General features: G+C 33.8%; 7 protein-coding genes across 7 annotated transcripts; 3 read left to right on the top strand and 4 right to left on the bottom strand.

Annotated features, from left to right (window-relative positions):
• Nucleotides 1–5,698: 5,698 nt before the first annotated feature.
• Nucleotides 5,699–13,513, bottom strand: LOC133693170 (sugar transporter ERD6-like 5). Its single transcript, XM_062114334.1, has 18 exons — nucleotides 13,286–13,513; nucleotides 10,262–10,324; nucleotides 9,355–9,444; nucleotides 9,185–9,244; nucleotides 8,969–9,034; nucleotides 8,781–8,846; nucleotides 8,627–8,702; nucleotides 8,472–8,536; nucleotides 8,009–8,101; nucleotides 7,828–7,911; nucleotides 7,634–7,718; nucleotides 7,334–7,377; nucleotides 7,175–7,237; nucleotides 7,029–7,088; nucleotides 6,600–6,653; nucleotides 6,324–6,383; nucleotides 6,128–6,242; nucleotides 5,699–6,029 (listed from the first exon to the last, which is right to left on the bottom strand). The coding sequence occupies exons 1-18, from the start codon at nucleotides 13,445–13,447 to the stop codon at nucleotides 5,896–5,898; spliced, it is 1,440 nt and encodes a 479-aa protein (XP_061970318.1). The 5' UTR covers nucleotides 13,448–13,513; the 3' UTR covers nucleotides 5,699–5,895.
• Nucleotides 13,514–31,976: 18,463 nt separating this feature from the next.
• LOC133693670 (small ribosomal subunit protein eS10z-like) lies at nucleotides 31,977–34,534 on the bottom strand. Its single transcript, XM_062114935.1, has 5 exons — nucleotides 34,376–34,534; nucleotides 34,230–34,278; nucleotides 32,628–32,910; nucleotides 32,371–32,497; nucleotides 31,977–32,273 (listed from the first exon to the last, which is right to left on the bottom strand). The coding sequence occupies exons 1-5, from the start codon at nucleotides 34,376–34,378 to the stop codon at nucleotides 32,193–32,195; spliced, it is 543 nt and encodes a 180-aa protein (XP_061970919.1). The 5' UTR covers nucleotides 34,379–34,534; the 3' UTR covers nucleotides 31,977–32,192.
• A 1,465-nt stretch (nucleotides 34,535–35,999) lies between these two features.
• On the bottom strand, nucleotides 36,000–38,435 carry LOC133695297 (probable LRR receptor-like serine/threonine-protein kinase RKF3). The gene has a single exon (XM_062117221.1). It carries the CDS (start codon nucleotides 38,024–38,026, stop codon nucleotides 36,173–36,175), a length of 1,854 nt encoding a protein of 617 aa, XP_061973205.1. The 5' UTR covers nucleotides 38,027–38,435; the 3' UTR covers nucleotides 36,000–36,172.
• Nucleotides 38,436–41,537: 3,102 nt separating this feature from the next.
• On the top strand, nucleotides 41,538–47,919 carry LOC133694547 (autophagy-related protein 18h-like). Its single transcript, XM_062116091.1, has 9 exons — nucleotides 41,538–42,015; nucleotides 42,792–43,241; nucleotides 43,524–43,964; nucleotides 44,241–44,486; nucleotides 44,569–45,372; nucleotides 45,455–45,627; nucleotides 46,481–46,605; nucleotides 46,686–47,219; nucleotides 47,554–47,919. The coding sequence occupies exons 1-9, from the start codon at nucleotides 41,824–41,826 to the stop codon at nucleotides 47,556–47,558; spliced, it is 2,970 nt and encodes a 989-aa protein (XP_061972075.1). The 5' UTR covers nucleotides 41,538–41,823; the 3' UTR covers nucleotides 47,559–47,919.
• Nucleotides 47,920–51,139: 3,220 nt separating this feature from the next.
• LOC133694017 (histidine-containing phosphotransfer protein 1-like) lies at nucleotides 51,140–53,048 on the top strand. The gene is made up of 6 exons (XM_062115432.1): nucleotides 51,140–51,478; nucleotides 51,634–51,764; nucleotides 51,879–51,947; nucleotides 52,397–52,468; nucleotides 52,600–52,672; nucleotides 52,769–53,048. The coding sequence occupies exons 1-6, from the start codon at nucleotides 51,416–51,418 to the stop codon at nucleotides 52,817–52,819; spliced, it is 459 nt and encodes a 152-aa protein (XP_061971416.1). The 5' UTR covers nucleotides 51,140–51,415; the 3' UTR covers nucleotides 52,820–53,048.
• A 5,315-nt stretch (nucleotides 53,049–58,363) lies between these two features.
• On the top strand, nucleotides 58,364–60,139 carry LOC133694876 (uncharacterized). The gene has a single exon (XM_062116570.1). The coding sequence runs from the start codon at nucleotides 58,364–58,366 to the stop codon at nucleotides 60,137–60,139; it is 1,776 nt and encodes a 591-aa protein (XP_061972554.1).
• Nucleotides 60,140–62,893: 2,754 nt separating this feature from the next.
• Nucleotides 62,894–65,542, bottom strand: LOC133694602 (gibberellin receptor GID1C-like). The gene is made up of 2 exons (XM_062116176.1): nucleotides 65,187–65,542; nucleotides 62,894–64,550 (listed from the first exon to the last, which is right to left on the bottom strand). The coding sequence occupies exons 1-2, from the start codon at nucleotides 65,223–65,225 to the stop codon at nucleotides 63,555–63,557; spliced, it is 1,035 nt and encodes a 344-aa protein (XP_061972160.1). The 5' UTR covers nucleotides 65,226–65,542; the 3' UTR covers nucleotides 62,894–63,554.
• Between the last annotated feature and the right edge of the window lie 5,534 nt (nucleotides 65,543–71,076).

The following is a 71,076-nucleotide window of genomic DNA, read 5'->3' as shown; positions in this document are numbered from 1 at the left end:
TGGTGGGTTAGTCATGGTTAAGGTTGGCTTAATGAGAGAAAAAAAGGTTTTTGGGTTTGGATTTCAGGTGTGGTGTTTTTGGTATGGAGGAGAGAGACTAAGACATATTTGGTGGTGTTGGTTCCGTTCATCAGATTTTCAGTGTGGTCATGTTGTAAAGGACGCCACTGCTAGGGGGGGAGATATGTTGTTGTGATGATGCTAGTGTAAGAAAATAAAGGGGAAGAAGTTGCCAGTATAGTGGAGAAGAGAGGAGTCGGTTGTGTTGCTGGCTTTTTTTTGTTGAGACGGTAAATGATTGTCTCGTGATGATGGTGACATGGAGGAGCTGGTTACAATGAGGAGGCTAGGTGTGCTGGTAGGCCAATGTTGGCTGACGATTGGGAGAGAGATGTTAGGTTTAAAATAGGTGGCCATTTGGTGAGGGACAAAAAGGTTTGGGAGCAAGATCGTAATCGACGAAGGCTTCAACTAGATTGGTAACGGGGGTTGTTATAGGCTAATGGTTGTGGTTTGAGTTTTCTAGAGGAAGGTGGAGATACTTCTTTCTTTTTTATTTTGTTTTTTAATCAATGCATATTGAAGAGTCAACTTATGAGTGGGAGAGGGGATGTTTTGTATTGTGTGATTTTTTATGCTCTAACTAATTCTCTCTCCTTTGAAATTCTCCCCCTACCTTTATGTATGTGTAACCACTTATTTATAGGTGCAATGTTTTTGACTTGAAAGCAAAGCAATCCAAAATCAACCATTGGATTTCAAGAATAAATCTCCACCACTCATTTGATAACTTGGAGGTAAAACAAAGAACAAATAACCCTTGGATTAAGAGAATTGATTGTGGACTATCAAATTAGAAATTAGATTGCTTGGTGAAAGGTTTTCCAATTTTAGAATTGGTCATCTCCTTTTCATAATTATAAATAGGTCACTAAAATAATAAATTCATTTTTTTTCTTTTAATTTTTTTGGAAAAGACACTGAACATGGTGCAAATATGTCAAGAACATTTTTTTAAGTTTTTTGCTATGTTTGATTTTTTTAAATTCTTTTTAAAAATATGATAAAAAAATAAGTAGCAACAGATGTCCTCTCTTTACAATACTTACAGATCAAAGACTTTTTAAGTGCTTAGCGTAGTACGTTTATAAAGACAAACGAACTGTTCTTCCAAAACTAATCTTCTCAAACTTTTAGTTCGGTTGACCTGAAACTCTGTCTTCGCAGTAATCCCCTTAAACGAAAACTATGATCAAACGGTTTACAGCTCTATTAATCTGAAATCTCAATCTAACGATTCTCTTTAACTAGAACCAAAAGCTTGGTTAACATAAGTTCCTAATATGGCGATCCCTTTAACTAGAACCAAAATATAAAAAACAGCTTTACTAACCTTAAACTAGCAATTCACTTTAACTAGAACCAAAATTTTTGTTACTTCCCGATCACGGAGTTTGAAAACTCAGTGCTTCCTGATTGTAGAGTTGACTTGAAGATTCTTCTTGATGATAGGGTTGATCATTTTCTTGTCATGAGAATTTTTTAATAGTAGGGTTCTTCTCACTTTTCTTCATGATTGCAAGATTTAACTGATATTTCCCGATCGCGGGGTTTGAACTTGGTGCTTCTTGATTACAGGGTTGACCTAAAGATTCTTCCAAATGATATGGTTGATCTTCTTCTTTTCTTGAGAATTTTGTAATAGTAGGATTCTTCTCATTTTTTTCTTGATTGCAGGGTTGAATTTCTTGGTGTTTTAGCTACTCGAATAGGGTCAAACAAATCATTCCCTTTAACTACTCTCGATCTCTCTTTTATAGCAGGCCATTTATCATGGTTTATAGGACTAGTAAATCTATTATCAGAAGGTCTTACAGCTGTTAAATCCACAGTGACCGGAGCTTGAGTTGGTTGGATGAAGGTGACAGGAATAAAATGTTGCTCAGATGCTGAATCTGCCCCCAAGTTCTGAGATATCTGAGGGATATGAGTTGTTGGTACTCCTACAAGTGGTTATGAAGACATTCTTTCCCTATTCTTGGACCTTAAAAGTTGCTCGAGTAAATTGGTCAGTCGAGCGACTTTATGTTTCATAGATTCTATCTTATTCTGATAATGTGATTCTAGATGAGCTCTCTTTTCGTTATTCATTCTTTTTCGTAATCAGGTGTTGTGGACCTTATATATGGCACCTATGTTTCACAACTTGTACATGTATGTGATGATTTATAAATAAATGTATGATAAAATTCAATAATCATGATGCACATGTCACTGTATATTGGATTTGGATTAGCCTTTATAAACTGATTCATGACTTTCATAACTCTTTGGAAAAGATTTTTTTAGTTCAACTAGTTGTTGTAAAAGGGTGTTTACTAAGTTTTTATCATAGTTGAATTCCAAAACACATACTACTCATAAAAGCATTTCATCTATTAGCTATGTTTATAATAAAGGAACTGATGAAGCTCATGTGTTCTCGATACTTCATGGTATTGTTTCCATATGACTGATTATCGATAAATGGAACATCAAGACACAACATCCCATGGCTCCTTTCCCATGCATTTTACAATGGTTGAGTGATAGCATGATTTTGACTAAAATTACAGTAGAAGGGTTAATTCGATCATGCTCATACTCCATTAAGGTATTTGCGGCTTCTAAACTAATGACTTCAATTTCAAATGGGAACAAAACTAAACCAAATATGGCAAAGGCCACAATAACTTGTATCATTCTGGCTTTGATGATTTTTCACTTAAATGCATTGTTAGGATATTCAAGAATATATATAAAAAAATATTCTACAATGGTCATGCACGGTGGCTGGAGGTGGAGAAAAAAAAGAAGGAAATGGAGGCTGGCGGAGGAGAAGAAAAAAAATCAGGGGAGGAGATATTTTTTTCCAACTTTGCACACTAATTTCTCCTCCCTCAAGCCATGAAATCCACTCCTATTTATAGGGGGTGGAAGAATGATATTTTATTTTAAATGGTTCCAAATCTTGGCCTTTGATTAGACCTAGAAAAATCTCAACTGTTATCTCAAAGTTGTTATCATATCCTGAACAAGTTACTACAAAAAGGAGCTGGTTAGGTTGGTCATTTTTAGGTTGTGCCGCATGTCATAACTCATTTTAGAGTTATTCCCCAAATTCAATTTTTTCCAATCTAAAAAAAATAGAGAGAGGCAGCAAACAGTGCCATTTTGATGGCATTGTTTGCCATCCTTTTTCCCCTAGACGTGTAGCAAGGGAAGAAGAAGTTTTGTTCCCCTGTGTTTTCCCACTCCCTCTCTCTCCTGAAACCTAAAAAACTGACAAGACCCATACCCCACCTCGTGCCCTGACATTGAGGCGAAAATACAGAAGGGACAAGCCTTGCAACGGCTCTAGAAGCGGCCACCCAATGGCCGCCAGCCACCTCCTACCCCTGTGTCATGACTGGATAGGGATAGTAGCCTTCTCTCCTCTTTTTACTCATAAATACCAAAGGAGAGAGATGAGTAGGGGTGGAAACAGAGAGAAATAAGAGAAACAGCAGAGGCAAAATAGAGGAAAAGAAGAGAAAAAAGAACGAAAAATAGAAAAAAAACAGAGTGAAGGTTGAGAAAAAAATAAAAGGGAGAGGAAGATAGAAAGAATTGTTGGAGATACAGAGGAGAGAAGGAGAACGAAAACAGAGAGAGAGGAGTGAAAGAACTAAAAAAAAAAGAACCAAAAGAGAAACAAGAAGAGATAGAGAGGAAAGCATAAGAAAATAGGAAACAGAAGCTAGAGGAGCAGCAAACACAAAAACAAAAAATCAAAGGAAGATGAAATAGGGAGAAGTGGAGGAGAAAAGAAGAACAGCCATCGCAGCACCAATGTCCGCAGCCCAACGCCACTAGCGCCACCACTCGGTCAGCCGCCCCACTCCTTTCCTCCTCCTTCCTCTTCTTTTTCAGCTTCATGACCTCCACTGTTCTGTAAAATGAACAGTGGAGAGTCTCTTCACTGTTTTGTTTTTGTTTTCTGGGTCGGACAGCATCGGCCCAAACCAAAATGGCAAGGTCGGGTCCGATCTAGTCCAAATAAAAATGTTTATTCCCCACGTAAATTTTATATCATTTTGACTAATATCAGTTTGTATTTTCATACCGTAAAGATACGAATCCGGTTTTCGTCAAAACGTTGCAAAAATTATATAAAAAAAGTCTTGTTTTCATGCATACGGTCAAGTCTCTAAAAAAAATCATAGCATATTTCCATACAGAGAAACTTTCAAAAACAAATATGTTTTAGCATGCATTTTGGCTTTAATAACTAGTTTATTAAAGTCATGAGAACTAGGTCAATATTTTAAAAACTCCAAAAAAATCATTTTGTCTTCTTTTAATATTAAGGATTTCACGCTTATACGTAAGATGTATTCTCGATATTAAAATGATGGTTTTTTTATTGACATTAGAATGGTTAGGTTTAATCCGATAAGATAAGATCTTCTTACCGAGGATAACTTTTCTTAAACCATAGATGGACCGATAATTAGAAATACAATAACATCTTAGCATATATCAAATAATCAAACAATGCAGCTTACCTTAGGTATGGTGTATTTAGTGTACTAATAGCTTCCCTTTACGCAACCAGTCCCCGTGCCCGATCTCTAAGACCAGTTAGGGTTCCTAATGACCCAAATATTAGGTAGCGACTCCCATTTCCTTTCCCACTAATAAGAGAAAGAATTCATTGTCTGTCTATTTTTGCCAGATAGATACCGTACCTGAGGGTGAACGATCACCACGACATCACACACATGCGACACCATAGTCAATGTGACGTTAGTCGATCAGAAAGGACCATATTGGGTTGTAGTTAGATGTATGGTCATCATTTGCGTGCAAAATTTGTCAAATTTGGTGGATAAATGAAGAATTAAATGTCTTGAAAAGGAGGTCACTCAAGTAACTTTTCTAGTGAAAATTGAAAAAAAAAAGATGAACAATAATCAAAACGATGTCGTTTCGGTAAAGTTCAATTTAATCCTTTAATTTGTGATTTCTCTCAATTACACCTCTGATTGGCTTTAAAATTTTAATTAAATACAATTTTGCCCCTACCGAATTACAATATCTTCCCTAAATTCTAGTGTCTTTTTAATATTAGTCATTGGTCTTGAATTTTTGTAATTTGACCATTAAACTTTAAAAAAATTTTAATTTCACCCCTGATGTCATCAAATTGGGTAAAATAGAGGTAAAATTAAGCACCTAATTCCATCCAAAATTATAGTTTGATTTTTTTTCTTGTTTTTTCCAAAATGCTGGTTTTGTTGTTATTGTTATTTTATTTTCTGATTTTTAATTTGGACAGAAAAAATATGAATTTGAGGAATAACCCAGAAACGGGTTATGACACCTAGTTTGAGATATTATTATTAATTTTAATGTGATTATCTATAATTTTCTCTTTTATATTTGTGTAATTCTCTCTCTTCAAAATGAATCCATGCAATAACTAATGATATTTAGTATGAAAGTGTGTGTGCCTATATATATATATATATATATATGATCTTCAATCCATATTTTTGTTAGATATTTTTATTTATCTGTGAAATTCAATCCCAACCCATTTTATTAAAAAATATATAAATATGAAAAAAAATTAATACCACATAGCAATTTGATTATTATTTTTTAAATGCCGAACTTAAGTTTCCCCTTTAAGGCTATTTTTATTGAAATAGACGCAAATATCCGCAATTGATTTAATTATCCTGATTTGGCCAATATATATATATATATATATATATATATATATATATATATATATATATATATATATATATAGAGAGAGAGAGAGAGAGAGAGAGAGAGAGTAATAATAAATATGTATACACTCTCTTCTTAGCAGGCTTCGGATGGAAAATGAGTGATGGTTGCCTGTATTTCTTCCAATGTTCGTCCTTTAGTCTCAGGCACCAGCTTCCAAATGAACAAGGCTGTTACACCACATATAGTGGCAAAGAAGAAAAAAGTTCCTACAAAATAATAGCCCACCATAGACAACACAATTAATTACTTGACTTCAACTGTGTCTGTGTGCTGCAGAGACGCCAAGAAAGTGAGAGTAATTCACCTGTCGAGCTCCACTCCATCATAAAATTGAATGAGTATGTCACAATCCAAGAGCCGGACCAATTGACTAAAGTCACTAAACTTCCAGCTGAGGCTTTCACATCTAGAGGAAATATCTACAATAAAATCTCCTTAATTTATTTAAGCTTCAGAACCTTAAAAGAAGATGTTCATTAATTAAGAAAATATATGTGTACCTCTGACATTATAACCCAAGGTATTCCCGACATGCCTATTGCAAAAGTAACACCATAACCCTGGTTGCAACGTCAAAGAAATTGGAAGGAAACTTGGATCACAACACCAACATTTTGTGTGGAAAAAAGAGTGATGTGTTTCCTTACCTTCATATAAATGCAAAGCAAATGCTAGTAATTAAACGAAGAAGGGAGAAAATATGATAAATTAAAGACATTGTACATAAGCTAATTAAGGATGGAAAACATGGCTTTAATCTGGACTGAATCACGTACCAATAAGCCAATAAATGTCAAAATCGGAGTTAGCTCTTTCAAATAGTGTAGTTCCTGCTCATAAAAAAAATAAAAAAGGAAAGTAAATTTCAAAGTTATTAAATCAGCTCATTACCCTGCTTAAGATCTGAGTCAAGGGTTGAAACAATTACCTTGAATTAATCAAAATGATGCTATTTTAACTTTTTAAATTTAAAATAATATCATTTTGTAAAATAAAATAAAAAAATTAAACTGGATTTTAATTAGTTCAACTAATAATAAATTAACTAAATCAATTTTGTTAACTGGTTCCTGGGTTTGATCCCCCAACCGGACAAATTTTAATAACTAAATAGTTTTGAAAGAAATTTGAATAAAATGCAAGAATAAAACCGTAGATGTATTTGCAGCAGTATGGTAGAAACACAAATCTAAATTTGATTAAACCTGCAAGAGGAATGACAACCCAACGAGGACTAAACTTAAACACGTTCCAATGGCAGAAACCTGCAAATATTCGTACACTTTCATTACAAATGATATGATCATTTCAAACTTTTTAAAACGAAATCATTATCATCTGAATTTCTAACCAAAAGAAGTCTTCTTCTTCCAGATATATCCAACAAGAGTACACCTGCAATAGACGCTGGGATCTGCAAAAAAATCATCTACATTCTAAGATCTACGCACACAAAGCCATTAAACTTGCTCCCCACATAAAATTTAAGAAAAAAACACCAGGAAAACACCTGCATAATGCCTGCCGTTGTAGTACCAATGATAGTTGAAAAATCTAGGCAAAACCAAGCAAATTCATCACTTAGCCATCTTCATAGTTCATTTTCTATATCAGAAACACTAAATTGAGGCACTTAACAATGAGCAAATGAGAATAAATTAGACTAAATTAACGAGACTAGGATGTCTCATCGGCGAAAGTGAGACAGAAATGTAGATTTTGAAGAAAAGAATTGTTTCATGTCATCTCTTATGTATGCATCAAACATGGCACAAGTCAAGCTGTGAATAACATGCAAGAGACAACTTACTGGCTTTAACATATATAGAGCTACTATAATATGACACAGCACTAGTTCCTCCAAATTGTTGCAAAACCATTAGTCCTCCTCCAACCTCATCAATTTAAATAATCGGAATTAAGAAAGTTGATTAGTTATAAAAAATGAAGGAAAATAATTTATGAGAATAAAACCAAAAAAAGGAAGGATTACTCTACACTTACAATTATTGGATAAGCATATTTCCTCTGAAATAAGCTCAGAAATTTAGCTCTTGAGTTGTGTTGAGAGATATTATCTATAGTATCCTATAAAACAATGAAATTATTTGTCAAATGATTTTTCTAAAAAAAAAATTATATAAATCAATTCATAAATAGTAGAGAAATGAAGTTGAAATGTTACTCTGATATCATTTGCTTCTTGAGAAATATCAACATTCATTCCTCTAAGCCATTGCAAAGTAGTCTCAAACTCTTTCTCACGATCAAGTTTTGCCTGTTGGACAATTTACTCTTCATTTTATGTTTCAAATGTTCCCCTATGCAAAAATTGCACAATTATTAAACCCGGCTTGACTTGACGGGTTATTACATAATTCGGTTAGTCCATCTCATCTTTTAACCCAATCAGATATAAAAAAAAAACACCTTACAATTGACTTGATTAAAAAACACCTTACAATTGACTTGATTAACTTGTAGAACCTAATTATTTTTATTTTTATTTTAAATTAAAAAAAAAAACCTGATTCACATACGTCAACCTGCCTACCTATAACATGTATCTTGTGCTGTACTTGGGTTAACCTATATGGGATTTAATAACTATGAAAATTTAAAACAAAGCAGTAACAAATTAGACTCACCAGCCATCTGGGTGACTCTGGAATGAAGAATAAACCCACAAGTTGCAGTATACATGAAATAAGAACTGAAAACAGGATCCGGTTAATACATTAAATAATACTAATCTCTAAACTACTTTGTAGATTGAATTCATAAGAAGATTAAGAAACTTTACCTATCAGAGATAGAGCACGCCAAGAAATAATATTTCCAATGAAATATACAAGGGCGAAGCCGAGACTTATCATCAACTAAACACATTTAAACAAGGGAATAAAAATCAGACTGTTGGATATTATACTTGATCATCGACAAGGCATTAGCTTTACCTGCTGAGCTGATGTAAATCCTCCCCTATGATTCTTGGGTGTTATTTCTGCGATATATACTGGGACCTGTCATGTCATGAAGAATGACCATAAAATTCCATTTCATTTTAGAATTTTGTCAATAAAATATAAAAATTCGTAGCAATATATATATATATATATAAAATCTTCGAAACCTATGCAATTACCACATATGTAATAAGCCCAACTCCAACTCCAATCAATAGTCTTCCAATATCCAACCACCAAGCATCCTTCAAACAAAAAATTAAATTTATTGATCATATTAAAGAATATTTTTCGAAACAATATAAACATGAAATGATTAATTTCTCAAGCACAAATTAAAGATCGGTATTACATCATGTTGAAAAAAAAAATTGAGTGCTAAGAGGAGGGGGGACCTTAGCGAACGCTATTAGGAGCCATCCTGGGATGCAAAATATTTCAGATAGCCACATTGTCTGCTTGAGAAGAACACCAAATTAATACGAATGGATTAAACGCTTCTTAATTTAATTTAATTTAATTTTGTGGAGTTGAAATCCTATGCAAGTATGTGTATATTAATTACTCGTTTTCGGCCAATAAAATCTGCAATCTTCCCACTTGGAATCGCACCGATCATTCCTCCGATTGTCAGTATTGAACCAAAAACTGAGTACTGCAAAATGTGAAGGGAAATTAGAAACATCCATCGATTCCATAGAAAATGTCAAGGATATGGAAATCAGAATAATAGTTTCCCACTGGACAAGAATGTTTGCATGAATGATTTACTTCATCTTAACCGGAATAGAGATTTTATCAATGGATTTATTCCAATATGTTCTTGTTACGTGAGACAGGCCATCCATGTTCAAATGCTAATTCTAATGCTTCAATAGAAAATATTGACCCTAGGCCGCCATTTGGAATTGCATTTCAAATAACGTTTTATAAAAATTTAATTATTTTTTTAAATTAATTATATTTTTATTTTTAAATTGTTTTGATATGTTAATGTTAAAAATATTTTTAAAATATATAAATATTTTTAATGTATTTTTAAATAAAAAAATATTTTAAAAATCAATTATTACTATATTTCTAAATACTATTTTTTTAGGAGGTCAAGATTTATTAACGCATATTTATTAAACTAAATCGGATAACATAATGATTTGAAATATAATTTGAGTAAAGTTCTTTTTCAATCCATTTACACTTTCAATTAGTTAAATTTAAATATAAATCAAAACAGTGATTTAATTGATCTAGTTAAATCTAAGTAAAGCCCAATAAAATAAACTTCAAAGTTTTCTTTTAGTTTTTATTCGAGATATAATTTTAAAATAAATTCAGATTAATTTATTGAACCACAGGTTAATTAGATAAATCAACGAACTCGGGTATTAAACCGATACTGATAACAATACTTCAAAGATCTCTTATTTGTCTCAAACTAAAAATGGATGAACTAGAGTATGAAAAGCACTAACTTCTGACACCGAGAGGCCCAAGTCTTTCCTGATTCCAGATTCAGCTGTTGATGAATAGCCCACCTGACAAGCAGTTTATCTCAGTGTCAGTACAATGTGGTTTTTATTGAAATTACTTGAGCAATCTTAGTAGTGGAGTCTACTGAGAATGAGTCCTTGAATTATATTTTTTTATAAATACCACTCAGATTTTATCAAAAACATCAATCACATTATAAAAAATAAAATAAATGATTTTTTTTATTAAATAATATAAACAAAGTCGGGCCAATAAATAAAAAGCCCATGAATCATCTACAAAGTACTGGTTCAGCAGCAATATTGCAATCAAGTTTATGCAGCCATTAGAATTTCGATGGTGCAGTGAGTTTTCTAGTCGGGCCATAAAAATGGAGGGCTCGAAGAGGCCTAGTAGGAGAGTCCATAGCAAAATAGAAGTTTAGGCTTCAAAATCTTATAAAACAACCAGGAGCATTCTTATTGGCAAAGTTTACTCCTCATAAGATAACTGTAGACTTCTCTGCATAATATGCGCTATTACTTGCCTGGAAATCGAGGTTTCATATCATCAATAGTTAAATTGAGTCAATTTTTTCAATTTATTATTTGTTTTTCTATTACAATTAAAGACACTCTAAGAATGCACACCAACATTAAACATAAATTTTATTTTAAAAGAGTTATCAATGATCATCTACGGCAATAACTCTAAAATTTCTCCATTATCACGTCCCTTTCAAGTCCTATTTTTTTTTTTTTCCTTTTCCTAATCGATCATCAACCACTGCAGATTCCTTTCCTTTTATTTGTTTATTTTTTTCCTTCTTTGAAAATTTTAGACAAAAGGGTCAGGGTGATATTGAGTTCTTTGTTGTCATGATGTTGATGGGTTGTCTTGCTTTTGGTTCAAGGGAATTCAGTTTTTTTCATATTCCTGTTCATGCATGATCATCATCATCGTCTTGTTATTTTCTTGTTGGCCCTCTTTTGGTATCTGGGTTTTGAAGAAAATTCTGAGTCTTTTTGTTATCTAACACCAACACCAATTAGGATTTAAAAGACTGTATCTTTCCTGGAACCACTCTGTCATTCAGGTTTCAAAGATTTTTTGAAGTGCAGTGAAAAGCAAGCTTCTGATCAAATGATTTGCAGAGATGGGGAATAGAAAGCTGATGTTATTTAAGTACAAGATAATATGAGTTTGTGTAAATTTTAAATTTAAAAATTTTTTCTTAAAAAAATATGTTAAAGAATAATATAATAAATTATATCTTGAGTTCTTATTTAATAACTTAAACTATTATGTTGTGATGGTTTTTTGATATATTATCAGAGTTTTGATGTTCAAGTAGTCACGAGTTCGAATTTAACTATCTTTTATTTATTTGATAAAAATTAAACATAAAATAGTATTAATTAATATAAATTATAAGTTTAAAAGGTTTTTATACGAGATAGCGTGATATTCTTTAAACACGTGAAACATTCATGACTCACCCATTTCCAATCAATGGACTTCAGTGGATGAATTTTCATAAGAAATTCAATTAAATTCAGAAATTTTGACAATTTACAGTGAGATGATCTATAGACAATCTGCTTGGTAGACGTCTAAATCAAAGACTTTATGTGGTGTTTTGTTACGTAGTCATCACGATAAGATTTCTTGCTATGCGTTTGAACCTACCTAAATGAGATATATTAATTAATTATGGAACGTATAAAATAAAATTATGAATTATTAGAAACATAAAAGAGCCTTCATGTGTCGAACAGGGTATATGAGATTTTGATACAGTAATGAGAGAGAGGGGGGCATATCTGTTTAGTTTTGACACTAATTTTCAAAAGCTCATCATTCAATTTTTATTTTCTCCTTTTTTTACGATAAAGATCAAGTATCATAGAACACCTTTCCCGCATCAAAACTACTATACAAAATTTAAATACTTCACTAATTAGCACCAAAATCTAGTCCAAGACAAGTTTTATTTTAATTGGATATTTTTACCGCAATAGCATTATTAAAGTTTTCATTTAAAAAACTAGAATCAATGTTATTTCAGTCAAAAAAAAAAAAAAAGAATTGATTTGCTGGATTAACTTTGTCAATCTAAAATCTCAGCCTTAGATAAAGTATTATAACTATAATCATTATTAAAGGTGTTCACAGTTCGGTTTTAATTTAAAAATTCAATCAAATCAAAAAATAATATTCCTTGTTGATATGATCTAAATCAAATTGAGAATTGGTTCAAACCAAACTAATTTCGTGTAGTTCGAGTCGATTTTTTAGTATTAAAAACTAGAAAAACCAGAAACTAATTAAATGAGCTTGTTTTTGCTATTATTATTATGTCAAAGCCCTCTAACTTCATTTCCCACATAGCTTGTGCATATGAGCATGTGAAATGATGAAATAAATTGAGATATTGAATTGTTATCTCTAATATTAAATGATATTTTTATTTTCAGGATGAATCAAAATTGAAAGAAATACTTAAATTTGTAAATACACATGAAGCCATTAAAACCACCATTGTAGTGAAGTGAAGGTTATGAAAGACACTGTTATATATAGGAGATTAGGGAGTGATGGTAGAAGAATGTGAGGAGATGTGGTGTCAAAACTTAAAAGGAGAATTTAATGTTAGGTTAACACTTATAATATGAGAGAGAGAGGAGCAATATGCAGCACTTATTAATTGCTTGATTTTTAAGAAATTTGTAGAAATCAACTTCATTAGGCTCTTGTTGGTAATTAAGTTGATCTTAATTAATATGTTAACCACTAGCAGGTTTAACACTAAATACCGTAAGGATCAAACTAGCTAACTGATTGTATTTATTGGGTTTTAATCTTTCAGAGTTTTCTCAGCTTTCTGATCATAAGAGAAACTAGCTAGCTCGGATAGTAAATCAAAAAATTAGCAAAATTAAACCAGAATATTGCTATTGAATTAATAAAGAAACCTCTGACTTTCTAGCAAGAAACATGGTGATGGTATTGATTAGTGTACTTACAGCGAACCCGTAGCAGAAAGAGCCGCAGACGGCAATGAAGGTGCTAAGCACAAGAATGGGAGTGATGGAGGAGTCATGACTTCTTTCTTCGTTGCAGTCGCCATTATCATTCACATTAGGATTTCCATCTTCAAGAAGTAAAGACCTTGTAGATGCTGCCATCCCTTCTTCGATGACTCTCTCTACTTTTTATACTTTCTTTGAAAGTGAATAGATACAGACAGAGAAAATTGGTGTTGGAAATAATGATAAGCTTTTCAGAGTCCATGCTATATATAGAACAAAGGATCAAATCTTTTAAGTCACTGTTGAAAGTTTAAAATTAATACTATTTTTTTTTCTCAATAGAATATTATACCATTAAGTTAATGTTTTAAGATAAAAATAACATATAAAAAAATATTTAGTTAAAGAAACATATATAAAACTATAAAATAAATATATTTTTGAGTGAATTTCTGTCTTTCTAAAATATAATAGACATAAAATATGTTCTTTTTATTTTTATTTTTTATGTTTTGAAACAGTAACTAAATAATATTAATGTATAATTTTGTATAATTGTTGCACTGTGTCAAATCTCAACTAATCATTAATAAAATGTTGATTTAGCGGTTAAAGCACTGCTATATTCCTATAAGAATGAGAACACAAATCCTCAAGAAACGTATTTATTGAGAGGAACAATTATAAACTCTGAACAAAAATAGTCTTATTTTTTAAAAAAATATAAGAATACCCGAATAAAAACCAAAAAAAATTTCTCAACTAATTTCATGATTTTGAACTTGAGACTTGTTAGTGGAAATTCATGATTCAAGAGTTTAGATTCTAATCCACAATGACTTAGCTTCCAACTTCCGCGCTCCATAAAAATTGGAGTCGTGAATACTCTTAACTATTTAAAAAATATATATACGGAATTAATTATATCTTATTATCTAATTAAGAGTAATTAATATCAACGACTATATCAATAAAAATAATATCACCACCAGGGGTGGAGTCAGAAAAAAAAAATTAGAAGAAACAAGAAAAAATTTCAATTACTTTTATTAAAATTATAAATATTTATAAGGGAGAGACATTTCTTCACAGGGGCTAGGGCCGAGGCTCCTACCAACCTCCCCCCCCTCTCCGCCACTGATCATCACTTCCTAATTGATAACATATTATATTTTCTATTAAGTTTCAATTCTTAGTTGATGTCACATTTTTCTTTTTTCTTTTTTTTTTATTTAATAATCACATGACTTTAGGTAAAGGGTGATGTTGCTTCCTAACAGCCACTGATATAAAAAAAATTAAAATACCTAATCTATATATTTCGTTGAAAATAGATAGCATCTTGATATTATTTGGAGAAATATATAGAGAAATAGAACTCATATCGTTGACCTGCTGCATTATCATTAATTAGCTCCAAGAAAACTATGTTTTTATTTGGAGAAATATATAGAGAAATAGAACTCTCAAGGGAGATATAATATATTAAAAACCATTCAATCAAACAATTCAAATTGCTAAATAAATTTCCAAAAAGGTTTATATTATATTTTCTTATACATCCCGTCCTTAAAATCTACTACTACACAACTAAATAACTTTTTATTTAACCATGGAAATGTTGATACCTAATCCATACATTGTTTCTTAGATTCAGACTTTACTCGCAGCCCAATTTCTCATTGCTGACTAAAAACCAAGACTTAAAAAGGTGTTTAATCTTTTAAAATAGAGGCTTGGATTTAATTTATTGAATCAAGGATCACCTAAAATTTAACTGAAAACGACAACACCTGTGTTCTTCCACGGCTATATTTTTTTATTCCAGGTCCTGTTTATTTTTTCGTTTTAAAAACTTCTTGAAAAAATTTAAAAATTTTTTATTTTTTTATTTTAAATTAATACTTTTTTAGTATTTTTAAAATTATTTTGATAGGTTAATATTAAAAATAATTTTTTAAAAATAAAAATATATTATTTTAATATATTTTCAAATAAAAAATATTTTAAAAAATAATCACGCTTATTTGTTCTCGTTTTTGTTAACAGATCGCCTTTCTATGTGATTTCACATATTCTAATTAGTAGCACTTGCTTATATTTTTCCTGCAAAAACTTTTCCAAGAGTAAAAGAGCAAGAACATCATTTGGTCTCGTTTTTGTTAGATATTAGTTAAAATTATAGGATAAGTAGAATCATACCAATTGTTAAAAATTAAACACGCAAATAATTTTAAACCTTCCTCCTCTTATTAATGACCGTAACAGAGACTAATCTAGGAAGAGTAAACTACCTAAATAATTATAGAGATTCTAATCTATTTTGTACAAGTAACCACAAGGAAAGAAATGACGAAAAGGCAGTAATCTTGGAGCCTTGACAGATCGTCTGCCAGCTACGAAAGAATCACTCCAAAAATGTCAACACTCCCCTCGAACTGGTGGTGTATAGATATCACTCATGATTAACTTGTCAAGTAAGATGTTAAAAGTTTGGTTAATTGGTTAGACACTGCCTTGATCAGCACAATATCAACAAGTTAATCTTGAGATCGAACACGAGAGATCAATAATTATTGCTTCCAATTTTTTTTTTTGATAAAGTATTTATTAATCTCAAAGTATTTAGTTCTATCATATTAGATTGGATTATGAGCGATATTATATATTGCCTTGCTATTACAGTATAATTTTATAGGACTTATCTGCTTAATACGTAGCCCTTGTATCAGATTCTTGATCCATAATAATTCATACATTACCTTGGTCATTACCTTGGTCATTCCCCTGTATTTGGTTTTAGCTGACAATCTAACTATCATTTCTTGTTTCTTACTTCTTTAAATGATCAAATTCTCACCTATAATTAAATGTGAAGTATCTAGATATAAATCGTTGATCATCTATTAATCCAGTCCAATCAGCATCGATATAACCTTTGATGTTCAAGTTGCCTCCCTTCTTAAACAAAATTCATTTTTCTAGAGATGATTTCAAGTAACACAAGATACAAGTGACAACATTCATATGTTTTTCACTTGAAAAGTGCATAAATTAACTAATTATACTTGGAACATAAGCTAAATCAAGGGTCTTTAATTACAGTCCTCTCACAATGATGAAGTTCTTGAAAAATTTCCACCAAATCACCATAATACATTGATGAAAGAGGTGACCCGTTTGTTTAGTAAAGAAAGCTTTCTGATTCAATGAAAAAAGTTATGATTCGCCTGATTCATAATAGAAAGCTTTGACTAGAGCATTCCAAATTTAACGTGCGGTGCATAGTCGAATATAGTGCTTCATAATAACTAGTGACATATAAGTTAACAGCCATCCTTTAAATTTTTAGATTTTCAGCGTATCATTTTGCATAAGAAGCATCAGTATCTATCTCGAAGAGGTTGAGGTTGTGTTTTGCTCATAATATATTCAAGCTTCTCACGTACTCCAACACCATATTCAGGATCCGGGACCATACATCTTGTCAAAAAAAAATTGTTTAATGCTTCAAAGAATCTTTTTAGAGTTGGAAATCTGTTGCACGTGAACTTCCCTGCTAGAGGTCAACGAAATTTTCTCAACAAGTAACGATTTGTTTGGATGCATAAAACAGAAGGTCCAATTGATTAGACGTAGAACTTACTACGGTAGGTAATCCAGCTTTAACCAGCATCCCACACCCCCACACAAAAAAAAAAAAAAAACCCTAGTAGAGATAATCCATGACTATTAACACATTAATAATTTTTTCATACTTCATCAGTTCATCTCACAGTTGCTTTCCAAATCAATCAAGATTTCTTGATTAGGAGCACAGGGTCCTAATCAAAATAAAAGTAGGATGTAGTCAAGATCTTGTTTTGGGGCCTTAAATAACAAGGCTCGGAGTCTAAGGTTATAGTTTCAGTTTTGGTTGATCCGATATCAAACGAATGCTGGGCATTTCTTAATGCAAGACATTAGTAACAGATGCTTGTTTTTCTTCTTGTGACCGTCCTTTTGTCTCTGGCACCAACTTTACAATGGATAAGAAAGGAAAGAAAACAATCATTGGCGGTCATGAAACTGACGCTGAAAAGAAGCATCGGAGATGGGGAAATACGGAGGACGGCATCACCTCCAGAGCTCCATTACAATACAAAGTTAAAGGTGTGAGAAACACCCCCCCAACTACGGGCCGGAACCAATATATAAAATTGCAAACGCTTCCAGCAGAACCCTTCACATTTGCTGGGAATATCTGAAATAGACCAGACCATTATTTCGTTCAGTATGATCTACACGTTTTGTATTATCATCAAAAAGAAAAATTGTTTCGAGTGACAGGAAGAGATGGCCTGGAAGAAGTTTTGTCTACCTTAGACATTATAATCCAAGGTATTCCTGCAAAGCCTCCATTGAAAGATTTCAAATAAACCTGACAACAAGATCAACAGCCAATGTGATAAACTAGGTAGAAAGAGTTTCTGAAAAAGAAGGGGAGTCTACCCTTGTTCAGTGATATGATTCAAGGCCCCATCGAACTAAATCAACTACTGTAGTTTGATTTATTTATTTTTTATCCAGAAAAAATCATTCCGAACTGTTAAACTTTCGAGGGAATGAACTTGTAGATATTTCGCCTCTGCCATAGACAGGCTCAAATCAGATTAAATTCCTGAAACAGGTGACGAATATCCAATCTGGAAAAAAAATTACTAAGAAACAGAATGTAGAAGAACTCGTGTGCGCAACGAAGATTAAGATGGAATGACTTAGCAAGTCCAAGTAGTCCCCAAAACCTTTTTTAGTGTCGATTAACTTTTTAACAGGAAAACTATCATTAATTGAGTGGTTAAATCAGCATTAGTTTCATGATACAGGTGCTACTTGCCCGAGCCCATGTTTATGCACTCGGGGCTCGGGCTTCTTATTCAAGCTCAAGTTACGTGTTAATTTTTAACAAAAATTAAGTAAATTTAATTTATATAAAAAATAAAATTAATTCAAATTAACTTGGTGATTATGATCTTAGACTGAGGCAATCACTTATAAAAAAAAATAAAAAAAAACGTTTTCATGTCTTCTCTTAAAGCTTATAGAGCTCTAAGAACTCCATATGCCCTTATGGGTGTTTGGTTATCCAAAGTTAAGGTATCTGCACTCTAGAGTTGAAACAAATTTCAACAACAAAGAAGTAGCTGTTTCAACTTAATTTCAAGAGCTCGATACTTTTTTTTATTTTTTCAAAAAACATATTTTTATGTATAGTGGTGGGTCTTTTAAAATATTTTTAATTGAGAATATATTAAAATAATATTTTTTATTTTTTAAAATTTTATTTTTTATATTAATTTATTTAAAAAATAAAAAATAATAATTAATTTAAATTTTGCAAAACCATGACCGCAGCACAAATCACCCTCTATATATATATATATATATATATATATATATATATATATATATCCTTGCCTCTGCGCGCCTCTCTCTCTCTCTCTCTCTTCCCCACTTGGGCTTTTAGCAAGCGTTGATGTAAAAGGTCAGGTAATAGTTAAACCTAACATGGAGGTCTAATAAAAGCTATAGGTAAAGATTAGGTGGGTTAATTCAATTTAAAAAAAAAATAAGAATAGAAATTAAAACAACACCATTTAAAAAAATAAAAATTAACAGGATTTGAACGAGTTGACCAGATGAACTCCAAGTTAATTTCTTGATGTAGATAAGTTTGTAGAATCTAGTAATTCTAAACTGGTGTGAACTTCTTACTGGTAGATTATTCATAAAACTTAGTAGACTCGTCTATTGATTAATGAATGAATCAGAGTTAAATTCAAAAACAGTAAGTTGTTTCAATGAAATCTTTTTAGACATAAGAATTCTTTCTTTTCGAAGCCATCTCAGGAGCTTTAGCTGGATCCTGAAGTTTATCAAGTGCAAGATTCATGAAAAACATACGAGGTGTTGTGGTGAAAGTGAGTGAGTGGGATCGCAGATAAACTTGGCGTAAAATTGTTGATCGATCCCCTCTTTCTCTGTCACAAGTTTTTGAATTTATTTATTCCATTTCTCATTAAATAAATAAATTCATTGGTTTCATATGATGTTGCTCAATCCATGCAACAATTAATGACAGCACAGATGGTGCTAATACTAAAATCTATAAATCACATCTGTTGCCTAACTTCAACAAATGATGGTAGGATATTCTAATAATTTCCATTAAACAAACGAGAGCTTAGCATTTCTTTAATGCAAAACATTGGTCACTGATGCTTGTATTTCTTCTAGTGACCTTCCTTTAGTCTCCGGCACCAGCATTACTGTGAAAATAAAACCGAATGCAGAAACACCTGCAAATATGATGAACGTTCCTGAAAAAGAAAAAAAAAACGATGGGAAGAAAACAATCATTTGTAGTCATTGAGTTTGGAGCTGACATAAGGATGCAAGAGGAGGAGAAATAGCTAGGGAGCAGGCTGTATCACCTGTAGAGCTCCATTCCAATAGAAAGTTGAAGGTGTAAGAAACAACCCAACTAGAGAACCAGTATATTAAATTGCAAAGGCTTCCAGCGGATCCCTTCACATTTACTGGGAATATCTGAAATATAGACAATTATTTCACCCAATATGATCTACACAGCTTTTCATCTAGTAAACTTGTTTCTTTCGAGTGAATGGAAGATATGGCTAGAGAAAAGTTTTGTCTACCTCAGACATTATAATCCATGGTATTCCTGAAATGCCTAGATTGAAAGATACGAAATAAACCTGATAACAAGATCAAACAACAAATGTGATCAGGGGAAAAAGTCGAATTCTGGAGCGAAAACATGAAGTTTTGAACGAAAGTAGTCTAATGCATTACCGACACTCCCATGAGTGCTAATGAAGATATCCAATAGTGATGGTCCTGCTTACATGGTCAATTAATGTTGTTATGTCAGCGAAAAAGGAAGAACAGAAAATGAAGCCAAGAAAACCGAATACGAGTAGTTCTATTAGACAGTGCTGTCGTGGAACCTGCAACGAGAACGAGAATCCAGTAAGCAAAGAACCCAAGCAAGTCCCAGCTGCAGAAACCTGCAACAAGTTTTATCATTCAGTTTTCTCCAGAGTTGACTATAATTTTATTTTCAATGCTCTTATTGTGGACCAAACCATCAAAAGCGTCCGCCTTCCAAATTTGTCAATTAAGAATATAGCCATAGTGGTTGACAGAATCTGCAAGAGAAAATGTTTGATTTTTGAGAGATGGAAGCATTAACCGATCTTGCATCAACAATGAAGGTTTTCGTGGAAAGAACCTTTACGATGGCCAATGTTACATATCCAGCTTTAGATGAAATACCTGTCATGAAGAAAAGGTAAAGAAAATAAATCACTCTATCAACAGTACATTACTGTATATCTTTATTTACTTTTTTTTTTTTTTTTTAAGCATTGGAATGATCACTTACCAGCCAAAACAAAAATATTAGTCATGTAAAATGTATAGCCAGGTAACCCTGAAAATTGTGTGAGAGTCATCAGCCCAACTGCAACCTACACCATCAATTAATAACTCTTTACGGGTCAATGAATCATGTAGAAGTTGAAATTCACTTCAAAAGTTTCTAGCATGCAGCTCACAATGATTGGTCGAGCATACTTCTTCTGAAACAAGTCCAGAATTTTATTCTCTGAGAGAAGTTGAATAAATTCTGCATATTCCTGTAAAATTGCAAAGATCGCTTATCATTTACAGTAACTAATCTGGAAATGATTACGAAAAGCAAAAGAGTTGAGGTAAGAAGGCATGTTTCTGAAAAATTATTTCTTAGAAGGCAAAAAATATGATGCAAAACATTGGATGTCAAAAGGAACTATAATTCAATTTCTATATGTCTTGATTATAATTCATACATTAGACTTCAAATTCAGAAATTACTTTGATCTCAGCTGCTTCTGGAGAAATGTCAGCTTTCTTTCCTCTAAGACGCTGCAAAACACCTTCAAACTCCTTTTTACGACCATTCTTTAACTGCATATATAGCTTTGCTCATTGCTAAAATCTCGTTGTAGTGCACATTAATTGACAACACAGAAGTTATTGAACTTACTAGCCATCTGGGGGACTCTGGGATGAAGAATAGACAAAGAATCTGTAGGAGACATGGAATGCTTCCTGATAAATTCAAAATCATAATAAGATTGTCATGGAATTGGCTCCGATCTTTCAGATTATACTCTCCGTATTAAACCAGACTTAAAAACTCGTTTTTCTAAGAAATTAACAAAATAATGCTACCTATTAGAGCCAGTCCACGCCATTTTACAACCGAACCAATAAGATATACAATTGCTACTCCAGAACCAGTCATCCACTGTAGAAAAGATGGTAGCAAGGCAAGTACGTGAACAGACACACAAATAGCTATATTATTCCAAGATTTTGAATGGTAAAACGTACCGGATTGAATGTCATAAGTCCTCCTCTAAGATTCTTGGGTGTTATTTCTGCAATAAAAATATTTCCCTGTAGACAATGGAACTTAGACTACCAAGTCCTTTACGTTGTAAATTAAATACAAAATCTCGAAGCATGTACCACATGAGAAGTAAGAGCAATTCCAATTCCTTGCAGAAGTCTTCCAAGGTCAAGCAACCAAGAAACCTATCAGCATGCACTAAACATTTAACACTACAAATCTAGAGCTTAACTCTAAAACATACTAATGATATATTTGTATACATATGGGTACTAGAGAGCATGGGTATTAATTCAATATAAGCTGTAAAGAAAACGAAGTATGGGAGAGACAAGACCTTGGTGAATGCTATTGCAAGCCACCCTAAGATGAAGAAGACATTGATGATCCACATTGTCTGTTTCACAAGATTCATAAACATTGTCAGCTCAAGACTTGAATAGGATTCAACAAACCAGACCCTAAAATGTTTTTTGATGTTCAAATGCTGATAAAATCTCACAGTTCTATGGCCAAAGTAATCGGCTGTCTTCCCGCTTATCAATGCACCAATCATTCCTCCAACAGCCAACATTGAACCAAAAACCGAGTACTGCATGTTATAAATGAAAAGGGACGTGATAAAATAACATGGTCTACCTTAAATGAGGAAAATCATTCAAAATGGTAGGTTAATTAAGGGAATCAAGTGCAGGTATCTCACCTCTGCCATAGAGAGGCTCAAATCAGCTAAGACTCCATATTCAGCAGGGGACGAATATCCAATCTGGGAAAGAATTATTAAAAACAGAATTAGCTAGTGTTAAATTTAGAGCTCGTGTGCAACCACAATTAAGCTGTTAATTAGATGAGCACGGTAAAGTTGATCAATGACTTGGTTAATCCAAGTGATCACAGAATTACCATCTTCAGTTTTCACTAATTTCTGTGGGGAAAAAATATAGAACCAATTATAAGTGCAACAGTAAAGGAAAAATATCATTAAAATGTGGTCAAGATTTTTGGTTGCCAAACTTCGATCCTCCTTTTGTGTTCACAGGAAATTAGCGATGGAAAATCTGTGCTGTTTGGAAATGAATTTCTATATATAGCCAAGTCTTTCTTTTGTTTTTCTTTTTGATGAACAGCCAAGTGCCTAATGTTTATCAACTCTCGGTGTCGCTTAAAGAGTCTTGCTTTAGCATAAACTTGACAAGATAATACAAGAGAAATTCTGAAATGTTTTCTGTATTTTTCACTAAGAGAGTTATAATATATATATATATATATATATATATACATCAAGAAGTATCAAATCCCTGAATTCTAGGATTGAATAAACATAATCAGATCCTGTAAAATACTAGGCCTAGACAATAATTGAAATCTTTAGAGAGAATCAAGGGATATACAGCTATGACAGAAATTAAACAAGGAAAGAAGAATATAGTGACAACTATGAAAGAAATAGAATAGGAAAAGGAGAATATACTGACAGCTACAAAAGACAGCTATTAAAAGAAAAGGAGAATATATTGACATCCCCCCTCAAATTGATGCGGGTAAGTCGAACAACATCAATTTGCTATTGAGAAACTTATGTCGTTGGCGTGTCAAGGCTTTTGTAAAGGCATCAGCTATTTGAAGATCAGTATTGAGATGAGGAAGAGTGATAACACCCCTAGTAAAGGCCTCCCGAATATAATGACAGTCCACCTCTATGTGCTTGGTGCGTTCATGGTAGACTGGATTTGCAGCGATTTGAATAGCACTAGTATTATCACCATAAAGTGGAGTAGGAGCAGTTTGGGGAAACCCAAGTTCAGAAATAAGACCACGTAACCACACAATTTCAGAACAAGCTGCAGACATGGCGCGATACTCAGCCTCGGTAGAAGATTTAGAGACACAATCCTGCTTCTTACACTTCCAAGAGATCAAGGCATCTCCAAGAAAAATGCACCAGCCTGTGAGAGACTTCCTAGTATCCGGGCAGCCAGCCCAATCCGCATCACTATAGGAAGTCAAGGTAAGAGTAGAATGTTTAGGAAAAAACAACCCACGAGTAGGGGAACCAATTAAGTATCTAATAAGACGACGAACTGCAGCAAGATGAAGATGTCGAGGTGCCTGCATAAATTTGCTAACTATATGGACAGCATAGGAGATATCAGGCCTGGTAATTGTTAGGTAGATAAGACTACCAACAAGTTGCCTATATAAAAAAGAATCAGGCAAAAGCTCGCCTTCATCTTTTCGGTATTTCACATTCACCTCCATTGGTGTATCAACAGCAGTAGCATCCTTTAAACCAGCTAGCTCAATGAGATCCTGAATATATTTATGTTGATTTAAGAACAAACCATGATCTCTAGAGTGAACTTCCAGCCCCAAAAAATATGTGAGATGTCCAAGATCTTTCATTTGAAATGTACTATGCAACATATGTTGAAGCTTGGTGATCAAACCAATGTCATTACCAGTGAGGATAATATCATCGACATAGACTAAGAGAAATACCATACCAGTGGTGGTTTTGTAAAAGAAAAGTGATGAATCATATTGACTTTGTGTGAAGGAGAAGGTGAGAAGAGTGTTGCGAAACTTCTCAAACCAGGCTCTAGGTGCCTGTTTCAACCCATACAAAGAGCGTCTTAGTTTGCAAACATCATTAGAAGCCTTTGTGGACATACCAGGTGGAAGTTGCATATAAATCTCTTCCTTAAGATCCCCATGCAAGAAGGCATTTGTGACATCCATCTGATATAAAGGCCAAGCTTTAGAGGTTGCAATAGCAAGAAGTGTTCTCATCGTAGTCATCTTAGCAACGGGTGCAAATGTTTCTTCATAGTCGAAGCCATATTGTTGTTTATTGCCAAGAGCAACCAATCTAGCTTTGTATCTATCCAAAGATCCATCAGACTTGAGTTTCACAGTATAAACCCACTTGCTACCAATTGGCTTGACATGTGGAGGACAAGAGATAATATCCCAAGTATGATTGGCCTTAAGTGCGTGAAGTTCTGCCTCCATTGCTTGTTTCGATGTCAATATATTCTCCTTTTTGGGTGACAGCATAGCCTAAGAAAGCACACTTGACAGATTGGACAGTAAGTTTATTTCTCTCATGTGCAGGAAGGTGAACAAAACAAACACATCCAAAAATATGAAGATTGGAATAATTTGGTGCATGTCCAAACAAACGAACGTAGGGAGAATCATTGTTTAAGTGGGGAGATGGTAATCGATTAATCAAATAAACAGCAGTACACAAAGCTTCACACCAAAAATGAGAAGGAACACATGACTCAAGGAGAAGAGTTCGAACAATATCAAGAAGATGACGATTCTTTCTTTCAGCCACACCATTTTGTTGTGGGGTGAAAGGACAAGAACGTTGTGATATGATCCCATGACTTTGAAGAAAAAATTGAAATTCATTTGACATATATTCACCACTTGAATCAGATTGCAGAATTTTGATTTTGGCAGAAAATTGTGTCTCAACTAAGGCAAGAAAGGCTTTAAACACAGAGAAGACCTCACTTTTAGATCGAAGAAAATATACCCAAGTAAAACGAGTGAAATCATCTATAAATGTAACAAAGTATCTGTAATGTTCATGAGAAATGACAGGTGCAATACCCCATACATCAGTATGCACAATCTCAAAAGGTTTGGTGGTGCGGGTTTTATGCAATGGAAAAGGAAGTGTTTTGCTTTTACCAAGTTTGCAAGATGCACAATCAACAATATCATTATTAGAAGAAGTCGAATTTTTATTTCCTAGTAAACCAGATTTAAACAAGACTCGAAGTACATGAGAATTAGGATGTCCTAAACGTCTATGCCACACCTGATTATCACATTGAACAGCATTACATGCAACATAATTTGACATAGGAGAGGGAGATAGAAGCAAGGGAAATAGGCGTCCCACTTTAGGTCCCTTCACGATCATCTTCCCGGACACTTGATCCTGCACAAAACAACCAGATTTGGAAAAATGAACATCACAATTGTTGTCAACTAATTGGCCAACAGATATAAGATTAGTGGACAGCTTAGGAGACACAAAGACAGTATTCAGAAGGGCTGAAATATCACCAACAGCTGTGATAGACAAGGGATTACCATCGGCAGTACGAATATGAAGATTGCCTTTATATTTTTGAACATTATTTAAAGGTAAGGCAGTGTTGGTCATGTGATTGGAAGCAGCAGAATCAAAATACCAAGGCTTAGGAATAGAATTTCGGTTACCTGAAAGGCCTAAAGCAGAAAGGGCAGAAACTATCATTTGTTGGACCATTTCAGGGGTAATAGAGGACTGACCAGGACTAGGAGTATTTGAGGAACCAACCGAAACATTATAGGCAGTTTCAGATTTCTTTGGAGGCCGGATGGAGCAGTCTTTGATGATATGCCCTGTTTTCTTACAATAGTTGCAGAATTTTTTAGTACAAGTAGTGGCAATGTGCCCAAATCCTTTGCAGCTATAGCACTGGACATTTCACATATTTCTACCTCCTTTAGACCTCCCTTGAGCAGTGTATGCAACAGGAATTGGAGTGGAATTTTGAGCTTTTTGCTCTAAGACAGCCTGTGTAATGATCCGTTGTTCTTCCCTGAGAAGCTCTCCTACACAGATATCCAAGAAAGGAACTGGTTCTCTATTCATCAGGTTGGACGTGATTGCTTCAAATTCCCCCCTTAACTTCATTAAAAACTGATCACGCTTGCTGGTCTCATGCACACTTTGAATAGCAATAAGTCCTTCAAGAGGTACACTTGCATACATAATGTCTGTGTATTCAGCCCAAAGATTTACAAAGGAAGAGTAAAACTCTTGTATTGACATACTGCCTTGACTGAGTTGACCCAACTCGAGTTCCAATTGGAACCTTCGTGCTGTATTGCTTTGGTTGTAAACTTTCTTCAGGTAATCCCACATTTCTCTAGAGGTTTTGTAAGGCTTGAGATTGAGAAGCATGGAGTGTTCCATACTTCCAAGGATCCAAGACATAATCTGAGCATCCTTCACCTCCCATTTCACATATTTCTCCTGTTCCTGCTCACTGTCAGGTGCAGGAACTGTCCTAGAAATATGACCCCATAATTCCTTTCCCTTGACAAAAATCTGAAACTGGAAAGCCCAGGCAGAATAGTTCTTTCCAGTGAATCGAACAAGAAAATGTTCAGATCATTCTAGAGACATGATTTAACTAGAAACAAGAACCAAGAGATCAAGTCCAAGAAAAACAGAATAGAAGAACCAGACAAGGAACTAGACACAAGATGAATTGATTTCAGAATTTTGGCTCTGATACCATGACAAGATAATACAAGAGAAATTCTGAAATGTTTTCTGTATTTTTCACTAAGAGAGTTACAATATATATATATATACATCAAGAAGTATCAAATCCCTGAATTCTAGGATTGAATAAACATAATCAGATCATGTAAAATACTAGGCCTAGACAATAATTGAAATCTTTAGAGAGAATCAAGGGATATACAGCTATGACAGAAATTAAACAAGGAAAGAAGAATATAGTGACAGCTATGAAAGAAATAGAATAGGAAAAGGAGAATATACTGACAGCTACAAAAGACAGCTATTAAAAGAAAAGGAGAATATATTGACAAAACTTAGAAGTGGCAACCACACTCGAGTCCATGTAGCTCTAATTTATTCAATTATCATGTAATGGAGGGAAATTATCTCCATTGTATAGCCTCATTCTTAACAACTGTCAACAATGACGACCGTGAAAATGGCAACACATGCAATGAAAATTTGAGAAATAGAAAGAAAGTCCCTAATAAGACGACAAGAGTCCATTTTTCCTAATATTTATCAAAATACAACAACACCCCTGAACTAAAGGATTCAAAGATTGTTGGGACCTGCAAAAGAAAAAGAAACCACTTTTTTTCTAATAAGACCGACAAGAGTCCATTCTCCATGAAAGTATGAAACCACTATTTTCTTGTCAATTCCGTTTCGGTAGGTGTTTTGTTTTTTTAATTGGAACGAAATGTTTCAGTTTCGGAGTGTTTCGGCGTACCATTTCAAGGTTGTACTATTCATATATATATATATATATATATATATATTCAACAAACATAATTCAAATTCAAGATAAATTAATTATAAATTATGCAATACAAACACAATCCCAAACAAATATAATTTCAAAATTTAAAATATTTCTAAATAGTCAAGATTAAATAGATCTTTAACTTAAAGTAATTCAACTTAAACAAAATATCAAAATATTATGAAAGTAAAATGTTTTAACACAAATATTTTAAATATAAAGTTAGGTAAATGTTATTAAGACTAATGAAATATAAAGCATCCCTTGTTTTGCTCAAATTCCTACAAAGTATAAACATGAAAAAAAACAACATGAATATAAACCATATATATTAGTGATAAATCTAATTTTAAAAAATTAATATCATTGTTAATGAAAATAATAATAATAATTTTCAATGTTATTATTAATATCATTGTTATAGAAAATAGTAATAAAAAAGAGCTTTTTATAATTGGGTGGTTTAATTAATTAAATTGAATAAGGTTCAATTTGATTCAATGACTTTTCAAGAACGGAACAGAACATGTGGAATGGAACCGGAACGTTTCGGGCGGAATTTAGCTGAAAAATCCGAAACGGACCGAGATTTAAAATGAGATTAAATTTATTCCGTTTTGTTCTGTTTTTTGAATTGATATGAAATGTTTTGATCATTCCAAACGAAACGAAACAAAATTAACAACTTTACTATTTTCTTCACTTATTAAAGTAGCAAAAGAAAAATTATTATATTTGCTGTCAAAAATAAAATCTCTAAAGACCCCCCAGGCCCCAACAAACATTATTTTAAAGAAATAACCATGTGATAGTATTTTAAAGAAACTCAGAAATTGAGAGAGAGAGAGAGAGAGAGAGTTCGTACACAATAGCCAGAAGTGAAAGAACAAGTAGCTGCAACAATGGTGCTAAAAACAAGAAAACCCGTGGCAGTAGAGTTACCGTCAACACCACCGTTGCTACTTTGATGATAGTGAGGATCTTCTTGATCAGCAACCAGCAGAGGCCTTCTTGCTTGCTCAGACCCCCCCATAAATATCTTCTTGTTGGCAAGTGCTCTGAATGGGAGCAGTGCAAGAACAATACGAGCAAAGGCTTTCAGATGAGGGTGAAAGAGAGAGAGACTCTTTGCCCATCCAAGTTTAAGACCGTGGTGATCGCTAATATAGTAATATGTGGTCCCTCGACATAGCCTTGTTCGGGAGAGCAGATGGATTAAAGTGTTTTGTTTTTTATATATTAAAATAATTTTTTTTATTTTTTAAAATTTATTAGAGCCAGACAGCCAGTCATATAAAAAATATAAAAATAAAATCGGTCGACTCAAGATTTCAGAAATCTAAATAAGACACGGCTAAGTTAATTCAAAAAAAAAATTAATTTTTGTTCAAAACAACGTTATTTAAATTAAAAAAATAAAATAAAACACAGGTCTAATAACTGTTTTCTTGACTCCTAGATTGTGTGTCTCGTGTGATCTTTGCATCCAAACTATTCTTAGAATTTGAAACTTTACATCAATCACCTGTTCCATCCTTGGTGGAAGGCATGGATTCTTCCACGTGTGTTGCATAATAAATTCAGGTAGAAAGGGATCCGTGGAGGGGTGTAATTTGACCCAATATTCAAAATCAAGGACCCAAAGCAAAGCTTCTTTAAAACTAATGGATTGAATGCGACTCTTATTAGATTTAGGGACTTGCAACCTTTATTTTCTTTGCTTCAATTAGAAACAAATTAATCTGCTTGCAGGCAAACCATCTCTGAAGGCCCACCGACAAACATTATTTTGGAGAACTGATCACACAATAGTATGTTAAAAAGAAACTCAGAAATTGAGAGATGACTGAGGGAGAGCTAGCGTCCGTACACGATAGCCAGAGGTGAAAGAACAAGTAGCTGCAACAATGGTGCTAAAAGCAAGAAAACCCGTGGCACTAGAGTTACCGTCAACACCACCGTTGCTGCTACATTGATGATGATAGTGAGGATCTTCTTGATCAGCAACCAGCAGAGGCCTTCTTGCTTGTTCAGACCCCCCCAATAAATACATTCTTGTTGGCAAGTAGACAGGCTGGGAGCAGTGCAAGGACAATATGAGTAAAGGCCTGGGAGCAGTGCAAGGACAATATGAGTAAAGGCTTTCAGAGGAGTGTGTGTGTGTGTGTGTGTGTGTGTGTGTGTGTGTGTGTGTGTGTGTGAGAGAGAGAGAGAGAGAGACTCTGTCTAGCTACGGGTGCTTCGAATGGACGCTGGTTCTGCTCCATCAAAGCATGGCTGCACCATGAAGAGGAAGGAAAATTCAAAGAACAGTCTGGCGAGCAAGGGGTCCATGTAGAATAATAGCATTGAATATTTGTCCATCCAACCAGTCAAATCAAACACTTATTGTGTAAGGAAGGAGCACCTCCTCACTGGCTCACTCTTCTTCACCAAGGACTGGCTTGACTTGGTGTTATGCACAGCACCTTTCCACCCTTGTTTTGCAACTCCTGCAACCATCTGCCACTCCTTTTTCAATAAAAATGTCATTGGATGGTTGCATAATCCTTCCATTTACACCTTCAGACTTAAAGTGTCTTTGCCTTTTGTTATTAGACGGTCTTTTCTTTGCTCCTCCTTTATGAACTCGTCCTCTAATTGCACTTGTCGCGTCAGATGTACTCTCAGCATGCCTGCCTCTTGTCTCGTTTCACCTTTTTCATGTGCTCTTGTGCATTCTTTTGACAACAGCTCATTTGTCACAGTACATCTCTTTTTTCCTCTCATTATTTTAGCTCTTTGCGGATATCCACTGGGAACATGTGGAACTCGAGCATCCATCTGCCAATAACTTGCTAGTTGTGGTGATCCTTTTCGTATTGTCAATATTCTTTTTCTTTTTAAATAAAATTAAGGTTATGCTCGTTTTGATTTACTCAAGTTAAACTTGTATAAACCGTAATTTGAGATATGAGTCGAGCAAAGTTCAATAACTTTAATCTAAATCCTTACCCCATCATGCAAAATGAATCCAGAATAAAACAAATAGAATTAGATAATTTTTCATAATGAGTATTCCTTAAATGCTCGAAATAATAATAACAATAATCATAACTTGCCAATCATCAGGTAAAGATTTTGAGTAATGACATCAAATCATTGGATTTTAGATTTTTATTCGAATAATAACACCACCTACCCACTTTTTTTTTCAAAAAGATTTCATCGAATAAATAATTTTTAATTTTTTGAAAATCAATAATTTTAATAAATTGTTCAAATATGATGCTAAAAATTATTTAGGAGAGAAAATTGTTCAAATATGATCCTCAAAAAAATTATTTAGGAGAGAGCAAAGAGCTAGAGAGTGTTTTAAATCTGTGTATCAGGATTGAATATAGCTCAAGTTTCGATTCAAATATCATAAAAATCATAATCATAAATATTTTTCAAATTTTATCTGAATCCAAACCAATAAAAAAAATTTATTCAAAAGTCTGAACAATTTGAATGTGGCATCTTGACTCTTTAAAAGTATTTTTTTAAAATTATTCCAAAAACACTAAAAAAATAATTTAAAACAACTAGGTTAGGAACTGTCTCATCTTCAGAATCAGTGGGATCAAAATTTGATTGATATAAGAAAATGTGTAAGGAAAGAAAAATACAGTTGTACTGTCATAAAGCCCTTAACCATCGCTGATTATTTTTCTACATGTATGTCTGTAAAGCAAGATGAGCGAAACAAGTTCCAGTCCCCCATTTGAAAACCATTGTTAGTTTTTCAGAGAAAGAGTCAATAACCATCAACACCATGAAGGGGAAACCTCATCAATTGGTGATATTGTTGGGGGTCTAATTTCATTGCCATTTGCCTTTCATCTATTTCTATAAACTAATGAATAAAGGGATATCGACCCTAGTTACTGGGCTACTGGCAAACCTAGACCCTTGATAGCAGGACCTTATGCATTAAAAGAGGGCAGAAAGATTCATAGCCTCCAAAATTGTACTGTTAAACTATTTAACCTAGACCCTTGATAGCAGGACCTTATGCATTAAAAGAGGGCAGAAAGAATCATAGCCTCCAAAATTGTACTGTTAAACTATTTGCTTAACAACTCAAACTTGGAATTCATTCATCAGCATAAGAAAAAAGTGGCATCAAAAAATTAACCATTGAAGGATAAAGCAGATCAGTCTGAGTTCCTTTTCATCAAGAAGCATACCTTGGACAAAATTAATTCCTAACCATCTTAGTATTGTTGTCCCAGAGATTCAAATTGCTAAGAGAGAACAAGGGGACAAAACATTTCTTAGCTCTGCACCACTAGTTAAGTACAAACACAAAAGTATGGAAGGATTAGCAACACCTTCAAGCAAAGCCAGGAGAACTAGATTGTGCTGCACCATAACCTCCTCCTCCACGACCAAAGCCTGGCCTTCCACCAGAGCCCTGCAAGATCATAATAGAATTAGAAAAGTACGTGAAAAAATACTGATGGTGATTAAATAGGCATTAACAATTAGGGTTAGTGATGAAGTGAAATTACCCTAAATGCAGGCTGGTAATCTGCTGGAGCTCCTCCCTTCTCATCACCTTCACCCCCTCGCGGGCCCCCTCGATAACCATCACGGTCACCAAATCTTGGGCGGTCTCCTTCAAAGCGAGGTGGGCCACTAGAAACCAAAGTAAACACCACATGTTAATTAGAGAATTCTAAGAAATCAATGAAAAGACAGGAAAACACTCAAAGAAAAGATAGGAAAACACTTAAAATCAGCAAATGGTCAGTATAATGTAAATTACCGGGGTCGGTCACCAGGTGGGCCACCAAATGGCCGACCACCAGCAGGCTTTGATTGTTTCTTCAAAGTGGCAGGGACAATTTCAGAGGGAAGATTCAGGTATGTCCTCAAAAACTCAATCCCATCATTGGTAAGGTACCAGTAGTAGTACATCCATGCAAATGTCTCACGAACATATTCCTTGGATTTAAAGCTCTGCATGAGCTTGATAACCTGGAGATTGGGAACATCAATCTCTGGGTGCTTTGCAAGGTTGAAATCCTTCTTTGCATAGCAAACTCCCTCTGCAGATTAAAGACAAAGTTAAAATAAAAGAATGCAGATAAGGTATATGGTAAGACTAATCTTCCTTAGTCCCATTTGGTTAGCTTGAAATAAAAAAATTCTCTGTTCAATTTAACTGATTATAACCAAAAAATAAAATAAATCAAAACAGGCAGGGCTCATTGGCAAAGATTCTCGCTGTAGTTTTACTTTTGTGTTCCAACTACTGGGGAAAAAAGAAGAAGCAAGAAACAAGGGTGTGGTTATCTCATAACCAGCACAACAATCTATCTGGTAAAAGTACATTAACATCAGCAGTTCAGTAGTGGCTTAGGTGTATTCTAAGCCTCCATAGAACAAATGAAAATGATTTTACTTATTTTTTCCATAACACTGGTTTTAAGCCACTACCAGAAGCTATAGCAGAAACCCATTAACTTAGCACCTATCCCCCCAATGGGGAAAATCTATTCAGTAGAGATTGGAATATTAGTTGCATTGTCCAAACTATCCAACGCCATAAGAACAAGGAGAATACATTAAAAAAAATCCATTTGTTTAGAGAAAAAAGAGATGCGCCCAGTGTTAAACACATCAAAAGGAAGGATGGGCCTTGCTTTGACATTATTTTCAATTTTTGCACAAGCAGCAACGACCTTGTATGAATATATCCTGACGGAAGAATATATAAATGTGAGTTCACCTTACCACCACCACAGTTTCTCTAATCAAGTTGTCAACCTATTTTAGTATCAATGCGTAATATTCTGAATCCTCATTACTAATGGAATCAAAATGATCTTTAGATTGATCAGAAGATCCCTTCAATTGGCTAGAATCCCTTCCTTGAAGGAAGCTAGATCTTGTGGAATCATATTGAATATTTGACACTACATTCCATGTCTTGCTGAAAAACCTATCCTTGTTTACTAACCACACTTTGTCCAACCAAATACAATTCTCTCGATATGTTCCTTTAAAAATCTGATACATGTATATCACCCCCCAACTAAGGAAGAGGTCTTGGTGGAATTGCCACATATGAAATCGAGCACAATTTTGCAAAGAAATAGCGCATTTCTTTCTCGAGAACCATTGCACAACATAATGTTTTTATTTCAAGATTTACCAACAACAACTCAGCTTTCTAAAATCACAAGCAGTGAAGAAACTAACTCAAGAAATATTCGTAACCCAAGTTCTTCAAAATTCATAGCCAAAAGAGAACATTCTAAAAAAAACTTAGAAAGATAAAGTATTGCTTGGTGGGTAAGCAACTGAGAGTGGGATCAGAGGTGGAAAAACAGACAACAAAACATGAGAGAAAAAAATATAATACCTTGAAAGAGGTACTTGGAGATTTCTCTTCTGTTCTTTTCTGGAATAATCTGAAGATATCATCAAAAATAGAAGAAAACAGTAAGCAGCTAACTCACATTCAGATGTATGTGCTGATATGTTGAGAGAGCGAAAGAGAGAGGTTACCATGGTTGCGAAATCCAAGCCCCCTTTCGTTTTTTGCAGCTGCGGAGATGAGAGAAGCTCTTCCTTTTGGTAGGGTAGAAAGCAGGGGACTTCGAAACCCTAGAGAAACGCTAAGTTCTGGGCTGGGTAAATGAATAGCCCTGAAGTTTTTTATGCGTGGGCTTATAATAAATCCAATCTTAGTTTCTTCCATGCTTTTTGAAAGAAATTGACATCATTGAAGTTTTTTTTCATGAGTTCATATTTAAAAAGAGATATACCCAAAGAGAAGAGAGAAAATAAAACTTATGATCCACAAATAAAGTCCATTAAATTTGGCTGAATCAATCAAGTTATTAAAAATACAATTACGTCTATTGAGTTTCATCAAATTAATATTTTTTTTATTCAACTTAAATCAAGCTTAAAATTATAGATTTTTTAAATCAAGTTTAACAACTATACTATGAAAATTTTATCCATATTTATAATATACATAAAAAATTTCTTTGAAATCAACCAAAAAATAATGTTATATATACAGGTTTTTATGGTTGAATAAAAAAATATATGTTATCATAACTAACATCTCTCTTTTTCACAATCTTTTTTTTTTAATGTGGATGTTCGAGCTAACTTATGTATATTTTAATTAATTTTACGGATCCTGAAGTTAACGACCATGTAAATCTACTGTAACCATCATATCAATAACCACATAATTCAAATCTGAAGTTACAAGAAAAATAAATCTTTAAAATCTCAAGCTATTATAATTGACTCACTTATTAGATGATTAACTGTTTTCCATCTTAATTTGAGATATATGTGCTTTAAAGAAGCCAATATTAGAAGTTAACGACCATATAAATCTTATGCACACTTTAACTAATATTACGGATTCTGAAGTTAACGACCATATAAATCTTTTATGATTATCATATTAGCAACCATATAGCTTAAACTTAAAATTACAAAAAAAAATAAATCCTTTAATCAAGCTCACTTATTAGACGATTAACTGTTCTCCATCTTAACTTGAGATATATGTGCTTTAAAGAAGCCAATCAGTAAATTCTGCAAAATCCATGGTAGCACTTGGAAGGACAGAAGCCCAAGTAAAACTATAAAAATGTGTTTATTTAAAAAAATATTAAATTATTTTTTTAATATTTTTTAATAATTTTAATATATTAATTTTAAAAATAAAAAATAATAATAATCTAAAAAAATTATTTTATAATATTTTCAAATAAAATATATTTTAAAAAAATATCTTTACCGGCGGAAGTAAAAGTAAAATATTAATATATTTGCAGAGGCTTAGCCATTGAATTTCGTGCCCATCTTATCTATACTCAAGTGCAGGTTTAGAATTTAGATAGGGTTACATGACGCTGGATGTTGAAAGGCCTGGATCTCTCCCATAAATAAAATTTGCTAATTGCTCAAGGTCTTCTAATTTGAACAGTCTTGATATTCAAAATGAAGACCTTTGATACCAATTTCAGCACCAAGTAATATTAATTTCATGCTGAAAGTCAATGTCGCATTCCGTCACACCTACTAGATGATTGTGTATGTGTTTCCTTTTATTAGAAAAAAAAATCATCTGGGTAACATTCATTAATTCAAAGCATATGTCTAAGAGTTTGTGGCAGTTTTTAATTAACAATGGATAGTATAATTAAAGAGAGATTAAAACTGGACTAATACTCAAGTTTCCTAGCTAGTATGCAAAACAATAAATGGAATGGGGAAGAAATACAAGAGATAGAAGCACTCAATCACAGTCATACGAAGCTGTCTTGAAGATCTCTATTGTGTGACTGAAGAACTGAAATTATAGCTTGAGCTGATACTGCAAATTTCCATATTGGAGGCAGCAATGCATGGTTCAGGGTTTGAGGGAACAGGCATGTTAGTACTTTCCAGCATATTCACAATCTGATCCATTGTTGGCCTAGCATGTAATAAAGGATGAGCACAGATAAGCGCAACGTGCACATATTGTTCCATCACTTCTGGTAACCCCAGCTCAGGCAGGTTATCTTCGATGATATCCAATCCTCTGCCTTCCTTGGCTAGCGACCACGCCCAATCTGTCAAAAGAGAAACATTTCCCTCGTTGTTTTCAGAAGCCTTTTTTCCACTCAGAAGCTCAAGAAGCACAACTCCGAAGCTGTAGACATCGCTTCTTTCGGTTAACGTCCCATACAAGGCATACTCCGGGGCGACGTAACCAAGAGTCCCGGCAACTCTTGTGCTCAAATGTGTCATTCCCTGTGAATTGAACCTTGCAAGGCCAAAATCTGCAACTTTTGCCTCGAAGTTGTCATCCAAAAGTATATTACTAGCTTTAATATCCCTGTGGATGATTGCTGGATGTACCCCATAGTGTAAATAAGCCAAACCCCGTGCGGTTCCGAGGGCGATCTTTTGACGAATCGGCCAGCTAAGTTTCATTTTTCCTGATTCGAAAAGATGGTTGTAGAGACTTCCATTATGCATCAAATCGCACACAATGATCCTTTGATGAGCTTCTTGAGGAACTTTTGTGGTGCAATAGCCTCTTAAAGCAACAAGATTGACATGCCTCACACTGGCTATGATTTCCACTTCGTGTGCAAAAGTTGCATCGCCACTACCAGAACAGTTCTTGAACCTCTTGAATGCAACTTCAGATCCATCCGGTAACATCCCTTTGTAAACATTCCCATAACCTCCTTTGCCAATAATATTATGTCTAGAGAAATTCATTGTTGCCTTAGTGATTTCCTCGATTTTGAATTTGACTATATTAGTGCTTCTAATGTGCAATCCAAACCCAAGATCCAAACTAGCATCCTCTAGATCTGGACTGATCTTTTCCTTGTCGCTTTTCCCGTGTAGCTTCCAGCGCCATAAGCAAACTGCAATAAAGCCCCCCAAGACACCAAACACGGAACCCGCAGCAATGCCAGCAATCACAGCCTTGTGATGCTCATTGGTTGTGGACTTCACTGAATATTTAAGCCTGAACAAGCACTTTGCAGTTCCGGGATCGGTCGGTCCAAACCGATTAATAATGGCAGCTGCATACATAGACGGATAGCCAGAACAATCTGAGGCATTCACAGGTTGAGGATCACGAAGATACAGATCCCCAAGACTCAACAATTTCTTGGTACAAGAACCACAAGCAAGGTCATCATCCAGAGATCGATTACAATAAAGCTTCATCTCTTGCAACTTGGACTTGGGAAATTTGATCTCAAACTGTGCCACAGATGTAATATTCATACAGCCCTTTGAGATCCATCCAGCCTGATAACCACAGCCAGACTGGATATCAAGACCATCTGAAACCTCGCTAATCACGTTCCGATATGATTGCCAACATGCCTGAAATGTATCAGGAGGAGGAACAAAGGACCTGGCGGTTCGCAGATATTCTGACCGAACAAAACGAATTCCATCAGGAACGAATTGACATTGATTAGGCAGATCAATAAATGAATGTTTCGGATGAGCTTTACTGACTAATTCACGAATGACACTGTAGTTTAATGGGCAAGAGGCTTCAAAAAGGTTTCTGTTTGAGATTTCCCAGCAATTAGCACTTTGAAAACAGAATTCTGAAAGGGCTAAGAGCAGGACTGATTGAAAAACCTTGAACTGAAAGAGGAACATGTCTGAGTTATGGTTTCATAGGATCTGAAAACCATGATTCCAACCTGAACTTTCATGGGAATGGATAATCATAACCTTAAATCTACCTTTCTCAATGTCTCAGCTTCAATGACCTTTTTTGGCAATCAGTGATTGGGCGGCAAGAGATAGAACGAGTCTTCAACTTATTTTTTAAGCGAGGATTACTCATTTGTCTATGCAGACTATGCTGATATTGATTCCCTAACAACTGCATTCTTTGTAGCCCATGCATGTGACTTCATAGGATACTAATTTAACATATGGTTTTTAACACTTAGCTATCAACATGGAACCTTTTAAAATTATGAAATGAAAATTTTGAATCAGTCTATGAAGATATCTAGAGGGATAATCTTCATTTACTGGTGAAGTTTAGCTTAGATGATGCTTTGTATTATAGTACATGTCATCTTCTTTGTAGATGACAAGGTTTCAACATGCCATCTTGCAAGGATGACCTGAGCTAAGTTTTGAATTGAATTAAAAATAATATTGTTTTAATAAAATGCAGTTGATCCAGCTAAACATGATCTAGATCCAACCAAATCAATACTAATTTTTTTAATATTATTTTTAAAAATAATTGATTCACGTTAATTTAATTCAATAATTCCTATCCTTTTTCAAGTCATCCGATCCGACAGCCAGGATAAATTACTCAACTTCCAAAACCAGGGAACAGACTAGAATTCCCACAGGAGGTATTCAGCAGAAAGGAATGATGATGTATGCCGGCTCAACAACAACAAAAATGGCGAAGGTCAAGGTCCCATGAGAATGAAATTGTTCAATGGGGAACTCGAGTTCTGGAAACATAATAAAAATTGGAAGCAAAACGTGGTCAAACACGCCAAAAATCTAATCTTTAAGCAACATTAATGACTTTCTTCACACTCTACAGTTACGCATCCATGAAGTTGAAGTATTCATACCTGATTTTTAAAGTTTTGAGACTCTTGAATGCTGATGTTAGGATCCGGTAATGTTTGGGATTGTATTTTAAAAAATATTTAAAAAATATTTAAATTAATTTTTTTTAATTTTTTTATTGTTTTAATGTGTCAACAAATAAAAAATATCTTATACCACAACCTCAAATATAAACTACCTTAAACTTGGTTAATAATTTTATAAGATTCAAAGTGAAGCAATAAATATCTTTGAATTAAGGTTATCATCTTAAATTATAGAGAAAAATCATAATATATTATAAAAATTCTTAATTCAATAATTTGATAAAAAAAAAACGTAACATATCAACTATTTATATAGGAACAAAAACTAACCCAACTAAAAGAATCCAAAATTATATAAGAAAAATAATAAGAATTCAAAATTAAATAGAAAAGGAATTAAAGCAACAAAAATGTTTTAGGGCCTAATTTGAGGGACTTCTTATTTTTTGTTTCAATCATTGTTAATTATAGCTAGTTAACCTAATACAGGCCTACGACGCATGCTGGCTATGTGCTTGCATGTAAATTTGGCCTATATTCCAGTGAAAGACTGATGTGAGTGTTCATGGTGTTGCCGTGTCGGTTATGCTGAAAAGGGAAGGTGATCGAGCCATGCATTAAATGGAAATGGCTATTAGATCGATTCAAGAAGACTAATTATAGCGTTCCCTTCGTTTTCCATGGCAGGACACGGCCTGTCTTTCATAGATATAGTTAAGCAAGCTTGCCATTTTTGTGTCTCGTGTGCCTTGGCATGCCTTCCATTCTGTACTTTCTTGCGGAATCATGTTCGGATAATTTTTTGTCGATTCAGTTAAATCCAAATCGCTTTTATTAGATGATTGTGTAAACAGTTCGTATTCTTAAACCAGATTGGTTCAAAATCTAGTTCAAGATTCATCATCCAATCTGGTTCGATTCCTAATATTCAGTTGCGTGTTGACTCTTCCATGGAATAGGAGAAGAGCGCATGAAAAAGCCACCGAGTTTTCTTGAGAGCCAAGCCGACATGGCTTTTTGCCCAATGCATGTATTTTCTTAATCGCTTGTAACTATTAGCTTCATAATCCCATTATATTTGGCAAGTGAAATAAGTGCACTTAATATGTTAATCCCATTATCTTCCCTTGAAATTATCTTAATTTAAGCGTTTAGATCCTTAATTAAATCCCATAGAAACCCTTCAATCTCCCTTCCCAAATTTAGAATATGTTTGGCAATGTGATTGTGGTTGCTTTTCAAATAACTTTTCATGCTGAAATACATGCTAATAATTTTTTTATTTTTTAAAAATTATTTTTGACAGCAACACATTAAAACAATCCAAAACATACAAATATATTAAATTTTAACAAAATAAAAAATTTTAAAATTTTTTAAGAACGTGGTTTGCACCGTGTTCCCAATTAGTTTCTTAGTGACGACATATATCACTAGCAATTATTAATTACACACTAATCTGATCTGATTTAAAATATTAAACTATAGACCGTGCACTTTATTATAACATGAAAGGGTGTTTATGAGAAAGTGGATTTACACGAATTTCTTTATTTATTAGTAGCGCTATTATTAATCTTGTGCCGATTCGGTGGATTAAAGAAAGTCGTAATAGAGTGACTTGGTATCATCTAGAAATAAATTTAGATTTATAGTTTTTTTTTAAATAAATTATTTATTAGCTAGCTCGCAAAAATCTTATCTTGAGTGAACCATACGTCAGGTTTAATGATTATATTTAATAATATATTACTTGTATATTTATTTTTATTATCTTTTAATTGAATAAAAAAAATTAATAAAAAATTTTAGCAAACATAACTAGGTAAATATCTTTTATTGTGAAATTAAATATCTTGATCTACATATATTTCTTGATTTTTCTAGTTTTATTTTTAATTATCGTTTATGATTTTTTTTATTTATCAATAAATATAATTCTTGATTTATTTGATTATATGTATATATAAATTTTTTTTTTCACTTAAAAAATTCTTAACTACAAAAAGCATTGAAAAAACCTATATATATAAAAATATAAAAATATAATTTGACTCACCACAAAATACAAGTACAATATCTAGTTTGTATGCATGAGTTGTCCATTTCTAACCATCAAAATAAATTAAAAATGAATTAAAAATTGGATTAGATAGATAGCATTACCAATTAAAACTCTAGATACATTAATCTCCAAACATTTTATTTTTTTATATCAAAACAATGAAAAAAAATTATGAAGCAAATATATAATTTCCCATACTCCACTTGTAAAAAAACAATGATGAAAAAAACTTTATATATTTTTTTTTTTAAAAAAAAAAAAACTTTATATTCTTAATATACCAACTGGGAAACATTTCTTTAACCCCCAAAGTAAAAGAAAAATTAAAAAAAAAATCGAATTTGTCATTTCATTGAACTTCAAGGACCCCATTGAAATTCCCCAAAATCTTTCCTTCCACTTCAAATTAACTCCAAAAAACAAAAAAACAAAACAACCACACGCGCTCTCAAATAGAGCGTCTCCAACACGCGCCTACACAGATTTCCATTTCCATCAACAAGATGTAAACACAAAATCAAAGCCAAGAACTCCAAGAAACCGTCTCTCTCTCTCTCTCTGAAGTCAATACTCAAACAATAATCCACCTAACCAAACTCGGCCATCTCTCTCTCTCTCTCTCTCTTTGTATTTCACATCGCCAGAAAAATTGAACTCAATTTTTCACTGGAACTTGCTATTCTTATCCAATTTACATGATCGATCGCCGGTAGCCGGTGACTGTCTGATTTACTATTTTTTATCTCTTGATTATTATGAAGAATAATAGCAACAAAGGAGAAAGTAATAGCAGCAGCAGTCACAATAACAGTAAAAACAACCGGTTTATTCCAAATTCTTTGAAATTCATTTCTTCTTGTATTAAAACCGCTTCTTCCGGTGTCCGGTCAGCCAGCGCTTCTGTTGCTGCTTCCGTCTCCGGTGACCACCACGACCACAAAGACCAGGTTCAGTTCTTTCCTTAATTTTTTTTGGTATTTTTTATGCTTTTTATTTAATTTTGTAGTTTATGTCACTTTATTTTAGTTGTCGACTTTAATAATTTGAACTTAAATATGTTTTTTTTTTAATTTAATTAATATTCAATGTTACTGTTTGTTTGGTTGCTAAAAAAGATGTATGAAATTAAAGAAACGGAAATGATGATTGCAGCGTAGTTTTGTTTAGGTTTTTAGTTGTTAACCAAACAGGGCACTAAAATTTAAATTTTGAAAAGACGTGTTTTATTTATTTTATTCTATTTTTATTTCATTTTCTTAAAGTAGTCTAAGGTTTTACTAATGAATTATTTCGGAATTTCAAGATTGATTTATTTATTTATTTTCTGTGAAATTAGTAGATTTAAGTTACTTGGCATTACTGTAATTGTAGGGGTTCATTAGAAAAGTCGATAGGATTGCGTGTATTTGCGGATGTTGCTTGCGAGCTTTGCTGGTGAAGTCGATTGTCATGGAATTAAGTGACTTGAGATCGAATGAGAGGGGTGAAGTGACTGGGTTTCTTATAGAATATAGATGCTTAAAATTTTGTGGAGAGTTTGAGAAAGAACTGCAATGCCAAGTTGTGATATTGGAAATGCTTTTTTTGACAGGCAATGGTGCTAGTTTGATGTTTTATTGGCTTGCAATTTTTTCTTAGAGCTGTTCGGTTTCTTTTAATTGTGCTGCATTTCGATTCGTACCTTACATGCAGTGATTTGGTATTTTATTGTTTGGCGAAACAGGTGCTCTGGGCTTCATTTGACAAACTAGAGCTTGGTCCTGGTTCCTTGAAGAACGTTCTTTTACTTGGGTACTCCAGTGGCTTTCAAGTCATCGATGTTGAAGATGCCTCTAACATCACGGAGCTAGTGTCTAGACGTGATGATCCAGTTACGTTTTTACAGATGCAGCCCCTCCCTGCAAAGTCTGAGGGTTGCAAAGGAGAGGGATATAGGGCATCACATCCTTTGCTCTTGGTTGTTGCATGTGATGAATCAAAGAGCTCAGGTCCAATTCTCAGTGGGAGAGATGGATTTAATGAGCCTCATATGGGAAATGTTGCCATCTCTCCGACTATTGTTCGGTTTTACTCGTTGAGGTCTCATAATTATGTTCATGTTCTGCGATTCCGTTCGACTGTCTATATGGTTAGAAGCAGTCAGCGGATCGTTGCCGTGGGTCTTGCAACACAAGTAAGCATAAGCTTTACCTCAGATGCTTTTCACTGTAACTTCTAGTGTATTCATATATGCTGCTAGTTTTTGTGGAGTTTTTACCAGTTCCTTTGAAAACCCAGAATAATCACACGTGGGATGGTTGCTGTGCTGCTACTAGTTAATGAAGACATCTATTGGATGAAGTTTTATCATCTGCTAATTGAAGATTTTGTAAATTAATTATGGCTTGGTTAATTAGTGGAGCTAAGCGATTGAAACACTCTTGATATGTTTTTTTTTTCCTGATTGTGCTGGCAGATATACTGCTTCGATGCCCTCACTTTTGAGAACAAATTCAGTGTTCTCACTTATCCTGTCCCTCAATTGGGAGGTCAAGGAATGGTTGGGGTTAATATCGGCTATGGTCCTATGGCTGTGGGTCCTAGGTGGTTAGCCTATGCTTCTGACAACCCACTGGTGTTAAATACAGGCCGCTTGAGTCCACAAAGTCTTACTCCTCTGGGTGTAAGTCCATCAAGTTCACCTGGCAGTGGGAGTCTGGTAGCTCGTTATGCCATGGAATCTAGTAAGCAATTAGCTACTGGTTTAATAAATTTGGGAGACATGGGCTACAAAACTCTGTCTAGATATTGCCATGATCTTATGCCTGATGGTTCTAGTTCTCCTGTATCTTCAAACTCAAGCTGGAAAGTTGGTCGTGGGGCAACAAATTCAGCAGATACAGATACTGCTGGAATGGTTAGTTTTCAACAAGCTGAGAACTGGAACTTTATTTGGAGTATGCAATGATGTGACTGAAAATTAAAAACTAGTTTTCATGTCCTGGCTTATATGTTTCATTCTTCCAATGAAATTATGCTCTTAAGTTATATTTTGCTTTGTCTTCCAATATAAAGGTATGTCTTTTACTTTTCTAGACATTTAAGTACCAGAAGCACATGGCAGAAAGCATCTGGTGTTAACATTCCAGTGTAACTCCAGTATTTTCTCTCTTACTTAAATGTTCTATTGCAGGTAGTTGTGAAAGATTTTGTTTCCAGAGCTGTGATATCTCAATTTAGAGCTCATACTAGTGCAATTTCTGCTCTGTGTTTTGATCCAAGTGGTACACTTTTGGTCACTGCCTCTATTCATGGGAACAATATAAATATTTTTCGGATTATGCCATCCTGCTCTCAGAGTGGACAAGGCGCTAAGAATTATGATTGGAGCTCTTCTCATGTTCACCTTTACAAGCTCCATCGTGGCATTACCCCCGCTGTAAGTTCCTTTTTTCCCTGGCTCTCAATATCATTGTTGCCGGTATTTTCATAGAGCGTATTCCTTTGTGTTTGTCATACAGATTATACAAGACATTTGCTTTAGTCATTACAGTCAGTGGATTGCCATTGTTTCATCCAGGGGAACTTGCCATATTTTTGTGCTTTCCCCTTTTGGCGGTGAGAATGTTCTTCAAATACATAATTCCCATGTTGATGGGCCTGCTCTTTCTCCTGTTGTATCCTTACCATGGTGGTCCACTCCATCTTTCCTGGTAAACCAGCATTCTTTTTCTTCATCGCCGCCATCACCTGTTACCCTTTCTGTGGTGAGCAGAATTAAAAATAATAACTCTGGATGGCTCAACACAGTTAGCAATGCTACTTCTTCTGCAGCAGGAAAGGCTTCAATTCCATCTGGTGCTATAGCTGCTGTTTTTCATAGCTGTGTGCCCCAAGATTCGCAATCTGCTCACTTGAGAAAAGTTAACTCTTTGGAGCACCTAATGGTTTACACTCCTTGCGGTCATGTAGTTCAATATAAACTGCTGTCATCAGTGGATGGAGAGCCAAGTGAAATTGCTTCGAGAAATGGGCCAGCTTCTTCAGTGCACATGCAAGATGAGGAATTAAGAGTGAATGTTGAATCCATCCAATGGTGGGATGTTTGCCGAAGAGCAGATTGGCCTGAAAGGGAGGAATGCATTTCTGGAATCACTCGTAGAGGACAAGAAACTAAAGAGACAGTCATGGACACGTCTGATGGTGAAGATGATGGTATTGCGCATTCACAGTTGGTGATGTCCCACGAACCATCTCATTGGTATCTCTCCAATGCAGAGGTGCAGATGAGCTTTTGGAGAATACCACTTTGGCAGAAATCTAAGGTATTTTTCAGAAGATCATTAAGCAGTGTTTCAACTTATCATGTTTCAACTTTTCTTATATTCAATCCCCTCTATGTTTTAGATGTATTTCTATGCAATGAGTCATCTGGGGCCTAAAGAAGAGAACATCAGTGAAGATCAAACTGGTCAAGAGATTGAAATAGAGAAGGTTCCTGTTCATGAGGTTGAGATTAGGCGGAAGGACCTGCTGCCTGTTTTTGACCATTTTCACAGGTCTCCTGAATGGAGCGAACGGTAATTCACAAGTTTTTCTGCCATGTAGTTATGGTAACTGTGAATAATTGTTAAGTGATGTTACCTCAATCATTCTTCTTCCATATTCACGTGTTTTAGTTGTTCTATTTTAAGAGCGCATCACACCCCACTTCAGCTGTTTCTTTTTAGCAATGGTAAGTTGGAGGCTGTTCGTAAAATTCTCATATTGAGCTTGCTAATTGTGCAAGAGTGAAAACAAAGATGCAAGGCTTGTTCCCGCTGAATAATGGTTTCGTAGAGTGAAAACTAAATTTGCTCACACCTGAGACTCTTACAGTGCTTCTTTTTGCACATATTTCTTGTTGGGAACTCTCAGTTATTCCATTTTTCATTTCTTGAATTTTTCTTTTTTTTCTTTGACAATTACTACAAAGCTCATTGACATTAAATTTTCTGTGACCTTCAGAAGAATGGAAGCATTAAATGAAGAGGGGCGTAGAATGAATTTTTTTTTGAGAAACAACTAATTAAAAAACTGTTAGACAGGTGACAAATGATTTATGCATCTTAATAATATGGGAAATTTAGCAAAATATTTTCATCCATGCTCTGAGTTTGTTCTACTCATCAAAGGTTTTGCACTCTTTAATTCAAAGCAATGCATCTCTTATTTTGTCTTCTTGCATGGAATTTGAAAGTTTATTGGGTTTGTTTTGCAACTGAGTAACTCTTAACATGTCATCGTAAGAAAAAATATTGATAGTGGTTGCTTCAGGGGGTAGGGATAGGAAGTGGGCAAATAGTGTGAAATATCCATCTAAGCAATGTCTCCAAAATTTTCCTGTCAAGCGAGTCCATTTCAGATGTGAACTCAACTTTTTGTTTTGTGCAGGGGTCTTGGAGATGTAAGATACTCATCTTCATCTTCTGAATCTCGTGGAGTCAAAGAGTGTGAAGATGCTGTTATTTCTCACTCTGAGTTGGTCTCACCTGATTCAGCTCCAAGTTCAGATGGTGGTATGCCATTTTTTTCAGTTTTGATGTTGTATGGATTTTAAATATGATGTGACTTGTTTTAATCTTGACATGTTCACCAGGATCATCAACAAAATTTTATACCTCCATGCTGCAAGCTGCTAATTCTAACGCTGGTGAAGGAGGGATTTCTATGGTGGCATCACCCATCCTGTATGAAAGCTCTATTAACAAAGATATATGTTCAGTTTCATTCAAACAAGCTCAAATAGATGCTTCTCCTGCTGAGAATAGTAATTTTGTCAATAGTAATGTAACATCTTTAACAAATGATCCACATACTGCTGGAAGAATGATTGCAAAAGAAGTGCAGTCATCAGAAAGTGGTGTCACCAGTGAAGCTTCAAACTTAAGTTCCATTAGATCGGATTTGAGCGTGAACATCATAGATGAGGGACCAGCAAATTATTCCCCAGATTTTGAGCTGTTTTTTCAAGAGGGTTACTGTAAAGTGTCAGAATCGAATGAATATCAAGAATCAACTGAAGTTCTTACTTTTGTGGACAACAGCAGCAGTCCTTGTGATGTAGATAAATCTGAGGAAGATGGTGACAATGACGACATGCTTGGAGGTGTTTTTTCTTTCTCCGAAGAAGGTGTGAATGCAAATGTTTTTCTTTCATGACATGAATATTGAACATAATTACTAAATATTAAAAATGTGGTTGCTGAATTTTGAGTATACAGTTTCTTGCTCCTCAATTTTGCATAATTTATTCTTGCTTTTCTATGTTGATGTTATTACCATCTACATTAGATTGATTACATTTGTTTGGATTCTCAAACCCTTTGCATGTAACTGTATCAAGAATAGTTCCAAAAAAAGGAATAGGATCATGTTTTGCACGCTTCAATTACAGTCAGCACGCATTGTGCTATAATTTGTTCATGCCCCATCCTGATGAGTTGGTCTTTTTATTTTGTTGGCAGGTTGATGTCCGTTTTCCTGTTTTCAAGTTCTGCTTAGTTCAAGCTGCCCTTCATTACAATTCAATTTGTTCTGCAAAAGTCAGCCTAATGGGGTGGTTTGATACTAATTGATAAATGTGGGCAATAATTGCCTTTCGACAATGGAATGCTACTGACAGATTGATACGAGAAGTGAGATAATTCTGGCAGATATATTACGGCCAGTGCAAATGCCAGGCTTCTGCCCGTCCAATTCTCTTGTACATTTTGTAAATTGATATTCAAATACCAATGATTTGTGGGGAAAGCTTCTTTATGTGCTGTGGAACATTGTTTGTTCTTCAAAGAAAAGAAAAAAAAATGAATAAAGAAAAAAAATTGAAATCATATCGGCATGCCTTTTCTTTTCTTAACAACTGCTATCCGTGTACAATTACAGATTCAGCAATAGCAGCCTATCAGGTGGATTTGCTTTATTCTCATGCAGTGCTAATTCAGGTTCGTTGTTTCTTGCATGTACTTGAATTTCGGAATTTTTCGATGTTATGCTATTTTAGAATCCTCTTAGTCAAAAGAGGGCACGTATAACCTGCTTAGCAGTCTTTAAAACCCTAAAAACCTTGCATCACTGTGCCGGTGGCGCAGCAGATTTGCATGGTGTGGCTGACCGCATATCTCAAGCTGGTGTTTGTGCTTGCTGAAACTTCCACAGGTCATGTTATTTTCAGATAAATTTTTGGATTCTTCCTATAGCCCAGTTCTTATTAGTGGTGCACAAAGGGGTGGTCCTTCCTGCTTGCACTTCAATTAGTCACTAAGATTTTCTATATCCATTACCATGTTGCCCAAAGCAAAGTACCCTGGAGAAATTGGCGTTGACATATGATGCAGAACTCCTTTTAGCCCTGCTGCCCTGAAATGACATCGTGCCAAGTTTTGCCTATGGTTATTAAACTTGTTCCGGTCTAGCCGATTGACTTGGTGATTAGCCGACCTAGAACCTGAGCCATTTGAGCATTGCTCAGGGTCACATGGTTCGGTGTACAGTAATAGTTGCTCATTGAAAATAATCAATGTACAGTATGCATAGTTTGGTTGGATATGAAGCCAAGTCGGTCCAAGTTTTTATTTCACCATCATCATTTTCATTTTCAATGGAGTGTCAAGACAAAACACCATATGTTCACGGGAGAGCCTATCACTCAAAATTATTAAACTCGCGGGTTGCTGGTTAAATGGATTAATTTAAATTGATTTAGGTTAATCAAAATGATATTATTTTTAAAAAATAAAGTTAAAATAGATTTTGATCCGGCTATAAATTAATTTGTCAAGTTATTAAATTTCTATCTGATTTTATAAAATGTAGCCCAAAGCACTTACCGACTCGATTGATCAAGTTTAGCTGAGATGCCACCACTACTTTCTCCTTATAATTTGAGATTTGTACGTTAGTTTGATAGGACACTAGTATTTGTTGGCGTAGGGCATAGAATTTGTTAAATTATAAATGAGGCAAAATGTTACAGGTAATGATGTTGGGTTGGGTTGAGTTGGTAAATGAATTTGCTTCATTATTATTTCAAATTTAAACAATATAAAGTTGTAAGAAATAAATTATATACTTAGTCAAGCTTGACTATAAATAATCTAATCTATTATCACCTCTCGAAATTCATTCAAAAATACCCTAATTATTGAAACAACAAAGACTACAATAATAATAATAACAACTATTTATAGCTAATTTCAACACAAAGCAACCCAATAATTTAAATAGTTGAATTGTAATTTCCAGTGTTTTGAATAGTTAATTGAACATTTTAAATTTGATTGGAGATGATGCTAGGATATATCAAAATTGTAGCTGCAAAAAAGATTTCTAAATCTCAAGTTAAAAGGTGTTTTTTTAGGGTTGTAGTACATAATATTTTTAACTTGAAAATGAATTGAAATAATATTTTTATATTTTTTTAATTTTTTATATTATATATTAAAATTATTGAAAAAACAAAAATAAAAATATCAATTTGATGTTGTTTAGCTAAAAACACTTTTAAAACATGTTTAAATACATTTTCAAACGCCAAAATATAGAATGTTTTAATATAAAAAATATTAATTTAATATTTTTTTAAATAAAAAATACTTTAAAAATATATTTAAATGCATTTTTAAATACAAAAACATATATTATCTTGAATATATTGATGAAGTTAATTGCTGTAGATATTGCTTGAATTATCACAACTTCATGACCGAATTATGGCTCGTTTGAGTCGTATATAGACATGGCTAGCTATTCTCTCCAATCAACTTGCATGTCTCCCCACAAACTGCACTAAAATCCAAGACACGTTCGTGCTAGAAAAATTATAAAAATTCACTCTAAAAATATTTAAAAAATAAAATTATTTTATATTTTTATTTTTAATCCTCTAACCTGGTGCGTTTATCATCTTGAGACATTAATAAATGCAATCTTAATATTTTTTTATATATATCTTCTTATATTAAAATTAAAATATTTAATCTTAAACAGATCATTCATACTCATATCAATAAATTTTCTCCTAATTTTTTTTTCTTTTGTTATCTAATAAAAATCGACCTCTAAACAATATTAGCTCGGAAAAAAGAAGGTTTGGATTCATTAAAAAAATTATCTTGAAAAACGTCTATGCATAAATATATCCATGATATTCTGACCATAATCTCAAGAGTAAAAGTGAAAAAGGAAGAGATAATATTGGAGGATAAAGAGAAGAAGACGAAGGGAGTACGTAGGTAGGTCAGATTAAAGTAAATATATTCATCGAACAAGTCTAATATTTTTATCAATAGCAACTCCATTATTGAAGAGAGAGAGAGATTTTGCATCAGCAATCAATATTATTCATTTCACTTAGAAGAGACAAAAAATCCCCCTTAAAAAATTCCCAGAGACATAAACGCAGCAAGATTTCACATCACTTTCACTTGTTCCTTTATCATATGCCCAACATAAAAAAATAAATAATAAAAATATGGGGTTTAGCTCTCCTTATTTTTGTATCTTAACACTATGAAGATGAGTACTGTTATTTGGCGTACCAGCTTCCAATTAATAATATGAGTCTTGTTTTCTTGGTTTGAGAGGAGGAGCTGTCAAGTCTTTAGAAATTAAGGATAGAGTTAAGAACAAGAGTTAATTATAAATTAGTCCTGGTGATTAATTGAAATTAATTAACTAGTTTTATAATATTGAAATAATTAGACAGTCTTTTGATCATCGTTGACATTAAGAACAAGAGTTTAGTATAGATTATGCCGGGTTTTATAGCTCTGGTTATCTGTTACTGGAAGTAAAGGGATGAAAGGTGAAAGGGATATGGATTGGAATCAAGTTGTGGATCTTGCGATGCTGTCAAATTTCTTAAGACAATTTGATAACGTATTTAACATTGTGATGTAAAATGGTTTTTTTTTTTTTTTGAAAAAACATAAAATTATGGTGATAAATAAATTTCTGTGTGCAGAGTGATCTTCAAGTAGTGGAGTGAATATTAATTTAATATATTTTTAAAGTGAACGTAAACACAGTACAAAACCTGTAAATAAAAGAAAGGATGCATCGAGTTGAGAGAGAAGAAAGAAAACAAAAAACACACAAACCCAGAGAAGGGAGGGAAAGTAAAAGACCAATAATACAAAGAAGAGTAACTTCACATCTTCATTATAGCGGTCTACTCTCTGCTTTAAAAGCAAGAAAGAATCTTTAGCTACAAAGACCCTTTTCTTGCTTTTAAACTTTTTCAAAGAAATTAATGTACTTCATCTAGTTCTACACGCTAGAAGATCTGCAAAGTAACTTAGCTAGCAAAGAACTTGAGAAAAGCTAACAATGGATAGTGTGGTTCAGTTGCAAAGGCAGTTAATCGACTACACAGGCCAACTGTTTAATGAGGTCAGAGCATAACTTGCAATATGTTAACATTACTGTAGATATGTCTTGAAGAGAAGCAGAAGCTATGCTTAGGTTTTGTTTTGTTTTTGTTTCTACTTTGCTTGGTCTTTCTCTGGCTGGTTGATGATGAGTTCTTTGTGTGTGTGTGTGTGAAGGGATTTTTGGATGACCAGTTTAACCAACTTCAGCAACTTCAAGATGAGAGCAACCCAGATTTCGTAGTTGAACTGGTGACTCTTTTCTTTGAAGACTCTGAAAAGCTTATCAATGAGCTAGCCAAAGATTTGTGAGAATTTTAACTCTGTAGATCTCCTATAACATTTCCTTTTCTTCTTTATTTTGTGTTAAATATCTTGGTAGATTCCACTGTCCTAATGTAATTATTTTTGGTATTGAATAGAGAGCAGCAAAGTATAGATTACAGAAAAATTGATGCTCATGTTCACCAGTTGAAGGGCAGCAGCTCCAGGTGATCTCCAATCACCTTGTTTAACTAGAAGCTGAATCTACTATTATGCCTAGGTGGTCATAGTGAAAGGGTTTTTTTTTTTTCCTTCAGTGGATGAAATTTGTTTCCACTTTCTCCAACAATGTCAACCAGCACATATTTCATAGCTTAAAGTCAAATTTGTAACACAAAACTTGTCACTTGCTTGAAGCAAATGTCTCACCATTGGCAGTACAGCTGGCTAAAGAGTTTTACACTCAAGTTTCAAATCAGTGCAGTTGTCTATGCAATGTTCAGTTTTACTTCTCAACTTAGTTTTATTCATGGTTAATTGATCCTAAAAATTTGGGTGATGGCTATATAACATTTTTGCACCACACCAATTTTGGCTACATATCATGGGAATTTTTTTTTTCTTTTATATCTCTTCCATCTCGTATATACCATTGAAAGAGGTCTTGAAATAACAGCATTGGGGTTCAAAGAGTTCAGAAAGTCTGCATTGCCTTCCGCAACTACTGCGAGGAGCGAAATATTGAAGGGTAAGTTTCTTTTCAGCTAATATTTCAGATTGTTTCGGTGTAGCTTACCCCACAAATTGTTCGTTTCAATCTTAAAAAAGTATTGTTATCCACTGTTTCATGTTTCTGGTGTCAAATTGGGTGTGGTGTAGGTGTCAAAAATGTCTCCAGCAAGTGAAGAATGAGTACTCCCTGGTGAAAACTAAGCTTGAAACTCTGTTCAAGGTAAGAGGCAATAAGAGAAAAAAGGGAGAAAGAATTTAACTTGTTAAGAATGAAAATTGTTTCACAAGCAACTGATTTCTATTTGTATGATTGCAGCTTGAGCAACAGGTTTTGACAGCAGGAGGGTCAATTCCTTGGCCAATGTGATGATGTGAAAATCTTTGCAGAAGATCATAGCTAGAGACAGCTACTAAAGTGGGGTTTTGGATATGTAGAGAAGCTTTAGTTCTCTTCCTTCATTGCTCTACTTTCTTTCCACATTTCCTGTTGTGTGATTAAGCTCTAAACAGTTCAGATTATTTTAGCTTAAGTTTGTATTATATCCAACGCATGAGCAGTGATGAAGAATGTGAATAAACCAGTACTTTGTTGGCAATTGCTCTTCCTTCTGCTTAAAGAATGGTATATTATTACTAATGGCCATCTAATCTAGTGGTAATCTTCCCATCATGACGATCAGGACTCAAGTTTAAATCATCTTTGTTACGATAAAAAAAAGAAAGGAAAGGAGATGCAGATCAATAATGGAAGATAGACTTTAAGATAGCATCTAGAGAAGAACTTCATTTTCTTCAATAGTAGAGAAGAACCTCTATGCTCCTCAATTTGTCTCATTCTTCCATTGAACTTTGAAAGCCTATGGACGAACTGCAGTTTAAAGGTAGATAGAGATGCATTGTTGCAAAACTGAGTTGTAATTTGTACACATTATGTTTGGATGGAAGAAGGGTAAGGAAGGGTAGGGTTAGCAAAGGTAAGTGATGGAAGGGAATGTTTGTATTTCAACCTTTTCTCTTATTTGGATATATAAGAATATATGTAACTAAGCATCATATTAGTTAATTGCTAATGGTTGGATAAAAGTTGGAAATTTCTTTCTTTTTTTTTTTCTTGGTGGGGTTAGAACTTTCACATGGTTAAGGAAGGCGTGAAGTTTTTGTCATTATAGTCATCAGATAAAGTAATGAAATCCTCACTCAACCAATCTTGATGAACCTCAAAAAGCCAATGTGGCTGCGCACCTCAAAACCACTCCAAACTTGAAGGCTTTAGTCCTAAAATATTGTTGACATCAGGGTCAGTGTGGTAGTGTAGTAATACGTGGTTAAAGCTGTGTTTTGCTTCGATCATTGTTTTAAAAGTATTTAGTTAATTAACACATTATAATTTTACATGGATCTCACTCAAAACTCTCTTTTAAAACTTAATTATAAAAAATAATAATTTATAGATGTTTTTAAAACCTCCTTTATCAAACACAGTAAAAGTTATCACAGTTCAAAACACTAATCAACACTAGCTGCTAAACAATCCTCTTTTATGGACACAAGAAACTGAACTGCTATAATATTGTCTGTGACTGATTTAATGGCTATGCTTCAATTTGGATGAATAAGATTGGCTGCCATGTTACAACAAGGACAAACACACACATTGGCTAAATAAAAATGGTAGCCACCGACCATTGCCTCTATCAAGAAGATGTCAAACTGTTTTTTATGAGTACAGATGGCTGGTAATGTACTTTGATATCAATTATCAAAAATAAAGAAGAAAATCCCATGTTGATGGGGTGATTCGTTTATCTCCTGCAATATATTTTAATCAGCCATTCCATAATCCCTGTATTGCGTTCAATGAATGGATGAGTTTTTTTATAAGGTCAACTGTTTTCATATGAGATGTGATGTCTCCTGGTCTGCAGGTATCTTGAAGCAAAAGCCAATATACATGCTGTAATGGCAGAGTTCTGTATTTATTGGCATGGTTCTTGCTTAAAGCATTACTAGCCAACCATTTGACTTCATTTTTTTCTCTTCCAGTTCATGACAAATCATAGTTGTGAATTGGTGTGATATGTTTCATGGATTTTAGGCTGAACGAAAAGCTCACAGGGCATGTGTATATGACTTTCTTTAAGTTTTGAAGATGAGTAGGGCTTGCATCTGGATCTTATCAATTTCCACACTCTGCAAGGAAGACTGTCGATGGACTAAACTCCCATTAGTGACCATTAAGGAACTCATGGAAAGGCTAGTTTTGCTCAAAAAATAGGAGTGGAATAAAGTGGTTATTTCTGATTTAAAAACCCTAAGCAAATTTGGCAGAGTGAGTTTCCAGATGGACAGATTCTAGCATGTGATTCGATATAATATTTCGTATTGAATGCAGAATGCATGTCTCGTACTCTTCAAGTGCAGTCTCAATCTTGGTATATTATATGATCCTAATTTTGTCAACAGGCAAGCAAGTGCATGCATGTAGAACTAGAAGCTTTAACCCCCACGTTTTATACTTAACAAAAGGCAACAACCAAAGTGTTTTCAGGAACAAGTACTGTGCCAACTTGGAACAATCTGCTAGACAAGTAATTTTATAGTGAGACAAGACCATGTGCTTTCACAGACATGAACAATTTTATGCTTTCCCGCTGAAAGTACTTCATGTGGTTAAAATTTGTCCAGGCAGGTTTGACAGCAGGGATTCAAAGCATGATCACATTAGAGAACATCAGGATTTAAAGACATCCATTGGCATTTTTCATTACGGGTAACTGATTTCGCAATTTTCTTTTTAAGTATTAATTATTCTGGGATTAGAGAACACCAGGATTCAATGAAGAGGGGTTTAGAAAATTGACTGCAAATTGTTAAGCATTGCTAGAAAGTAATATTTAACTATTTTTGGATTTTCATCCGAGAATTTAAACTTCTGAGTTGAGATAATTTTTTAATATGATATCAAAACATTAATAAACAAGCTATAAAAATTTCAAATCTTATCATCCTTATTTTATTTAATTTAATTATAAAAATTAAAAAGAAAAGTATGGAGTGGACAACCAGGGGTTAGGAAAGAAATTTAAGAAGCTAGTATAGAGCTAAAGGGTTAGGAAAGAAGTTTAAGAAGCTAGTATAGGTTCGCAGAGTTGCGGGGAGTCACTTTTTTTCATAGCTTAACAAAGATAGAGAGGAAAGCTTTTGATAATATAAAAGCAAAGATGGTTAATTTCAGAACTACTAGAAGCTTACATAGTGGTTAACTTCAGGGTTTATAAGATTAGTCAAGATACGTGTAAGTTGGTCTAAACATCTATATTTTAAAAAAATTAAAAAAAAAATTCAACTACGTGACCATGCAATATCCTTCAAGCTTCTACACTGAATCTTTGAGGTTGTGTTGTCTAAATGAATTCTATGCTTTAAGTTTGTCGATGGTGCATTAGCAATATGGTTATGCTAGACCCTCTTCTATAATTGGTTTCCAAATATCTAGAGTTGATGGCAGCCTAATCTCAGGTTGATCAGCATCTTGGAGACCTTCAAACTTCACAAATTTCTCAGCTGTGTATCTGAAAGAAAACTAGGAGTTGAACGTTTAGATTCAGCATGGGATGTGTAATGAAATATACATATAACATCAATGCAATGGAAAGATTTAACTGTTAAATCATGCTTAAATTTTTATAAGTAATATTGTTGAACGAACTGTGGGATCATTTAAAATTATATCTGAGCATTGATATTTATGATATATTATTTTTTATTATTATTTTTATGTTTAATCTGACTCTATGATTTAAGTCAAATGTTTTTGTTTATTTTTTTATATTTTGGATTCTTAGTTGTTTTTTAATAAAGATAAGATTTTCTAACCTATTTAAAAATGTTGTAAACTTTATAAAAAGATAATTATTGTATGCTTTAATTTTCAAATAATAAAATTGAAAATTCAGTATTCACATCCGCAGTACTTTTCATCCGTTAAATTTTGTATGCCTTTTTCTTGTGATTTTTTGTGTTATCACTTTCCTACTGTGTCCACTCCCATAGGCAGAGCAATATACAAAACAAAATCCCAAGTAATTACTATGTGCTAATTGCTAAGCCCTTATAAACTAAGCTGGGCCTTGGCCTGGTTACAAGCAGACCGGGTTTTATAACTTTGAGTAGCCTTGAAAACTATGTCTGCCACTCTGATTGCTTTCATGTTTTCTTCTTGTAGAGACCCTTTAGCCCAAAGCTACCGTAGTCAATGAGAGGGCTAATGGGTTGGCGAGGGGACAAACGTTCTGGCTTTTCTAGCCAAAAAGGGACCTAATTCACACTATAAGAAGAGTTCAGGGATTAATGTGTTACTTTCAAATCTATGAGACTAATAAACAGCTCGATTCCCCACGGTGAAAGGATGGATGGATCCAACCCATAAAATCCCCTGTTTTAGAAGAGGCTATATACCATCTGGCTGGCTACAAGATCCTTGGTTGATTTCGTTCATGTTAGGAATCGAAATTGTCTAGTTGTTGTGTGTGTTTGTGTGTGTGTGTGTGTGTGTGTGTGTGTGTGTTGGATGTCATGCGAGATGGTTAAGCCATCAGCTCATTGACAATAGCTAAAGAAATCTTGAGCTATAAAATTCTTGAGAGAGAAAACATTACCTGTGAAGAAAATGTGTAGGCCGATGTTTGTGTCAAGATTGGCCTCAATTTTTCGAGCGTGCATCTACACCCTTCAACCATGAACATGTCTTAGTAAAGGAGGACGATGCATAGTTTCCTTGGGCAATTTTCTAACAAAAAAAAACACAATAATATGTCATTATTAAACTTTATCTAACACGGAAGATTACTAGTATCTGTTAAAGAATAATATAAATTATATTTTAAGATTTTATTTAATAATTTAAAATTTTAGGTTGAATTAAATTTTTAATATAGTATCAGAATCTTGATGGTCAAGCAGTCACGAATTCGAATCTCATCATTCTTATTTATTTGATAAAAATTAAACACAAAATAATATAAGTTTCAAACCCACTTATGGGATGAGATTTTCAAACAAAATCTCAGAAAACTTTCTATAAAATAAATATCATTTGATAAAAAATATCTCTATAATATAACATCAACATTACTATTTAAATTAATAAACATGTTGGCATCACAATTTTCATATGAAGTATCATACCAATTGAATTTTAATTTTTTAACAATATACCAATTGAATTGAGCTAAAAATCGTGGTTCAAAAAGGAAAAATAAACTAAAATTCATGCCTATCCTCCTTCCCACGTGAACTTGGCAAAAATAATTACAAGAACTAATTTCTTAAAAATATATCTAAAATAACATATTTTAATAAGAAAATCATATTTTTCACCCCCTCAAACCAAATTAAATCTTAATTTAATGAGTTATTTACTCAACAAACTTGTTCTTGCAACTATGCTAGAAAAGGCTCATGTTTTTTTTTCTTTTCAAGACATGTAATTTTTCAAAAACCTTTTATATTACTGTGTTGAAATTATAAAATACCCCATCATGTTTTCAAAAAACCCATTTATTTTTTAAAAAATCTTCCCACGTTATAAAACAATTGAGATTCTCTATCTCCTCTGGGCCTCAATTTTTGAACCCTCAACAACTCTTCAACTCCCCCAGTTTCTCTCTCTTCTATCCCCTTATCCGTGCTTCTTGTCTTTTGATCACCTCTGCTTTTTCTCATTTCTCCACCATAAAAACCCTAGCAAAACCCTAACCCTAAAATCCTCAAATACTTTCACCACTACAAAAAAAAAAACCAAGAAATGGCCAAAAAGAAAGTGACCCATCAAACCCAAGACCCCAAACAACAGAACCCACAGGATCAAAATCAAAACTTGACCTCCCAACATCAACACCAACAACCCTCCATGGAAGACCCTAATGACAAGTTTCAATCTTTGAAAACTGTCAATGATTTGCTTGTCAAGGAGGCAAAACAACGCAGACAACAAGTTGAATCTCTGGTGAAAGCTAAGGAGGCTTTGGAGACTGAGCTGGCTCTGTATTGTAAGGAAAAGAGTGAGTTGGAGAGTGAGTTGGGTAAAATCAGTGATGAGAGGGTGAGTTTGGAGATAGAAAAGGCGCTATTTTGTGTTTTTATCGAGACCCGGATGGTTGAAATGGGTAGTTTTGTTGGTGGTCTGGTGAGAGAGAAGAGAGGGAAGGACAATGAAATTGGGGCCTTGGAGAGTGAGGTTAAGGGGTTAGTGATGAATGTTGAGACTGAGAGAGATAGATTGAGTCGGGTTTATCGCGAGAGGGATTTGTTGAAGAGTGATGTTGATAATTGGATGAAGGGGGCTGATGGTTTGAAAGATAGTGTGGTTGAATTGGAGAAAATGGAGAGGGAGGGTGAGGAAGAGATTGAGAAACTTTATAAACAATATGCTTTGTTGGATAAGGAAATGAAGGACGGAGAGAAAGAAATTGAGGAGCTTCAAAGATTGAGAGGTTTGGCTGAAAATAATTTGGTGCAGAAAGTGAATGAAATTGAGGATTTGAAGAGAGAGATTGGACGGATTGAGAAGGAGAGGAACGAGATTGCTGGTGAAAAAAGTGAGCAGAAGGTGAAGATTGGTGAGTTGGAGAGAAAAGCAGGGGAACTTGATGAGATTGTATCAAGTTTGCAGAAGGAGAAGGGAGTTTTGAGCGGAAAAGCTATGGAATTGGAGAAGAGTTTGGGGCTGGCATTGGAGAAGGAGAATGCAATGGAAAGGGAAATTGATGGTTTGATGGAAGAGAAGAAGGAAAAAGAAAGGACAATTGTGCGTTTAATGGAGGAAAAGGATGATGACTGTAAATATAAGATCATGGCTTATGCTGAAATTGAGGATAAGAAAGGATTAATTGAGGAATTGTTGAGAGAGAAGAATGAGATTGAGGAAGTGAAAGTTATTAAGGAGGGTGAAATTGTGAAGCTGCACGAGGAGGTGGGTCAGCTAAGGGGTGATATTTTTTCAATGCAAGAATCGATCAAGGATCGAGAAGATAAGAACAAACAAGTAGTTTCTGAAGCCAGTCATTATAAAGATGCTTTTGAGAAAGTAAGGCTTGAGAGGGACACTGCTCAAAAAAGTTTAGGTGAGGAGAGAAAGAACGCCATGAACTTGAGGTCTAAAGTTTTGGAAATGGAGAAGAGAGTTGAAGAAATTGTGGAGGAGCGTGCAAAGATGAAAAACGAGCAGGAGAGTCTGGTCTCGCAAAAGAAGGAAATGGAAAGCCAAGTTGCTACGTTGGAGAAGGAAAAAGATTTGTTACAGAAACATTTCACAGAAGCAGAAGGGAAAATAGATGAGTTGAGGACCAAAATGGAATCAGCTGGTACTAATTATGATAGAGCACTAGCCATGCTAAAGAATACTGCTGCATTGTTATGTGAATCAAACAATGTTAAAGAAGATATGATTGTCACTGAAAAGATGCTTAATGGTGAAATCGAACCGTATGCAAGTAAGCTGGAAGTTATTAAGACTGCATTTAGTAACAAGCAGACAGTGGTGGAGGAGATGAAGCAACAATTAGAATTTCTGCAGAATTCTGTGGCAAAGGCGGATAAGAAGAATAGCCTTTTAAGTATGTTGTCTTCAGCAACTACAGTTGTTGCTGCAGCAGTGTCTCTTGCATATGTTGCTAGATTACGTTGATGATCAATTTTTTGTTTCTAGGCATGTTGCTTAAGTTCTAGAATTAATTCATAGTTAATCAAGCTCTACCTGACAGCAGAGTTTGCCAGTTTGTTACTCTTAACTCTGGTTTTAGCCAAGACATAAACTTGGCATTGCGACAACTGGAGGTTTTTAACCGCCATTTCGAGTATGATGATGAATATATTATTTATTTTCTGCACCTTGTTATATGCTTTGCTTGAGTTTCTTCTTTAATTTGTTGGATATGTTCAATCACACTCTAGCGTAACAAGCAGGGCATGTTTCTGGACATTATTGTGCTCTACTGCAACTATAGCGGTTGGATTTCATGCTGTGATTCGGATATCATGTTGGCACAATATTGTATCATGAGAAATCCAGTGATTGTATTCCATATAAGCAGGATCCCAAATTGTTTCCCTAGTTCTTTTGCGAAAATCATGGGTTTGGAGGATGCAACTACGCTATCAGTTGCTCAGTTGGACTGTTATATTTTTTTTCCCTTTATCATTTTTGTTAACCTTATCCTTTGGAATTCTTGCACCGAAAAAAAGATCAATCTCCTGGAATTTCTGTTGTTATCGAGGTACGACATTCTTTTTCAATTCTCAGAGAAGTTTCATTTTCTAGGCAATATAATTGAGTTTAAAATTCTCTTCTAAAATCCTGAACACCACTTCTCTCGTGATTTGCTCTTCATGTGAGGTGTCAATCCTAGGCAAGCTATATTAGCTCATCTGCAACGTTGTGCTGAGCAAAGCATGTTGGTGAACCAGGTAGTGAGGATGCAAAGAAGTGGGGATCTTGAACCCCTCTTTAAAAAATGCCGTTAATTTTCTGTCGTATCTGGTGGAGTTCTGAATCATTGTTTTTTTCTCTATTTTATGCTTTGTCAGGCACACTTCTAACCACAACATTATGCATTAGGGTTTCTAGAAATCATGGCAACATATTAGTGCCTTCCCTTTTGAGTCTTTTTCTCCCTTCTCGGGCCAATAATGCTGAGTGACCTGGATCAATAGTTCATCAAAAGGGATAAACCATAATCTAAATGGATTTCTAGCACAAACCCTAGGTGGTGTCCTATTAGCCATCCTACTCATATCTCATTAATTAAAGATCCCACTTGAAGAAGCGACCTATCGTTTTCTGTAACAAAACTCTCCCTGAAAAGGGCTAAAACAGTTGATTTGTTGATAGCTAAACACATTAAACAAGCATTATTCTAACCATTTATGCAAACCAAACAAGATTTGCAAACATAATAAACGGGTTTGTTGGTTAACGAGATGTTCTGCGGGTTAACAAGCACTCACTAAGCGACTGTTATTGCAGTGCAATCTGCGATTGCATCGCATACCAAACCCTTAACTTGTGTTTCTTTTTTGTCCATTGATATCAATGAACGAGCTAGCACTGTGATTAGCTTGACTTTGAGTCTCCAAAGACAATCAAACAAGACTTTCATGTCTTCATCGGGAGCTAGCTGTTCTCTTGCCATTGTGCAAACAAAGTACTAATATTCCTTTTAGTGATAGTAAGTGGTTTTAATGTGGTCCCTTTGGAGATGTCCAAGTTCCAACCACCACTGAATGGGCTTGTATCTATCAAAAACAAGCCATTTTTTGTATTTTCGCAGCCATTCAAGCCCTCAAACAATGCATCAAGAACAGGCCGTCAAGAAATGCCAAGAAGGAATTAAATCAATCTTCATCAAAACCAAAAATGGAGTACATGAAATTTGCTTCCAATCATTTGCTGCAATGTCTCCGAATTGTTATGTAGGGATAGATTTGAGGCCAGGATAACAGAATTAGTGGACTAAAAGGCAGCACGTTTTGATGCCTTTTTCCACTTGGCTCACAATTATCTCAAGACAAACTAAATTTCTGGTGCTAAATCTAGTGTTAAACCCTATCATGTGTAGAAAACCACTTTTTGGAAGCCTCTTCACGTCATAAACAAGAGTATTTTTAGTAACACGTTCAAAAAAATATTATTATTTACATTTTAAAAATTAATAGATTTTGTTCACCCAAGAGTTTTTTTAATTAAAAAAATAAAAATAGATTTTTTTAACAGAGTTTGTATACAAATAAGAATCTTAATTCTGTTTTTATTGCGGAGAAAATAATTAGAAATTACAATCTAAGCTAAATTGTTGCCCCTTTATTTTTTAAAAATTTTATAAAAATATTTTTTTAATTTAAAAATTGAAAACAGATTTCTTAATAGAATTTGTATATATTCATAGCTCGAGAATTAGCATTCCCTGCAAAACACTACAGATACAAGTCATCAGAGTTATGAATGGCTTAAGACTTGATCCCATAAATCTTTACACAACAAGCCACCACAATGAACAGAGTTATTTCGTCCTCGAAGATAGCAACACAGCACAGCAAGGCTCTAACTTTGAAGACGACGTTCATGATCCAGATGTTGTCCATCCAGACAAGCACATCAAGGCAAGCTGCGTCTTCAGCAAGCTTTTCATCTGATTACGTGCATTATCTCCTCAACAAAACAATGCAAGACTTGGTGCATGTTTAACGTTGTGATAGCTTAAAAGCTCCCCTGTAAAACGGAGCTTTGGTCTTCGGTCAAGAACATGGTCACTCTCCAACAAAAAGATATGCTCCTCCGAACAGTTATCATACCTAAATTCTGGCGTCTATAATAAAGGTTCAGCAAGCTATGACAAGATTTTAACGTTGCTATAATATCATATCATGAAAACAGGCATAGGAATCCAAAGAAAACCTATATAGGAGTGCTTGATAATTTCTGAATTTGCAATAACATAGTAACATTTACAGTTGCGACAAAAAGAAAAAAAAAGGATAAGCAAACACCTTTATCTATTTATATAAATATATATCTATATACTAAAGCGTATCTAGAAACATACTGCATCACAGTACCATGGACTTTTTCATATCCATGTTCTAAAATTAGACTTATAACATCAGAGAGGCTTCGACCCGTCCACCACAAGGGATCAGCCACTAAATATAAACCCAGTAGTTCCATCTTCCTCTCCTTTGGGGCTGGAAGTCAGAAAGGGTAACCTTAAATGTGGTAGGTCTGCCAAATTGAGTGCAACAGTCCCCCCCCACTGCTATTAAAACTTCAAAAAACTACACCACTCAAATTCCGCAAAATGGACATATAACAGATCACGATCCGAACCACAGCTAGATAGATGCTCTGCACCCAATAACAGAGCCGGGTTGTTTCTGGAAACTTCAACGACCGAACCCGGAGCAGCAGAACGCAACAACTTAAGATTAATAAAAACAGTAAGTGGTAACACTACACAATCATAAAACAGCAAACAACACGTATTTTAGCCAAAGAGGAATGTCAAGCTTCGGTCAAGTATGGCTGCCAGTTGGTAAAGTTAACCCTATTAACAGTTAGGACTCACGAATTCACTTATCTCATCCATCACTGTATGGAAGTAATTGTTATTGGGCAACAAGTAGAAACCTATTGTTGCCTGCTCCAGATACAGAAGTTTCACATCTTGACCAGCCTTCTTGAGACCTTCAGCATATGTTATTTGCCGGTCGTGAACAAGGTCTAAACCGGCCACCACAACAAGACTCTTGGGAAATTTAATTCCTTCAAGGCTTTTACCTTTTGGACCAAATGGATTACATGCTGGATGGTCCCTATCCTCTCTTTCAGGAAGAAATGCTCTCCAATACCAATCTCGGTCTTGGAGAGTAACAAAATATTTGCCATCTAATCGCTTCTCTGATTCTGTTCTCTCTTGCCCACCAAACATTGGGTTCAGCAGTATGTTTCCCAAAACATCAATTCCCGATTCTACTGCTCTTAAAGCAACATGGTGAACAATGTTACCACCAGAACTATCCCCAGCCAAGTATATATGAACTTTAGAATCTTTCTTGCTCTGGAGCCATGTTCTTGAATTAACCCACTTCAGAGCAGTCCACCCATCATCATAAGCACATGGGTATCGATTTTCAGGCGCCCGCCTATAATTCACAGACACTACCACAGCCTTGCAAAGGCCCACCAGGCGGCGACAGAGTGTATCATATATAGCACTGTTTGAAGAAGAGTGAGCAAAGCTTCCGCCATGAAAGAAGATTATGACAGGGACAACCTCCGAGTTGACAGGCTTCTCAAGGTCAACAATATTTGGTTGTGATTCTTGCGCATCAGCTCGTCTATAGATTCGGCTAAGAAGGCTAGTCCCACGGTCAATTATAACATCAAATGAGAAAACCCCATCAACTGGATTCGCGTTAGCAGGAACTTTCCGGTCAAGGAACTCAGCCAAGTGGCGGTTGAAAGTCCCATCAGGACGACGAAGAAGATTGTAAGCCAGCTTGAAATTTGATATGAGGACCCATGTATTCAGGGGTACCACCCTCTAAGCAAAAAATGAAGGAAATCTTCAATTTTTTTTATTCCGAATAGCAAAATAGCAGGCCATAAACCATTAATAGTGATAGTTTTTCACAAACGAGCAAGCAAGTACAGAACCATGAAAAACACACTGACAAGTAACACATTTATCCATAAAACCAAATCATATTCCCCAAACTAAATTGATCCGGAATTGAAACGAAAAGGAACCAAGTTCAACATTTTGATGACCAAAATAAGACTTCAAAACCAGCAATCATGCGTACAACAAGCAAGAGCAACCTATCAACAAACTACTGTTATATGATCTCAAAACCCAAAACAACTTCAAAACACAGCAGCCTGAGAACCCAAATACAATTCAATAAGCTTCCATCTTTCCAAAAAAAAGAACATAAAACCCCAAAATCTCAAACAACACAATCTACAGAATCCAAACTGCTTAAACATAGTCCCCAGACCCAGTTTCCCTCACCAACAAAACCAAAACCAAAAACCCCACCAAAAAAATATAAATTTCGCTTCAAATCCAGCTGATTTCCAACTCCAAGTCACCAAAACACAAACAGCACAAAAAAACCATCAGAAGATACCAATTTTGGTCACCAAAAGAGTACAAAAATGTTAAAAAAAAAGGTACCTTGCTTTCATTGAGATTAACTCCATTACTTCCAGCCATGAAACTAGCACTTCTTTATCAACAGAGTGTCGAAAAACAAAATCTAAAACTTCAATTTAGATCCTTTTTAAGAACAACTCGATTGAAAACTCACTTCACATAATGAAACCAAAAACAAAAGATTTGATCTTTTTAGCTCTAATCCTCATAGCTTTCATTTATTATCAAAGCTTTCAAGAGGCCAAAATATCAGATGGGTATCCTTCAAATTTGCAAAAATAACAAATTTTGAACACGGAGAGAAATGATGGTGGCAATAAATGGTAAAATACCACATGGAGGAGTAGAGATGTGTATGCGTGGAGGATAAGGGTGAGGGTGCATGATAGCAAGTGTGTGGAGGTGAGTGGTAGAGTGCGCATTAGGTGTGATATAGAGACGACAAAGTAAGCGGCCGAAAGATTACTGTTGTGTGGGACCCGGTGATGTAAGAAAATTATTTTGTTTTTTGGAAATAATTTTGAGCATTTATGACGCAATAAAAAGAAACTAAAAAACAAAAGGAATAATTAAAAAAAGGAAGAAATTAGTAAAATGTGAGAGAAAGAAACAAGACAAAAGCTTATGTGCGTGCGGCCGGCGCCAAGTCACGTGAGGACAAACGGGGTCCGTCTGGAACGCTTTTTGCGGTCCTCTGTACCTGTTGCGGCCATTGTGGGTTACGCTTTGTTTGGTACTGTTGTTGGGTTTTGTTTTGCTGTGGCTGTGTATACACGTGCTAAGTTTTTTTTATGTAAAAAACAATATCTAAAACAGAAAAAATTATTTAATTTTGTTATTCAACCGATTTAGTATATTAATTTTAAAATTTTATAATTTGATTAATTTAAAATTAAAATTAAATTATGTATAAATTGATCTAATGTAATTCGGTCAACTTAAATTATTCAAAAACAATTTGGTTAATCAATAAAAAAAATATATATTAAATTACCAAAAAAAAAACCCGTTTGATATTAAATTGCCAGCAAAACAACTTGGATTTATTATTTTTCTATCTCTCATAAAGGTAGCACTAATAAATAAATCTCACCATGGATGTCATATTTATGTGAAAGAGAAGAATACAACTTTTAATGTATTTAATATATAGTTTTTTTGCTTCGTAATTACGAGTGGTCTTATATTAACTAGTGAAGTAATTTGACAGTGTACTAAGAGCCCGTTTCACATGACTTGAAAAAAATAATTTTTTTTATTTTGAATCATGATTTAAAAAAAAAATCCCGAAGATGATTTTAAATTAGAAGTATATATATTTGGTAAAAAAAAGGGACTTAAATCAAGTTGTTTTCAAGAACGAAGACAACATGAGTTAGAATCTATAAGTTAAAAATTTTCAACTTCTACTAATTAAAATTTTGACCCATTTTAATAACAAACTTTTAATTTGAACTAAGAATCAACAAAACATAATCATATCTTTTTGTAAACGGAGGGTTGAAAAACAATGTAAATATGGAAAAGTTATACCAAGTAAATAAAAAAAAAATCAAAACATTTTACCACCAAAAAGAGATTGGATCATTAAAACGGACCAGAGTTTCACATTGCATGGAACTTCATTAGATTGTGGATTGGTATAAAAAAACAATTAATGAATTGCTTGTTGAGTATAATAGTCTTTTTCACAAAGTTCATTGTAGATAGAAAATAACAAGTTATTTATATATTTTTAAATTATATTAAAATCACTATATATCTTTAAAAAAAAAATTCATTAAATTGGCACCTAAGGGGTTTTTTTAATTTTTTTATTGTAGTTTTTAGTTGTAATCAAGTTAATCGATGGATGATTTGGCCTTTTAATTAATTTTAAACCCAAAAAAATTAGGGCATGCAATGCGCATGCTAGGGGATGAGAGGCATTCGTTGTCTTTTAGTAGCACGTGTGATGTCTTTTATCGTTCAAACGACAGATTTCGTGACAACATGATAAACATCGATGTGTCTCCTTCCATGCAGGGTAGCGTGTGATATTGTTTATGCGATGATGTGTCATCAAATATCTCTTACTTCTACTTTTTTTTTTCTTTCCTCGTCTTCAAATTCATGTTAGTTATTCAACATTTTAAAGTTGTCCTCTCATTTACTAATATTCTAACTTCAATCATTCTTTTTTTTTATTTTTATTTCTTGTTCATGGTTTTTTTTTTATCAAATTTCAAATTGTTTTTAATTTCACCCTTGAATCCATAATTGTTATTTGTTATTTTTTTAAATTTGGTCATTTTTTTTCTATTTTGATTTTTTGTTTTGAATTCTTTTGTGGGTTTGATTTTTATTTTCAATTTTCTCCTTCAATTCAAGATTATAGGGTGTTTTCTAATTTAGTTATTTTATTTCAAATTTAGTTTTATTCTCGAAGTTGCTATTTATTTTTTGGATTCTTATGTGTAATTGAATTTTATTTTTAATTTCACTACTCAATATTTGATTTGTTGGGAATTGAATTTCATAGTTATTCCACATTAAATCTTTTAGTTTGGTGACTTAGATTACAGGTTTGAGAAGTTAATTCTGGTTGACATAGTTTTTTATTTATCATTCAATGTTGTTTATTTAAAAAAAAAAAGAGCTTCGTAAGTTTTTCTAGTTTTCTTTCGTTCAAGCCATTATGATCTCATTGCTTAGGCAGCAAGTTTGGCTAGTTAATCTGAGTATTTTTTTGGTCATTGTTTTATATTTCTTTTCAATTTTTTTATTTAAGATTTGGTTCTTTTTAGAATCAAGCTTCGTCATTTATCTCATTTTTTCCTGATAGGCTATCTCATTTGCATAATTCGACTCACACGGTTTGGTGTCCCTACCCAAGCTTACATGTATTTTATTTTTTTGGATTTTTTTTTGTTGACTGTTGTTTTTTTCATCTCAAATCCATCCTTTTACATCTGGATTATTGGGAATTAACCATAATTATTTTTTCAATTTGCTTTTTATAAGGCTGACCCAGTCTCATATCTAGGTTGCAAGTTTACCTTGCTAGCCTGCGTTGACTTGCACTTTATTTTGTTATTTTTTATTTTTTTTTAATCTTATAATTTAACATTTTTATTATTTTTTAAAATACACTTACAACAATTTGAATATTTTATTTTTACGTTATAAAAAAAAAGCTTGGCCAAAGGTGAAGCGCTATAAACATAATAGAATTTCTCCTTCTGTTGTGTGGTTTGGTACTGGATGAATCTTTCAACAATCTAAAAACAAAAATCACTCGACAATACTCAAATTAATCCTTTTATCTTTCACTGTAAACTTGAATCAGAATTTTATGTCCCCCATTTTTTGTAGGACATTTGTCTAGAGACTGGCTCCGAAAATAAATCTAGATTGTTGAGTTATCGGATCAAATTTTTATATGAATTATTTATATTAAAACGAGATATTTTTTTTAATTTATTAAAGTTGATCCATTTGGATTTTAACCAGGGTTAACTAGATTTCTCATTGAATTAATATATTTTTTTATTTAACTTAGAAATCAATCTAAATTAGATTCTAAATCATAGATTTTTCAAATAAATTAGGTTTAATAACACCATGATTTTTCTCATGTTGAAATTCTGGACAAAACATGAGTCGTTTGGTCGGAGATATTTTAACAAGAATATCGTTTTTTTTGCCTTCCTTCTCCCATTTTGGCTAGGGCTAGCATTTCCTTAAGGGTCATGTTTTTTCTTCTCTTTGTTAATTCCCTCGGTTCAAAATCTCTCTTCCTGCTCTCTTTCTATAAGATAGCATTTGTTACATGGAATTCTACAAGAAATCGATGCCTGTGTAATTATACAGTGTATATTAAAAAATAATATAAATTATATATTAAAATTTCATCTAACAGTTTAAGCTCTTGAGTTAAATAAGTTTTTTGATATGATATCAAAACCTCGATGACCAAGGGATCACGGGTTTGAATTTCATCATTTCTATTTATTTGATAAAAATTAAGCATAAGGTAATGTAAGTTTATGCAAGTTTTAAGCCCAAATAGCTTTTACTTGAAGAAATGTGTTAGAAAATAATATAAATCATATCTTATAGCCTCACCTAATAGTTTAAATTTTTGAGTTGAATTGATTTTTTTACCGTGCATGCATGCACAACAAGATTCATTAAAAAAAATTAATTTTAACTTGTTAATTTCTAAAATAAATAAATTATCGACTGTCAGAATAAAAAAAAGGGGCTTTAAAAGAAAATTAGATCTCCAAAAAAAAAAAAAAATGTACTCGACTCAGTTGCATTTCTGCTGATCATCCCAGATTACCATTCTATTATTCCGATCACGGGACACTTGTTTTAAAACAGTACTCCTGTTGATTTCACAGAGACAACACTCATCAAAACTGGCTTGATTTCATAGTAATTGTGATTTTTCCTGTGCTCTTATCCATAACCCAATCCTGAAATTTCTCACATGCAAGCTTGGTTTTCAGATCCGGCGCGTAAATTGACTAGGAGAAGAGTTGCCAGGTTATGGAGTTGACATCTGGATGTTTGTTTTGGATTAAAATATTATTTTTAAATATTTTTTTAATTTTTTAAATCGTATTGATATTAAAAATAAAAATTATTTTAAAAAATAATCACAATTACTATATCAATTATTGTAATCAAAACAAAGTTATTTTATTTAAAAAAAAAACTCGCCAGAGGATGTCCAATCAAGTTTTTAGCTGAATGGAGGCAAACTTCGTACGTCGTACAAGGTATTGGTACGTATGTCGTACAAGGTACTGGTATCGACACATGATCCCATTCCAACGGCGTAACCTATGGTATCATTAATGATTAAAAATTTGTTTGTTTTTATATTTTAAAAGTGTTTTTTAAAATTATTTTAATGTTATGATATTAAAAATAAATTTAAAGAATAAAAAAATATTATTTTAATATATTTATAAATAAAAAATATGTTAAAAAATAATTATTATGCGAATACAAATGAAAAATAGCCTCTTCTCGGCTTCACAGGAGATGATGATGATGATATGGGATTTGGGACCCACAAATGGATATGTTCTTGTATTATTTTCTTACTGCATGGGAGTTACTGCCACCGTCCATCAGAACCTGATTGGTTGCAGAGGAAGATTAATTAATGGGACCCATGAGTCCATGACCAATCAGGAAAAGAAAGGCCCGGAAAGCGTAGACTGCAAAAGGGAGGAATTTGTGCATCCACCGTTCATTTAATCTCGACAAAGAAATCCATTGGCTTCGATATTTCCAGGAGAGAGGAAATGAAAAGGTACACACACTTGTGTTGCCGTGTCCTTCCCTTGCTTTTAACAAAGTACACCATCAGTACTTCGAGAAAGTTACAACTTTATACAACTTGCATCAAAAATATTTTTTACATGATAATATATTAAAATTATATTTTTTATTTTAAAAAAATTATTTTTAAAATTAACAAATCAAAAAATTTTAAAATATATATATATATATATAAATTTTTATAAAAAAAATTTAATTATTTAAAAACACGGTTTGAAACGATAACCCATTTTTGTTGGCTAGTTTTTATAAATTCTTTGTTTTTCAAGGGGATGGAAATTTAAATAATTTATTTGTCTGGAGAAGAATATTATATTTATTAAACCCGTCTCGAATTCGATCTAAAGACTTTGAGATTCAAAATCTGACTCATTCTAGATTTTTAGTTGAGTCAAATTAGACATAAACTTTACAAAATTTAGCTGATTTTATTGGATTTTTAGTGATTTTATTAATGTAATCAAACCTTATTATTTAAATTCAGGTGTATCAACAATAAAAATAATTGATTTAATTACTCGTAGAGTCAGCTGTGAAAAATGCATGTAAATTGTAATGATAACAAAAAGAC

This window comes from Populus nigra, chromosome 5 (genome assembly GCF_951802175.1).
Source record: "Populus nigra chromosome 5, ddPopNigr1.1, whole genome shotgun sequence".
Lineage (NCBI taxonomy): Eukaryota > Viridiplantae > Streptophyta > Magnoliopsida > Malpighiales > Salicaceae > Populus > Populus nigra.
This window is presented reverse-complemented; position numbering and strand designations above follow the sequence as displayed.

Excerpts from the sequence above, each read along its gene's own strand:
- LOC133693170 (XM_062114334.1), bottom strand. The coding sequence starts at position 13,447 with ATGGCAGCATCTACAAGGTCTTTACTTCTTGAAGATGGAAATCCTAAT. Across the intron at positions 7,378-7,633 it reads CTCTATATATGTTAAAGCCA|ATTTTTCAACTATCATTGGT; the intron begins GTAAGTTGTCTC and ends GGTTTTGCCTAG. Across the intron at positions 6,654-7,028 it reads GGTTGTCATTCCTCTTGCAG|GAACTACACTATTTGAAAGA; the intron begins GTTTAATCAAAT and ends TTTTATGAGCAG.
- LOC133693670 (XM_062114935.1), bottom strand. Across the intron at positions 32,911-34,229 it reads CTCCAAGTACCTCTTTCAAG|AGGGAGTTTGCTATGCAAAG; the intron begins GTATTATATTTT and ends TTTAATCTGCAG. Across the intron at positions 32,498-32,627 it reads CCACCTGGTGACCGACCCCG|TGGCCCACCTCGCTTTGAAG; the intron begins GTAATTTACATT and ends TTTGGTTTCTAG.
- LOC133695297 (XM_062117221.1), bottom strand. The coding sequence starts at position 38,026 with ATGTTCCTCTTTCAGTTCAAGGTTTTTCAATCAGTCCTGCTCTTAGCC.
- LOC133694547 (XM_062116091.1), top strand. The coding sequence starts at position 41,824 with ATGAAGAATAATAGCAACAAAGGAGAAAGTAATAGCAGCAGCAGTCAC. Across the intron at positions 44,487-44,568 it reads ATCGTGGCATTACCCCCGCT|ATTATACAAGACATTTGCTT; the intron begins GTAAGTTCCTTT and ends TTTGTCATACAG. Across the intron at positions 45,373-45,454 it reads CACTTTGGCAGAAATCTAAG|ATGTATTTCTATGCAATGAG; the intron begins GTATTTTTCAGA and ends TCTATGTTTTAG.
- LOC133694017 (XM_062115432.1), top strand. The coding sequence starts at position 51,416 with ATGGATAGTGTGGTTCAGTTGCAAAGGCAGTTAATCGACTACACAGGC. Across the intron at positions 51,765-51,878 it reads AATGAGCTAGCCAAAGATTT|AGAGCAGCAAAGTATAGATT; the intron begins GTGAGAATTTTA and ends GGTATTGAATAG. Across the intron at positions 52,673-52,768 it reads AGCTTGAAACTCTGTTCAAG|CTTGAGCAACAGGTTTTGAC; the intron begins GTAAGAGGCAAT and ends GTATGATTGCAG.
- LOC133694876 (XM_062116570.1), top strand. The coding sequence starts at position 58,364 with ATGGAAGACCCTAATGACAAGTTTCAATCTTTGAAAACTGTCAATGAT.
- LOC133694602 (XM_062116176.1), bottom strand. The coding sequence starts at position 65,225 with ATGGCTGGAAGTAATGGAGTTAATCTCAATGAAAGCAAG. Across the intron at positions 64,551-65,186 it reads TTAATCTCAATGAAAGCAAG|AGGGTGGTACCCCTGAATAC; the intron begins GTACCTTTTTTT and ends TTTTTTGCTTAG.